Source organism: Schistocerca piceifrons, chromosome 5 (assembly GCF_021461385.2).
Source record: "Schistocerca piceifrons isolate TAMUIC-IGC-003096 chromosome 5, iqSchPice1.1, whole genome shotgun sequence".
Taxonomy (NCBI): domain Eukaryota; kingdom Metazoa; phylum Arthropoda; class Insecta; order Orthoptera; family Acrididae; genus Schistocerca; species Schistocerca piceifrons.
In genome coordinates this window covers 63,028,797-63,091,174 of record NC_060142.1, presented here as the reverse complement: position 1 = coordinate 63,091,174, position 62,378 = coordinate 63,028,797, and the positions used below count along the sequence as shown (strand labels likewise).

Sequence of the window (62,378 nt, the reverse complement as noted above, 5' to 3'; positions counted from 1 at the left end):
ATTGTGTAATCCTTGTGTATGACTTGGCTGATGCTATAATAGTGACACCACAAGGTGCCATTTGAAAAGTAAGTGCTCAGTTCATAGTTATGGCAATTCCCAGCAGAGACATGAGTGAGAGATGGCAGTTTGATTTAACAGATTCACATTGCACCTGTATTTTTGTTTTCGAGTGATCATCTGGAAGTAGCATTAATGGCAGCCACATTGAAGAGTAGCAGAAACATTTTGATTTGTTTGAGACTAATAATAGCAATCAAACATTACACAGAGTTTTTGTTTGTTAATCAAACCTGAGGATCGCCTTAGACATTGTATGAAGTCATTGGCCTGCAACCCTAGACAAAATGATGTCAGTAGATAAGTATATCGAAGGGAGTTGTGGATTTGAGAAATTATGATGGAAAGTCATGTATATGCCATAAAATAAACAGTGTTGGACCTCAAAGTGGAGAAGATTAGGAGAATGCCTTGAGAGAGGATAGGAGGAGCTAGTACCAAAGGAAAAGTAAGACAAGGACAATGCTAACATAAGCAAAAACATACGAACTAAAAACAAAATGCAGGACATAATACAATAAGGTCAAAGGGTGGATGGGAACAGCATTTCATTAAGAGAAATAAGGAGAGAACTGGGAACAACACAGGGAACAAAACATAATTCCATGTTCGACGTGGTAGAGGGAACAATAACTCATTAGCAGTATTGCAAACTCAAACAATTGAAAGTCAAGATTGGAATATCAATAGTAGTATGAAAGGAATAGATTTCTACTCACCATAAAGATGACACATTGAGTTGTAGATGGGCACAGCGAAAAGACTGTTACATGTTGAGCTTTCAGCCAAAGCCTTTTTCAGGAAAGAGAAGCACAAGCAAGCACGATTGCCATCTACAGCTGCTTTGCCCAGAATGCAACTGTCATATTGAATAAAAGGAGCAGAGAAGAGGAAGGGATAACAGGTTACAAGTTGGGAGAGAAAAGAGCACTGCTAGGACTAAATGTTGTCAGGACAAGACTAGGCTGCCAGTTGTAGTGCCAGGAGGTTGCGGTGGAGGGAGTGGACTGGGTGGGGGAGAGTGGTAAAGCAGATAAGCAGAGAAGGAGAAAAGACAGTTGGGTGCATTGGCAGATAGCAGCGCATGATGAGGGTGAGGGACATGAATTGAGAGGAGGTGATAGGACAGAGGGGGCAGAAACTGTTGTGTGGAGCGTGTGGGAACGGTATGTTACTGTAAGTTGAGGGTGGATAATTTCGGGAGCAGAGGATGTGTTGTAAGGATAACTCCTCCCTGCCCAGTCCAGAAAAGCTGGTGTTTGAGGGCAGCAGCCAAATGACCCGGGTCATAAAGCAGCCACTGGAATCAAGCATGTTATGTTCAACTGCATCTTGTGCCATAGGGTGGCCCAATTTGCTCTTGTCCACAGTTTGGCAGTGGTCATTCATCGTGGTGACAGCTTGTATAAAAAGTGTGCAATGATTGCAGCAGACCTGGTATATGACATGGCTACATTCAGAGGTGGCCTTGCCTCTGATGGAGTAGGATAAGCCTGTGGCAGGGCTGGAATAGGAAGTGTTGGATGGGTGGATTGGGCAGGTCTTGCACCTATATTTCCCACAGGGATATCATCCCTGTGTCATAAGTTTTGGATTGAAAGTGGTATAGGGGTAGCCGAGGGTGTTTTGGAGTTTGGGTCAGTGACAAAACAATACTTAAGGAGGGGTGGGGAAGGATCTTGGGTAGAATGTTCCTCATTTCAGTTCATGACAATAGACAATAATAGTTGAACCACATCCTTTGCCAGAGCTTTGATTATCTGTCATTATGTCACAAAATGACAGACATCCCAAGATCCTTCCCTATCCTCCTAAAGTGGCATTCCATTGCCCACTCAACCTCCACAACATCCTGGTCAATCTCTGTCCTACTACCGAACCCAGCTTTATGCCACAGGGATCATATCCTTGTGAAAGACCCTTGTGCAAGATGTACCCAATCTATCCTCCCAGCTCTACCTTCACCAGTTCTGTAGGCTAGGCCATATGTGGAAGCAGCCATTTCATACACCAGTTATGCTACAATCACTGCACAGATTTTTTGTATTGGTATGACTATCAACCATCTGTCACCAGGATGAATGATCACCGTTAAACTGTGACCAAGAGCAAAGTGGACCACACAATGGCACAACATGCAGCTGAAGATAACATACTTGATATCAGTGGTTACTTCACAACCTCCCCATCATCATCTTTTTTTAACTGCATAGATGGGATTTGTACATACAACACATCCTCCACTCCTGAAATTATCCTAGGCTCAACCTTCGGTGTTTCAAAAACCTTTAGACACTGAACTAAATTAACTGAATTTTATTAGTACTACCAGTTTTGGCCATAAACCATCATGTGGTACAAAAATCACTCAAAAATTTTCATTTGTCATGAATATTGAAATGCAGAGCATTGAATATTTTAATCCATTTGATACTTGTAATAAAAACCTCATTCATGGCATTCACAAGTGCAGCAATTGTCCTTTTCATATGAGATGACAACAAGAAATACAAAGTCTTTGTATTTGTTGTTGTCATTCATGACAAATGATCTGTTTTTTGCAATTTTTGTACCAGGTGCTGGCTTATGGCCAAAATTGGTAGTAATAATAAAATCCAGCTAATGCATTTTGAAACATATATTGACTGCTGAAAATTGCCCGAAAAAAAAAACCTGTCAACCTACAGTGACCTACTTTTCCCACATCCTCCTCCCAACAGTTTCCACTCTGTCTGCCTTATCTCCTGCTTCAAGTTCATGTCCCCTCAACTTCATTGTGTGCCGCTCTTTGCCAAGGCACCCACTAGTTTTTTGCCCATCTCTGCTCCTCTCCCTTTCCGCTCCCCATTTCCATCACCCTCCCTTCCCCACAGCTTCCCAGCACTTCACCTGGCAGCCCTGTCCTGCACACTCTGCCAGACAGCATTCTCTCTCCTCCCGTCTATAACCTGTCCCCCTCCCACAGCCCACTCCAGGTCCTGTTCGACACAACTGTTACATTCTGACCAGAGTGGCCAGAGACAACAGTTGTGTGTATATGAGGTGTGCTTGTTTGTGTGAAGATGTGTGTGTTTTCTTTTCTTTTCTGGAAGAGGATTTTGCCAAAAGTTCAATGTGTAACAATCGTTTTGCTGTGCCAGTCTGTAACTCTATATGTTATCTTTATGGTGAGCAGCATTGTATCATTTCCACAATATTGATCATCAGCAGTTTTTACCATTATGCAGGATATGCAAAGGAATGAACAGTATTCTATCTCTGGGAGGGAGCAAAGCAGATTTGATCATATGTGAGAATGGAAAAACACTCACCTTTAGTTACATGTTTAGGAAGATGGAGGGTGGACTGTGAAACACAATCCAGACACTGGGGAATGAACCAGTGGTGTGCTTTCCAGGTGATGTGTTGGGGATTTCGAAATACATATGAAGAAAGTAATGAATATTCTCAGAAGCAGCAGAACTGGGAAGGTGTGTGGCCCAGACAGTGTGTCTATTGATCTGCTGAAGAGGGTTGACTCAGCAGTTGTGCTCCACCGGGCATAAGTGTTCAGGTTGAGCTTAGAGAGAGAGGAACAGGCGGATGACTTGTCGGTAGTCTTTGTGTTCCCTGCCCACAAAGGAGACAATGCTGTAAATTATATGCCAGTAAGCCTAACATCAGTTGTCAGCAAAATTATGGAAAGACTTCTAGCTATCTGTACAATGTACAACGCAATGCAATGGCATAAGAAAATTGAGTGCACATTTAGGGAACAAGAGTCTTGTGAACCACAACTTGCAGGACACAGACGTCAGTGGCAGGGTTATCAGAGGAATATAGCAGAGTCCACTGTGGGTTCTTGTTACACAATTTATGAAATCCTGGAATAGAAGATAGAGCAGTAGCTTCAGTAATGGCATTCCTGCCTCTGCAAGCCAGAACCCAAAGAGAATTGGTAGAAAAAGGTGTCCCAGAGGAAGTGCAGACAATATCAATAAGGGTAGGAAAAGCTGTGTCAGGGGAAGTGCAAGCAATGTCAGATTTGCCACAATGAAGTGCACAGGTACATCTGATGCTTATAATACCAAGACTGCTTCAGAAAAAAATCTTACAATTTCAAAAGGCTAAGCTTCTACATGAATGAATATAAAAATGTTGGGTAATTTTTGCCTTGAAGTCAGTTGCAAGTTCCTGTCTCATGTGGTTGCCAGTAGGGATCTCCTTGGCCCAATTAGCACACTTGCTCATTCATTACCCAGTGCACGTTCATTCAAGATGGTGATAACATGGCAATAAATTCCATTTTAGTGGGTATAATAAAGTTACAACTGGGCAGCATGACTTTGTTAAGAGCACATCACTGCACCTCCTACAGTTCAAAGCTTTCAACAGCAGTACCAAGGGAAAACCACAGGTCACCCTCATGTGCTTGTTCAAGACATAGAGGACATTCAACAGAATTTTGCATTTATTCCATGGAAGTCTACTCATCACACCAGCTGAAGGTTAGCCATTTCACAGATGTCTGTATGGTATGTTTTGTGATGAGATTTGTGTTTCATTTTATTCAGAATTCAGTTGTGATGAACACTGCATGATTGTGACAAAACAACAATGTTTAGAGTTTTGTGAATTCAGTCTGGGTTTGAAGATGGATGATAACAATTTGTGTTAAAACAATGGGGCTATGTTCCATTCAAAGTGGGTTGCCATAATGTAAGATCAAAAGGAACTATCAGTCATGAGAGAGACTCCGTAAACCTTCATGTGTTTTGTGGCATTTCACAAGAAATCATTTACAGACCATTCTTTTTTATGGAAAAGTTTGTTACAAGAACCACACACTTGGATATGTTGGAGATGTGGTTATCTTCCACAATATGTGAGAAATTGCTCAAAACATCATTTTTCGACAGGACTGAGCACCACCACATTGACATGTACATGTAAGAGCATTTCCTAACAAGGAGCTGCCTCAACAATGGATCAGCCTAAGGGGAACTATCTTTTTCTGGTAGGGGAAGTGGTTATGAAACACTCCATCTATGTCCATCCCCTTCCAACAACTTTGGGTGAACTATGACACTGCCAAAAATGAATGCAACAACTCCAGACATACTCAGAATAGTATAGGATGAGATTGATTATTGTCTGGATATGTGTTATGCATCTACTGGAAGGCACTGGAACCTTTGTGAGAAGCAAATAAAAGCTTTGATTCTAAATCTAATCATAAAAAGTACCCCAAAGGTCATATTTATATACAAGTGAAAGATACACTGTTGAGAATTGGATGGTTCTGTTAAAAATAACAACTTTGTAGTCCTATGTGTAAGGACAAATTTGCCTCAAGTGTCTCTGTTCACTCATGTAGAAGGAACTGCCTTATGACAGGAGATTAATGTGTTTGAAACACTCTGCATACAAATGGCACAAAAACCAGAATCCACTCTAATATTAGAGTGTCTCTAGATAATCTGATTGTGTACCCAGAATTAGGCAGTTATGAGATTGTGAAGTTCCCTACTGTGTACTCCTTACTGATGCTATGCACTGTATGCATTTGCAGCCTTAGGACTGATTGAAAATACCAAAGAAGTGACCATTAACAGCTGTCCACTGCAGTGGATGTGTGCACCACAGGAAGACAAGAAAAACACCTTCCGACTGAAGCACTAGTTGCAGGAATGGTGGCAATTAGAAAAAGTAGTTTGAAAGCTTCTAGAAGAATTTGCTCTGTTTCATTCTAATGTCACCCATACTGACAGAGTGAAATCTCCAATTCTGGACACAACTGCGAGTGATTGAAGAATCCATCATACATTTGTAATAATGAATCCCCAGCATCAACAGCAAAATGTTGGGCATAATTAGCAAACTAAGGAGTATTGCCTAATTTAAGGAAGAGTGGTTTATCACAATGTGAAAATTATGTTTCTAGCTATGTTACAATATAAAGGAACTGAAATTGAGGTTAGCAAAGCAAAAGCTGAAATGCTTAACTCCATTTTCAAATGTTTCTTTACAAAGGAAAACCCAGGAGAATTGCCCCAATTTAATGTTCACACCACTGAAAAAATGAGTGAAATAAGTATTAATGTCAGTGGTGTTGAGAAACAGCTGAAATCATTAAAATTGAACAAAGCTCCAGTGCCCAATGGAGTCCATGTCAGATTCTATACTGAATTTGTGGCTGTTAGCACCCCTTCTAACTATAATCTTCTAACAAAAACTATGCCCAGATCTTGGAAAAAGGCATTGGTCACACCCATCTACAAGGAGGATAGTAGAAGTGATGCACAAAATTATTGTCCAATATCCTTGATTCATTGTAGGATCTTAAAACATATTCTGAGCTCAAAGATAATGAGGTATCTTGAACAGAATGACTTCCTCAGTACCAGGCAGCATGGATTTTGGAAACATTGATCATGTGAAACCCAACTCGCACTTTTCTTACATGACAAGCAGGTAGAAGCAGTGTTTCTTGATTTCTGAAAAGCATTTGACTCAGGACTCCACCTACACTTATTGTCAAAAGTACGATATAAGGGTATCAAGTGAAATTTGTGATTGGATTGAGATCTTTTTGGTAGGGAGGACACAACATGTTGTCTTGGATGGAGAGTCATTGTCATTTAGCAGTTACTTTGGCTGTGAGGAAGGGAAGTGTGTTGGGACCCTTGCTGTTCAATGACCTTGCAGATAATGTTAATAGTAAAATCAGACTTTTGCAGATGGTGCAGTTGTCTGTAATGAAGTATGATCCAAAAGAAGCTGCATAAATATTCAGTCAGATCTTGATAAGATTTCAGCATTCTGCAGAGATTGGCAACTTGCTCTAATTGTGCAGGAATGTAAAATGTTGCCCTTCACAAAACAAAAAGAAGTAGTATCCTCTGACTATAAAATCAATGACACACTGCTGGAATTGGCCACCTCATACAAGTACCTGGTTCCAGATGTGAAATGGAATTATCACATAGATTCAGTCATGGGTAAAGCAACTAGTAGATTTCTGTTTATTGGTTGAATACTTGGGAAGTGCAGATTAAAACTGTGTGCCGGACCGAGACTCAAACTCGGGACCTTTGCCTTTCACGGGCAAGTGCTCTACCAACTGAGCTATCTGAGCCTGACTCACGCCCCGTCCTCACAGTTTTACTTCTGCCAGTACCTCATCTCCTACCTTCCAAACTTTACAGAAGCTCTCCTGCGAACCTTGCAGAACTAGCACTCCTGAAAGAAAGGATATTGCGGAGGCATGGCTTAGCCACAGCCTGGGGGATGTTTCCAGAATGAGATTTTCACTCTGCAGCGGAGTGTGTGCTGATATGAAACTTCCTGGCAGATTAAAACTGTGTGCCGGACCGAGTTCTGCAAGGTTCGCAGGAGAGCTTCTGTAAAGTTTGGAAGGTAGGAGACGAGGTACTGGCAGAAGTAAAGCTGTGAGGATGGGGCGTGAGTCGTGCTTGGGTAGCTCAGGTGGTAGAGCACTTGCCCGCGAAAGGCAAAGGTCCCGAGTTCGAGTCTCGGTCCGGCACACAGTTTTAATCTGCCAGGAAGTTTCATATCAGCACACACTTCGCTGCAGAGTGAAAATCTCATTCTGGAAACATTAAAATATTGTACCAAAATATTCAGTACTTAGGCAACAAAAAACTTGAGGTGGAAGTGGTCCTGAATGAAACACATCCAGATATATTATGCATCAGTGAGCATGGGTTAAATGAAGCGAACTTAGCAGCCTAATAATAAGAGTATTATTTGAGTAATTATTTCTGTAGATCATAAAGGTGGAGGTATCGCTACATACAAGAAGAAAATTGGAAGTCTAAAAAATACTGAATAATGTAAATATGTAAACCTGCCAGCTTGCATTGGAAAAGATTTTGAAATCACTGGCATAATGAGTGAAGAGATCAGAATTATCTGTGTATACAGGTCCCGAAGTGGTAATATTATAACATTTCTGAAAAACTTTTAAATCTTAAATGGAAACATGGAAACACCCATTTTTTACTGCAGATTCAGATTCTCCATAATAAAGTAATCAAGTTTTGTCTAAAACATTTTTTTAAACCATTGACAGATGGTGCTGGAATCGAGAAAAAAGTAAAATTGGGGAAGAACTCTGATTTATGTAGAATTAACTGAGAAAGACGCATCAAATCAATAAAAAATGTGCGTCAATTCTTTCATTATGGCAAATTAAGCTATTTTTGTACAAAATGTACTGTATCCTACTTTTAGCATTACCCAGGAACAATGACATGGACATAGCAGAATGATGTTCCGATGGGGTGCTTCATTATTGTGAGTCCCCTTGCCTTTCACATGTTGGGGTGCTTCATAAGTGTGAGTCCCCTAGCCTCTCACATGTTGGGGTGCTTCATTAGTGTGAGTCCCCTTGCCTCTCACAATTTGGGGCGCTTAATTAATGAAATTAGCCATGAAGAAATTGTTCAAAATTATCTCCATTTGCTTCAATGCATAAAGTCAATCGACTGTGAAAGTTGTCCACAGTTTTGAGCAGCACATCCCATGATATGGCTGCACATGCTCTTCAAGTGCATTGCTCCACGTCATTTCGGGTTGTGGGCTGTCTTTCATAAACAATATTTTCTAAACAATCCCACAAGAAAAAATCAGGAGATGTCAGGTCTTGTGAACGTGGAGGCCACTGAAATGGTCCGCCATGTCCTATCCACCAACCAGGGTACTGTAAATTTAAAATGTTCCACGCATTTTTAGCATAATGGGGAGCTGCTCCATCCTGTTGGAACCACATTCATTGCCTAGTTTCTAAATCAACATCTTCCATCAGCTCCAACAAATCATCCCGGAGAAGTTTTAAATAAGATTCCCCAGTAACTTTTCAGTCAAAAAAGTACGGTCTATCAAGTAACCATTTAAAACTCCACACCAGACCATTAACGACCATTTGTGTTGATTGTCAATGGGTCTGCGACAGTGTGGATTGACAGGGGACGAATAATGACAATCATGATGATTTAATTCACCATTGTTTTTGAATGTGGCTTCATCAGTGAACATAACATATCTAACAAAATCATTGTCACCTCTTCTCATTTCCAAGGCCCATTGGCAGAAATGCACGCGTATTTGCATATCATTCGGCGTTAATGCCTGTGTCAGTGTGATTTGATATGCATGATATTTATGTGCCTTCAAAACCCTCAGAACAGTTGATTTCAGCATTCCAGTTTGTCTCTGAATTGCACGACTACTCATTTCGGGATCCAGTTGAACACAGGCGAGCACAGTAAGAGTATGAGCATCATTTTCATTGTATTCGTGATGACGAGGTGGATGGTACATGTATCTATTTCGAGCTCTTTGGGTGCAACTTCAAATAATGTTTTCACTTGGATGTCATCTTTTTGGGAAATGCAATTGCACAACCGCAGCTAATTGTTATGGCATTCACCTAAAATTAACATCATATTAACAATCTCTGTAGAAGGATAATGAGCCATTTTTTGCTAAAGAATAATTTATTTTCATCAGTTGATGTTTATGGTTCACAATCTGAAAGTGAAGTGACATCTGATCACATTACACCGACCTTTATACTGAGCCGTAGTTCGCAGTTTGGTCATGGTAGCACCACAGTTGGGTGAGTAATGCAATTGTGAAGGGTTCCCTAATGAGATTTTGATACTATTCTGCCTCCCTCCATCAAAAACTGTGGTGGGTAGAATACATTTTGTAAAAAAATAGCTTAATTTGGCGTAATGAAAGAATTGGTGCACATTTTGTATCGATATGATGTGTCCTTCTCAGATCATTCTAAATAAATCTGGAGTTCTTTGCCAATTGTAATTTTTCTTGATTTCAGCACCATCTGTCACTGGTTTAAAAACAAGTTTCAGACAAAACTTGATTACGTTTTTTGGAGAATTCGAATCTGCAATAAAAACTGGGTGCTTCCATTTGAGATTTAAAAGTTGCCGCCGCCCCCGCCCGCACCCCACCCAATGGGGCGGGGGCTGGGGATCATGTGTAGTATCATTTGATGTCCCCCTTTGAGCTTACGAACTTGTCTTACCCACTATTTTTACCCAATGCATAGTTTTTGAGATAATCTCATCTGAAACTTCAGATGGACCACCCCGTATGTACAGCGTACCATGCTCTATTTGAGCCATACCTACAATATAGAATTACTGTTTGGGGAAATTCCAGCAGCAAAAATACAAAAAGAATATTTACATTGCAAGAAAAGTTGTTAGGACCATCCTGAACAAGAAACTGAGACACTCAGGCAGAACGGTTTCCCATAGTCTAAAAATAGTGACATTTCTATCTCTATACATTTACAAAACAATAATATCATTAATAAAAGGAAATGCAGTACTAGAAATAAATGCTGATATTCATACATATGAAACAAGAAATAAAGGCTGCTGATAACCATGAGTTGAGAGCCCAACAAACCAAGAACAAAGGCCAGCTGAGAAATATACAACACCGACTGAAAGTTGCTGAAAAAGATCCTCGGGTGTCAAACTCATAAAGTGTTTTCCAAAGAGTTTGCAGGACAATGTAAGCAATAAAACATTCCAAAAACTTTTAAAGGATTATTTAATGGAAAAAGTATTTTATAGTGCAGAAGAGTATATGTATCAATGAATGAAAAATGCTGCTATTACTGTAATAGAGGTACTATAACTAGTTGAACAAATTATGAATATAATAGAATGAAACATTCCACATGGGAAAAATATATCTAAAAACAAAGATTCTGTAACTTACCAAACAAAAGCGTTGGTACGTTGATAGAGGCAATAAAAAACACAAACACACACACAAATTTCAAGCTTTCACAACCCACGGTTGCTTCATCAGGAAAGAGGGAATAGAGGGAAAGACGAAAGGATGTGGGTTTTAAGGGAGAGGGTAAGAAGTCATTCCAATCCCGGGAGCGGAAAGACTTACCTTGGGGGGAAAAAGGGACAGGTATACTCTCATGGGCGCACACACACACAGAAGTCATTCCAATCCCGGGAGCGGAAAGACTTACCTTGGGGGGAAAAAGGGACAGGTATACTCTCATGTGCGCACACACACACACACACACACATATCCATCCGCACATATACAGACACAAGCAGACATATATTATGATATGTAAATAATGTGAGAACATGAATACCGAGAGAAAAATGTAAATATGAGTATAATGCAGTATGTAAATAATTTTCAGGACCTAAAAAATGGGTGAAACATGTATGCAACATTATTATAAGTATTGCCACTTTGATGTATTAAATTGAAATAAATAGGTTTAAGTTAACTTGTCCTATATTACAAGTACACACTTTGTAAAAACATATAATAAAATGAGACCAAATACAGATCAATCAATCAGCTAAATTATGAGCAAAACATTGTGTGAAAAGAGCTTGGGGAATAATTTTACAGACCTCAGCTTGCAGGCCATTTAATTCTCATGCCAGGAAGGAAGTAGCATCATAGTCTGGCTGCCCAGTTTGTTTTTCGTATCATAATTCTGAAACATGCGACCCAGCTCAGTGAATACAGCAGCAGCAGCAGCAACAACAGCAGTTCTAGTTTGTCTAACATCATGAAAACCATGAAAATGTTCTTGAATGTTGTTGTTGCAGTCCACCAGCCACACCAAATTAGTGTGTTGTGACCTGTTTGAAATGTCTGCTGCTTCATCCACAATTCAGGCATAAAATGAAATTCTTGAATATGTATATTCGCAAATCTCCTCATTTACACATTCAGTCAATTCATTCTGAATAGTCTTTTAAAATCCCAGAAATAGCCCAATTTCTTCAGTGTGCTTTCAAATATTCATTTCTGTTTAACACAAGTTTAAAAATGGCTCTGTAATTTTTGGTGCAGGACATCTTCTGTCTCATCATGACCTCCGAAAGTTAGCTCCTGCTTACACAAAAGCCTTATGACATCAGTTGGAAGTCTCATGACCTCTCTGTTAGGCTTCACTTCATTGTTGTCTCTGATTTTATTCAGTGTATGTTGTTCATTAAGTAGCTCTGAAATACTAAACACTTGTTTGGACAGTTCTGTAAATGAAATAAAACTACTTAGATAATTTTTAGGAAATGCATGCTGTGCTAAACCTGTAGACAGATTATTCAGATCATCATAACCCTCAGCAGATCATATGGTTACTGTGTTTAAGAGCAAACACAGCCAGCAGAACAATAACAATTTTCCTTTTGTGTGGCTTTGTATTTACTTGTGCTGCTTATGCCAAGAACTTCGGAATGACCCTGTTTTGAACTTATCTTTCTAAAGAATGTGTCACTTTCAATGTTGGATGTCCTTTCTTCAAAATTTAATGTCATTCAGCTTCAGATGTCCTTGAAATCAAAAGCTCCTGCAAGGAAGTAATGATATCCTCACTTAAAAGTGCTATCTCTGTACTTTCACAAAGTTGGGCATGACCCATATTCACTACACACAGGACAACTAACATAAAAACTTAGAGGGGTGGCACCACAGCAACTGGCCTCCTGCAGCATGTAAGAACACAGCATCACCAAGGCTGGCAACACAGCTAAGAAGCTTGTACTCCCTCCTCTATTTCTAGCAGTGACTAAAGGTTACCATTGCAACCAATCATTTACAGGAGGCCTGGCACATGCCCAGCCTCTTCAACATATAGAGTATGCCTCACCCCATCTGCTTTAGGTTATGGTTGAGCTTTCACATTTTGATGAGGTCTCTAGTGCTGGAAATTTAGAAGAAATGACACAAGCTAACATCTTTTGCTTGTGAACCAAAATGCATAAAAGTTTATTGTAAAAATATAATTATTGGTATTACCACCACCACTACTACCACTTTCTCCTCCACCACCTCCACCTATACTACACAAAAAGGAGACGGCTCAGCCTCCCATGCCTCGCCTGATTAGCTGCTACTGATATAAAAGTCTGTGAAGTGTAATCATTCATTTAACATCTGTATCGGAAATAATTTGATATGTATGTGCAATAATTTCTTATTGTAGGTGTCTTTTTGGTGAAAATTTATTTGGGAAAACTATCATGAAAATAGTCACTGTAAGTAAATATTTGTGTTGACTTTGTCATGTGTGAACTCAGTGAACATTTAATCAATGTAATGTGAAAGTAAGATTCTATTGTCTTATATCAATTAGTAGTGTGCTCACTTGGTGGATTCACTGACAGGTCATGAAGAACTGATAGTTGTATGAGGGGTTGCACAAAGAACTGGTCATTGCTTGACCATATTCTAATCAAAATAAAAATGCCAAGAATTGAACATAAAACACATGTAGTTGTGTCAGTTATTTCTCAATACACTTAAACTGTTCAAACCATTTTCAGCAAGAATCTTTAAGTTGATAGAGCTATTGAGGAAGAATATAATTAACAACCAAGTAAAATAATATTGAAATTTCCTGGATGCAACAGTAGATAAAATAAGGGAAATCTATAGCAGACTGATGTGTGACACATGGCCAGATACAACAGGAAACAATTTTCACTCAAACTTACAAGCTCTCACTCTTTTTTGAACAAAAGTACACACATTTACACACACAACCACTCAGACATACCCTCCCAACGCCATGGCAAGACTGAATATCTGATCTGTCTTGCCATGGGTGTGGAAGTGTGCATTTGGGTGTCTGTGGGTTTTGGGTGTGAATGTGTGTACTTTTGCTCAAAAAAGAGCAAGAGCTGAAAGCTAGTGTGCACACTATTTTCTGTTACATGTATCTATGTGCTACACATCAGTCCTCAATAGGTGAGGGGTTGCCTTTCCTTTATTTTACCTAAAATCAATTAAGTGATCTTACATGATCAGCAATGGCTTAAACACAAATTCAGTTGGTGTTTATAGCTGATAGCTATAGAGGTAAAATTACTATATTTGTTATCTTCAATCTTTTATTCAAATATTGATCAAAAAAATTTTTCTTTCTTTGTGATATGGCAGAATGTAAGATTATTGATGGATGTGTTATATCAAAAGTATCTTTTTTAAAAGCAATGGAGCCAGTTGCTTTATCAGGCTTCAGAGGCAATTATAAAGAAATGTATTTGGTACCAGTGAGATGTGCTATATGTAATTTAACAGGTCATAGTGAACCATGCACTAAGTTTGTACCAGTAACTTTTTATAGCTGTACACATTATGGTCATGCAGCACAGGAGCATACTGAGTATTGCTGGATGATGATCGGGCAAAAGAAGTAACTAAGTCTCGTGTTTGTGAAGCTAATATTGGTATACATATAAGAGAGTGGTAAATTACACAAATATGCTAGGCACAAGGTCAGTTACTACTAGTAATACATTGAAGCACCAGAGAAACTGGTATATGCATGCATATTCAAATACAGAGATATGTAAACAGGCAGAATATGGTGCTGCAGTTCGCAATGTCTATATAAGACATCAAGTGTCTTGTGCAGTTGTTAGATTGGTTACTGCTCCTACAGTGGCAAGTTATCAAGATTTAAGTGAGTTTTAACATGCTGTTATAGTCTGCACATGAGCAATGGGGCACAGCATCTGTGTGGTAGCGACGAAGTGGGGATCTTCTCATACAACCATTTCATGAGTGTACTGTGAATGTCAGGAATCCAGTAAAACATCAAATCTCCTTCATCGCTGTGGATGGAAAAAGATCCTGCAAGAACAGGACCAATGACAACTGAAAGGAATCGTTCAGCGTGACAGGAGTGCAACCTTTCAGTATACTGCTGCAGATTTCAGTGCTGGGCCATCAACAAGTGTCAGTGTGCGAACCATTCAATGAAACATCATCGATATGGGCTTTCGGGGCCAAAGGCCCACTCATGTATCCTTGATGACTGAACAACACAAAGCTTTACACCTCACTTGGGCTTGTCAACACTGACATTGGACTGTTGATGACTGGGAACACGTTGCTGGTTGGACGAGTCTCATTTCAAATTGTATTGAGCAGATGGATGTGTACGGGTATGGAGACAATCTCAAGAATCCATGGACCCTGCATGTCAGCAGGGAACTGTTGAAGCTGGTGGAGGTTCGGTGTGGTGCATGTGCAGTTGGAGTGATATGGGAGCCCTGCTATGTCTAGATACAACTCTGATAAGTGACACATACGTAAGTATCCTGTCTGATCACCTGCATCCATTCATATCCATTGTGCATTCTGACTTACTTGGACAATTACAGCAGGACAGTGTGACGCCTTACATGGCCGAAATTCCTACAGAGTGGCTCCAGGAACACTCTTCTGAGTTTAAACACTTCTGCTGGCCACCAAACTTCCCAAACGTGAACGTTATTGAGCATACTTGGGATGCCTTGCAATGTGCTGTTCAGAAAAGATCTCCACCCTCTCACACTCTTGCGGATTTATGAACAGCCCTGCAGGATTCATGGTGTCAATTCCCTCCAGCACTACTTAAGACATTAGTCGAGTCCATGCCATGTCGTGTTGTGGCACTTCTATATGCTTGCGGGGTCCTGCACAATATTAGGCAGGTGTACCAGTTTCTTTGGCTCTTCAGCAAAGTATAGCCACTTTAACAGATCAAGTGTCACAACTTTTAGAGGAAAGTGCCCAATAGAAGTTATGCCATTAGGAATTGGTGCAACAATAAGAATCTTTGTGGGCCACATGAAATTCACAACTGGGTTCGATTGAATTAAAGTCACCAGTAGTAATGCCCCACTTTTCAGTAGATTCTTCAGTATCTAACATCAATCATCACACCCTTCTCTGGCAAAACAACAGAGGGTGTCAAAGTATTCATTAATGATTTATTGGCTGCAGCCAGAACATGTAATTGACCAGATGAAATTACTCTGCAGATTGCCAGTTTACGCCTTCTGTGTGAAGTCAGTACATATGTGACATGTCATGAGACACTGAGCAGTTAATGGAAAGTTTGTGTCAGAGAGACCATAAGCAAAATAGTGCCAGGTTTTGTAGGGAAAAGTTGAACGTTTGATGCAGGACGCAAATGAGACTGTAGAGATTTTTTTCAGACAGAATCCATGAAGTAAATGCAAATACAGATGAGTTGACGGGAAATACTAATGCAGATCACATCGTACTCGGGGACTCAGATAAACAGATCACTTGATGTGTTTTTGTAAGTAATTCCTGAAGAGTTTTCATGAATAGTCCAAATGGAAAATCCGATGGACTTGGCTGCAGCACTGCATACGGCTGTGAATCTGCAGAAGATACATACTGCTATATGGGTATGCACTGATAAGCGACTTTTTGATTCTGAAAAGAATTGTTATCATTGTGGGAAGAAAGGGCATTTGAAGGTGCAATGCAATCAATCACAACGTTAAAGATGTGAGCACTTTAGTCACAAGGCAAACAAGTGTGGGAATAAGGTGCAAAGTAAAGGAAATAATCAACAGAAAATATTAAACATAAATGGGGGTATTTTGTCTGTCAGAAAACATTCATGGTAAGTCAGAGTACTGCAGACACTAAGAAAGAGATGAATTGTTGTTTGATGGACTTTGTAAATGGTAAAGAATGTAAATTTCTAGTTGATACAGGTGCACATGTACCTATTATTAGTCTAGACCTTGTGGGCAGGAGAAGACTAGGGACTCCAAGGTATAAATTGAATGGATTGCAAAACAGTCAATTGGTATCACTGGAGACAATGCAGCTCATTTTTACGATTGGAACTATAGAGTTTCATGAGCATATGGAAGTGTTGTGAACTGTGAGATGAGGGTATTTTGTGATTCATGGACATGATTTCCTGTATAGGCATAATGCAAAAATTAATCTTTCACAGCACATGGTTGGCTTTGGCGGAAACTTGTTTCAAATGGGTCCAACAGCTGTAAATATTTTAATGTTGCAAGGTATGCCAGTTGCTAAGGTGTCACCAGCTGAACTGAGTATATGTCCATTAAAGATGTTTACACATGACAAAGTACCTGCTGGTATAAAGAAGTTGGTTTGGATATCTGTAGATGCTGATGTGCCACAGCAGAGATTGTGTGTGGTTGAGCCACTGCAGAACAATGAAGCATTAGATGAAATGTAATGTTTTATATGAAGAAGCACTGCATCCATAACCAACATTAATGGGGAGCTTATGATTCAGGACAGATGAAGTGAATGTCTCTCAAAAGATTATTTTTAGCAAGTCTAGAGATATTCAAAGATCAGGATATCGAAGGGTCACACTGTGATAACGGCATCAAACAAATCATCAACGCACCTGTACTATGTGACAAGGTTTGCCACTTGAAAGATAGTGAGTAAGAAGCCATGGAAGCTTTGTTGTTAGAATATTTAGTATTGTTCAATTCAGATGGTCCACTACCAACACCACCTATCACACAACACTGCATACAAACAGGTGATAATCCACCAGTTTATGCGAAACACCTACAGGCAGAGCTTATAGATCAGCAATTGCGTGAGGGTATTATCGAGCATAGTGATAGCCCTTGGTCAGCAAATATTGTCCTGGTACCCAAAAAATCAGTTGGCAGTACCAGAAAATGTCAGTTTTGCTGTGACTATCATTACTTAAATGCACAAACCACAACGGATGCATATCCAATACTAAACATAATGGATACATTAGACAACCTAGGGAAATGTAGATATGCCTCGGCAACTGATCTTAGAAGTGGTTATTACCAACTAGAAATGCTTCATGGAGACAGACACAAAAGTCTTTCACACCAAATTCAGGTCATTACCAATATCGAAGAATGCCATTTGGATTGAAAAATGCTCCAGCTATCTTCCAGTGACTATTAGATGGTGTACTTTGTGGATTAAAACCAAAAATCTGTATGGTATATCTTGACAATATAGTTGTCTATTCAAAAACTGCAGAAGATCCTGTTAAATGTCTGGATGAAGTGTTTAGTAGATTGATTGCAGTGCACCTTACACTAAGTGTGGAGAAAAGCCATTTTGCTCACACACAAGTAACTTATCTTCAGCACATTATCAATCAAGACACAGTGAGGATGTATCCTTGATTTACTTCTGCTGTATGTTATTTAGCAACACCATAAGCTACTAAATGATTACACTCGTTCATTGTGTTATGCAATTATTATTGCCAATCCATGAAGGGGTTTGCTGAAATTGCACGACCATGAACTAAGTTGCTACAGTGGTGATGTTACTTACGACTCCAGAGAGTACCGCACCAAAATCAATAAGTTGCACTCGAAACACTTGTAGTGCTGCAGTTGTATGGATTTGCAGCATGAACTATACCAAGGTCCACCACAGGCTGCAGCTGCCCACCCATGAGCGTCACATGTGTGGATAGCAATTGGTCAATACCTCGTTAAGTACCAGAGCGCTGAGCTACAGCAGACAGTTCTCTTCAGTGCACTGAGTTGTGTACAGTCTCCAGGTACGAGTGAGGCTGCAAGCTGCAGTGTTCATCCGTTGTCTCCGAGACTCAGGCTCCACAGGCATCATAGGCCAGCTCTGAGCTCTACATAGGCATCGCTCAGAATCACAATGGCAGGAATTTAAAATTTTAGAGGACTTGTAATAATTTCAAACATCTAATTGTGCTGGACATTTCACAAGAAGAAACATCGTCTAAGTTGAGTATTTCTTCATATTTAATAAATATCATTTTATTACTAATTGTTGGGAATCTTTCTGATTGAAGATAACCTACGCCATCCTCCTGCATTCCCAACAGCTACAAAACGGTGTTAGTTTTAGTGGCCATCAAATGCCAAGAAGCGCTTGAGAAACTCAAGCAAACATTAATGTCAGATCCTGTGTTAATATTCCCTGACTTTGAACAGGAGTTCACACTTGTGTGTGATGCATCCAAAAATGCTTTAAGCTGTGTCTTAAGTCAGAATGTTGATGGAAAAGAATGTACAGTGGCACATGCCTCCAGACAACTGAATAAGGCTGAAACTAATTACTCAACAACTGAAAAAGAAGTGTTAGCAGTTATATATGGAATCTCTTACTTTCATTGCTACTTGTACAGTCACAAATTCAAAGAAGTTACAGACCATGCATCTTCAGACTGGTTATTAGGGTTAAAAAATCCACCAAGTCGATTAGCAAGGTGAGAATTAAAATTAAGTGAGTTTGATTATACGGTAATTCGTAAGCCCGGAGTCAAACACACAAATGCTGATGTCCCAAGCAGAAAGATAGCAGCTTTGCAAGTAGTAGGTGGAAGTCAGACAGCTTGGATAAAAGCACAAGCAACTGACAATGAATGTAAATTTTTTTGAGCGCAGCCTCAGTTTGAAATGGAAGAAGGCTTGCTACACCGGTCTACAAAGTGCAGACCTCAAATTTTAGTTGCTGCAACACTGAGACTGCTGTTAAGTATTACATCAAATGCATGAACACACATTATCGAGCCTCAGAGGAAAACAGGCAGCTGATAGGCATGTAACTGAAAGATTTTGGTGGTAAATGTGTCGGAGTGATGCAGAAAAATATGTAATAAATTGCATCCCATATGCACAACAAGCAGATTTGAGTCATCTGAAAATTTAGTTACAACGACTATCAAAAGCTGACGGACCATTCTCTTTGTTAGGGTTAGATGTCATGAGACCTTTTAATAGAACCCAAGCAGGTAAAAAATACATCCTTACAATGTTAGAGCATTTTTCATGATATTCAGTTATGGTAGCCCTTCCAGATCAGGAGAAAACTATGGTGGCACAGGTTATTCAAATCTGGTGTGCCAGAAACCATTATCATGGACCAAGGTAGTAATTTAGTATCACACCTAATGAAACAGCTATGTTGCCTGTTAAAAATTAAGAAGTTACATACCAGCCCGTTCCAGCCTCAAATAAATGAACAGAGAGAATGTGTCCTCTGTATGTTATCCAAAATGTTAAGCCATTACGTGAACTCACAGCTTCCTAAGTTTTGTCATCTGTGCATACCAGATCTGGCCTTTCACCATACAAGGTAGTGAATGGGATGAGAATTCCATCACCTTTTGATGTAGTTCAACCTAAACTGTGTCTACAAGATGAAACAGTGAAGAATTTTGCAAGTAAATTGAAAGAAATTTGGCAAAAGGTAAAGCGCGCCAACATAAAAGCTTTAGAGAAGCAGAAAGGTATTGGGCAATGGGTGAGGAAACTACCACAATACAGGATAAGACAGTGGGTATTACTAGCTAATCTGTATACACAAAAGGGCAAAATGAAAAAAATTTTAACGAAATACCATGGGCCTTACCAAGTTATCAAATTGATGTCGCCAATCAATGTCTAATTGTAGTTGCCTACTAGAACTTCTATATTACATTTAAGTAGAGTCAAACTGTTTACAGATCAAATTGATGCAATGCCACAAATTCCTTCAACTGTTATGGAAAAAGCAGAAATACAAAGGAACCAGGTACATCTGAGATATGTACCTTATGCATTTAGATCTAGAAGTAAATAGCATAAGTTTTGGGGTACAATGGTCATATTGTATTTGTTTGTCACTTAGGTTAGTCTCAAATTGCTTCGCTTGTCATATCCTGTGTTTATTTACTCGTGTAAGGGAGGGAGGGGATCGATAGTGCTACCCTTTCTCTCAGCTGGCATGCAAAGATGCTGACCACAAAATTTTTTCTGAGCATAGCGCTACTATACTGTTGCAAAGGTGATGTGATATGGAATCAACAATGGAATTTTATTTGCTGTAATCAGATGTTCTACTAACGAGTCACAGATGGACAGTCACAGTTACATTTAACATTTGGCAAGTAGGAAATGATGTATGAAGACTGAAAGATAGGTTTACAGCTTTACAAAAGAAAGTAGAGAAAGGAGGATTATTGGAAGACATGCAGAACAAGTATCAGGAATTAAAACTCTCATATGAGAAACTGAGGACTCAGTTGCAGCAGATAACAAATTGTACCACAAATTTTAATACATAACAAACATGGTTGGTCAGATGCAGAAGGGAAACTGTTAAAAACTGTGTTTGCAACAGTGGGTGACAAGGATATAAAGAATTTAAACAGCACAATTGGAAATGTACAAGAGCTAGCAGAAGATACAAAAGCAAAAGAAGACTGGCACACAACACATAAATGGAACATGGGGTGAGGAATACTCAATGTTACTAAAACAGTACGAAACTTAACAACAGAATTAGAACATGCACATAACAACAGGAATTTTTAAATAGTGATTTAGAAAAAATAAAAATCTGGATAAGCAGCCTAGATGAAAAACTGTTAATAGCTACATCACTATGAATTTTAGCAGATAGGTTGGATGATGCAAAAATTGAGATAAAAACTTTGCATGAAGCAATACATCACACTCCTCATGGGCAGTTGATTTCAGCGTTATTAAGTACACTTCAGGTACTGCTGGAATTACAGAAAGCACTAAGAGACTTTCCAGAGGGACTACAACACTTTGTGCCATAATAAGTAAGAGTATGGCTTTATTTTATCATATATCTGATGTAGAGTACTGATCAAGCCAGACTGTACATTAAAATTGTGTTTCCAGTTGTAGGAATAATTGCACAGTACCACTGTTACATGGTACATCCATATCCAATTAAATGAAGTACAACTGGGAAATGGATACAGATACAAACTCATAAAGTATTATTAGTTTCTAGATGGAGAGCTGCTCAGGTCTTTAACAGGTTTCAAAAACTGTATTAGAGAAAATGTTATTATTTGCCCAACAAGGGTGATACAGGTGAACAACAAATCATGTGAAATACAGTTGTTTTCAATGAAAATGAAACAGTAGAGTGCAAGAAAGAGGCCTTAGCCCCTCTACCTCCAATCACAGTTTATCCTTTAGAGCCTGTGGAGGGATTTCTCTATCCTAAAAACTCCAACTGTCCACACACTACTTACACTGCTACCATAGTACTCACTTCCTGCATTTAATGAATATCGTACACTTTACAAGTAGTCCTACAATTCTCCACCCGTTAGTGGAGGTCAAGAAATCTGCATCCAAGGTCATCACAGAATCATCTTGCACAGGTTGCTAGTCAACTGTTTGCACAGGTTGCTAGTCAACTGTATAGTAAGGCTTGCTGGCCTCAGTTTGGTGGTGGCCACTAATATGGGCAGACAGCTTGTTGGTAATCACGTCCATGCAGAATGCCACACGGTTGTAACAGCCAAGTTCGTAGATCCCTTGGCTACTTTCACAGGTGATCAAGTCTTCGAATGGGCAGCGTATGCCTGTGACAGGACTGGAATACATGGCAGTGGGAGGACACTGTTATTCCATCCTTGATTTTCCAGTTTGATACTGATGTCATTAGTCATACATGCAATAGTAACTGATCAGGTGAGTAGTTTTTTGAAATGGCAAATCATGCCTGTTGTATTTTGTCTTTCAAAACCAATACACCAGAAACAAATATAACTACTTTATCTTTTTCCACGTCATATTTTCAGTCCAGTGATTTCCTGTCTGTTGGCATCAATGTTCATGATAAGTAATGCATTTAGCTGAGTTCTTTCCTAATCGCCTGAAATGAATGATACAGCCAAAGTTAAATGAGCAAATTTTATTTTTATGTTGTCTGGCTCTGCGTGCCTACCAGACTGCATCTGCTATTCACTATGAGTAGGCTACACCTGCTTATGGCTATTGGCCCATTCTGCTAAAGTCTGGACCCTTTCTGCTCCTCAGACTCCCAAGTGTCAAAACTCTTGACATCAGTAGAACATTTGCATTCCCGAGGCATGCTTTAAAATAAATGTTTTAAGCGAGTCTCAAGTAGGTGGCCTCTCATTTCTTAAGAGCCAATACTGACATTGTAGGGAAACACCTTGTGCCACATAGGAAAGGGGGTGGGGTACAGTGATCAGTCAAACAGAAATTCTATTTTCACCAAGCCACAGTTATTGTTAGCACCTTACACATTTTGAATCTATAAGGCACCGCGCCACATGTTCTTAAGCGAATGAAACTACATGCTTTTCTCTGAAGTTTTCCATACCGAAGCAGGTACTGTAGCCAGTAGCATTGCAAAAGGAACCTGTGTTTGTTTTTCTGATTTCCGTGTACATTTTCTAGGCACCTTAATCCCTAGTATCTGAATGAATACCAAGCAGCTGAAGCAGACCATTTACCATCGAATTTTGCATTAGGCCAAATATAACAGAACAGAGACAGTTTTAATAATACAACCTAATTAGAAGAAAGTATCAAACTCAAATAAATAGCAAAATTTTGTTTAAAGAATGATATAAAATATTATTACTCTTCATACAAGTGAGGTAACAAGAATAATATAAATTTCTTATTTTACTTCACAAGTGTAAATTTTTTATTTTTTTTAACTATAAAATAATGGAACAAGCTTCCTAACCCAGTCTCACTCATAACAATGACAATACAATTGTACATATCAGAACTAGTCCAATCACTTCTTGGCAGCCAGTAGCTCTGTGCTGGGCAAAAAGTATGCAATGACCACTTTACACCATGTTCCTCTATTGATCTTACTATTAACTGGTAACCTACATAAATTTGAATGTTATATTAGTTACTGAAAAATGAGACATCACAGGTGTTTACTAAATGTTTTGAATGTCTTTTTCTTTTACTCATCTGATTTCAAATTACTTTCTACAAACATGTACATTTATTGATGACTGTTGCTATAATGCGCATTCCCATGTAACTTCCATTTGACATTTATAACGTAGCAGCTGATTGGTGCTGATTCTGCTCACATATGACTTGTCAACAATGTAAGAGACACTATTCCCTCCTTTCACTTCTACGAATTCATCAATTGACAGCACATCTTAAAATATTATTGCCTCAAGTATTTTTTTGTTTGTTATCCAGCAAGAAAAATACTCTTAAGAAGCTCTTAGCTGACTTTTTTTGGATTCTGCTGTTAGTGGCTAGAAGCATATTATAAAATACAGATGAGAACCCCACACCATACGAACACTTGACTTGGGCTGCAGTTTGACAGCCACTGCTCTAGTCAACGAGCTTTTGGAGGGGGGGTAGAAGAATAATTGGTCTGCGTTAACTGGACTACTTTTATCCTTGTCAGTGAGGAAGGACCCTCACTTCAACCCATTCTAAACTTACCTGTACTAGAAATTGTATAAACTACATCACTCTATTGTTTCTTAATGTCTCACTTTTGGTGCCACACAGTGAAGTTTTTCAGTTTTCTTTTACATTCCACTGCAAGTTAGTTGGTTAATACTCAGGTCAGCCCATTTACTTTCCTTTGTTGCATTCACCTTCCACTCAGTTTTTATTATAATGAAAACAGCCAAATGCACGACCCTTAAAAATCAAAATTTCATTTAACCTAGGTAATTTGTTTTTTCTTTAACACAGCATTCACTTAAATTCCTGACCAGTTTTATTTTCTTTAGGTATTAGTTTTCATTTTTTGAAATACAGAGGAGTCCAAAAAAATGTATCCACTGTTTACAAGTCCATAACTTGCAAACTAATTGACGGAGTTGTCTCATCTTTGGTAGTGTAATAGTTTGTAGTTCCAGCAATCGCCACAGAAGCATTGTATTGTGTTGTTTTTGTTTTGTAAGATGACAGTGTTTTGTTCTTAGTTGCACCCAGTTACTCGAGCAAACATGGCTGGCCCAAGTCTTACATTCGATGAGCTTCAGACATCCATTTTACCTGCCATCCGAGACTTGTATGGAGATCGAAGAGTTTGCCTTCAGCGAGATGGTGCCCCAGAACACTACCAAATCGTGTTAGAGCGTATCTCGACGAAAATCTACCAGGAAGATGGATAGGCCGTAGAGGTGCTATGGAGTAGTATCCACCACGTTCCCCAGACCTAACTCCTCCGGACTTTTACCTGTGGGGAACACTGAAGGACACCGTTTATCAAAAAAGCCACACACATTGGATGATCTTTAAGAATCCATCGTACATTCATGTGCAAATATCCAACTGAACACGCTGCAGTCAGTAGCAGTTCGTGCTGCAGTTCAGCGGCATCGTTTGTGTGGGTGTTAACGGTGACCATTTCGAACACCTACAGTGACATCTTTAAGTTGGACTTTAAGCTACACTTTCACCAAAAATTTGACAACTCCGTCAATTAGTTTGCAAGTTATGACCTTTTAAACAGTGGATACATTTTTGTTGGGCCCCTCTGTATTTGGAAGTGTTTCCAAAAGGGCTCTTAACTGAAAACATTTGATCCACAACAGCTCAAACATCTCAAAAACTTCCAGACATTTACCATATCACACCATGACAAAATATATCATGCTGTGTGTTACTGCAGGACCATAAAATATTTCATCATTTTATTACTCCAAAGAATGTAAGAACGTTTAGTTGTCCCACAAACTGTATAAGGGTGTGCTGATCAAGTCATTGCCTTTTCCTAGTTAAAATGGATGTCCTTTTATTCTGAAATTTTGGCATTAAACCTTGTTCTGTACATTATATGTGATAGTAACTGTGTAGCAGTAACATTGATTTTTGTTTTTCTGGCAGGTTTGAAGTGAACATGGTGCAAGAAAACCAAACTGACAAGGAAAGTCATGCTGTGATTAAGTAACTTTTTAAAACAGAACATTGTTAAAGAAATTCATGTCTGCCACAATGGGTAATAATTGTCCTTGCTGCTCTACTATCAAGCAATGGGCTTCTGCACTTACAACAGGGCATTTCAGCACTGAAGATAAACAGTGTACTGGAAGACTCAAGTCAAGCCACAGTTCCAGAAACAGTGGATTGTTCATTCCATGATCCTGGATAACTGCCAAAAGATAGCAGAAACCCTGGGAATATGTGAGAATATTTAGGTCATTATTCGTGAAATTTTGGACATCAAAAAGCACTCACCCAAATGGATATGCACACAAAAAGCATAAATTATATTTGCTTCACAGTCCACTTTGGTCCCATTTCACTATGATTCTGTGGAATTTTTAGATTATGTTGTCACGACAGACACACACTTATGATCCAGAGTCCAAAGAGTGTAGACAGTGGTTTTCCACGTCAAAAGCAGTTCAAAAAACAAAGATCAGACAATTTGCTCACACCTGTCTTCAGATGAAGGTGGAACACTACTTTTGCCTACTTACAACATGGTAAAACCACCATGGCAAATAACTACACTGAATTTCTTGACAACTGAAGCAACACCTCTCCAAATGTTGAGGAAAGCAGAGAACAGGAATTTGGTTCATGAAAAACAATGAATGCCCCTTCTCACAAGATGGTCAGCACAGCAAAAATTGGAATATCCATCCCGTTCACATAATGTGACATCCCTCAGACACAACTGTTCCTAAACCTGAAGAACCATCAAGGGAAGATTTCAGACTACTGAGAAATCAAGGAAGTTTGCAGATGAGCAACTTGCAGTATGATCTGTCTTTTTTAAGATGGGTGAAAAAAGCCAGAACAGATGCCAAATACCTGTTGAGTTGAAGGGGGAATATGTTGGGTACTTAATATTTGTCAAACCCAAACAGCATCCTTTTCTTTATATAGCCAAGGACTTATCAGGACACCCTTGTACATATATTTTGTACTCGACACCAGGGAAAATTTAGAGCTACATACACACATGCAGTACGAGCAGAGCTTGTGTGCAGAACCTGTGTCATGTTCCAAGAGTCAACTGATTTGTGGACAACTTTAATTTTTGTAAATGCAAACATTGTAGGTTAAATTTCACCATAATGACGATCAATTTAAGGACTACTTACTGTAACCAGTCACATTCATTATTCTTCACACTGTGTGTTAACAACAGGGGGAGAGAGGAAAGAGAAAGATAAATAATGGTATGACCAGACATTTATACAAAACATTTTACTTTTCAAACAAAGGTTCAGCACAAATTTTTAATTATAATCAGACTTTTGAATTCTCCACTGTAAAGATGCTAGCTTAGAAAGTTTTCCTACACTATCTTGTGTAACTTATTCTAACCTGTTTTACAAAATCAATAGTATAGGTAAGTAAGCATGGAACATTAAAAATTATCTGTGTTCTTAGTATCTCCAGGACTATAAAATGAAAAACTTTTGTATACAATAACTAATACTTCATTCATAGAACACTTGTTGCAGCACACAGGTATAGTACAACATACTTTTTATAATTCAGATCAAGAGCTGACGTTCTCAGCCTTGTTGAAAGGCGCATGGAATGATAAAGTTTTCTAATTTCATGCAATACCAGAACACCCAAATCCACTGATTAAAATTTTCAAACAATACAATAAATATAAAAATAGCACACACCCATCTAAACACAACCAAATCTCAGCATCATGACATCTCACATGACAAAATTCAAAGGATCCTGATGAATTTTAATAGATCTTTAACAGTACAACCATTGGTTTATCAAATGCAGAAAATACAAATCTGTTACAACTACACTTGTACAAGCTATGTACAGTTCAGTTTAGTTTTAGTACAAACTTTGTACAAAGGCTCTTCTGATCTGGGCAGTTTCTCAAGTTCCACCATATTGCTTCAAATACAGTCTTGAAAACAATTTTCTCCCTACAGTTCTTGCTTCTTCGTCTTCCCCTTGCGGTCCCAGCCCTTCAGTTCATTTGTTGCTTGTCTTGCTATATATTTGATGAAGTCGTCTAGCTCTCTGCCACCCTGGATAATTAAGATACCCAATTAGTAACTTCTTACTTAAGTCTGACATTATTTAAATAGTAAAAAGAACTTCACAATTTATGAGAAATTAACTTACATCATAGCGAACAGGATTTGATTTGCCATCTTTGCTGGCCCAGTACAACGTTGGAAATCCACGGACTTCATATGGTTCTGGAACATCATTGTTTGAGGCATCCATTTTCACTATGGCCACATCCTCTCCCTTCATCTGTAAAAAGAAAAAAGTTGTGATTTAAGCCCCCTACTGATAAACATGGTCATATAGGTTTCACACTTTTCATTTTTTTGAGGAAATGAAACTGACAATTTTGAATTTAAACAGCAACTTAATTTTGTGAAATCTCTTCCCTATACTGCCATGATTAACTGAGGCAGTGAGATACAGGTAGACTATTCTAACAAGATCTGGATTTTCTCATACTTCAACATCTGACATCTCCTTTCTTCACATTACTGTACAGCTGTATGAAAATTAAATGTGTGTTTTATAGCTTTCACAGCTTCATTACCTTATTTGGATATTATAAAACAAAACTTTGGTGTGGTGAAGCACCATTAATAAAGGCAGATGTAATCATGACAGTTTTCATCTACAGCATTCAAAAAGTTTATATTTAAATTAATCCACCCTCATTTGCATAATAAAACAATGTTGTCAAGTTCAACTTTTCTATGGAACACCTACCAAAACTTGCAACTCTTCAACATACTCTGTAACAGGTATGATTAACAGTACACCGAGGCTATAGAAATTGCAAAGATTGCACTAGAACCTTAAATACGTGATGAACACTTCAAAAAATATTGTCCAACCACATTCAAAACCCGTAAGATGTGAAGCTACATACTGATCCACAGATTACATAATTGTTGGTTGTTTCCTATCCCTACTGGCAAATGGTAATGTAAAGCAGTGTTTCCACTGTTGTATAAATGAAGGTGTCCTTTTTGCTATCACTGATTAAATTCTCACATTTCAAATATTTTACAGAACTGTTTCTTTTAAAAATAAAGTTTACCCTGAACAATGTAAAATTCTGATCAGCAAATTTAGTTCTGTCTTTATTTCCTGCTCTTAACAGTCATCCTATAGCATTCAGTCTTTTACACGACATGACACTGGATCAGTATTTCCATGAATAAAATCAGCTGTCTGATAAAAGCATCCGATAGACCACTGATTCAGAGTTTCAACAAGTTATCCACTGTTTTCTCTGTTTATAGAAGACCATGAGTTAAAAGCACAATGTATGACTACAAAGAGGTTAATTAAAGCCTTGTTCCAACTTCTTGAAGACTATATGAAGACTTCAAGAAACAACATTGAATGAAACTCTACTTTGCAATTTGTCAATGCTTTCTCATAAAACCACAGTAAACTTTAATAAGTTGCTTGTAATTTGTCCCAGTGGAGTAAGTAAACAACACTTGACTAATGAAATTTATTGTTTATTGTCACTTGCCCTTCCAGAAGAAGAAAAATCTACTGCCTGTGTTATTTGGACAGCCTAGCTGGAAAGTGAGGATTTGCCACAGGAAGGGGGGACAGGGATGATAAGAAAGGTATACATGGCTAATCTATTGACAGCACCATATATAGTAACCTTCATGTCAAATTGAAAGTTATATTGCATGTATAGCAACTGTCATGTACCTCCTGCTCATAGTACACATGTATACTCCCAACACTACAGCAAGAGACAGGAGAACTGTAAAATTATGCTACAGGGATCTAAAATGCATTGTGTATCAACTCAAGTGGCACTTTTAAAATCTTTTTGTCTCTCACAATCTAATGCATCTGCACACATCACACAAATTGATCAAAGACGAACTATGGTTGCACTGCATCAGTAAGCTTTTATCCAAGTTTACACCAATACATATTCCATGTACATTTCCTATGTCTATGTATCACTTGAAATGGCCAGTTGTGATGTACACATAAACTGATATTTGTTAAAAGCTTATTTACACAGAAACACAGTTTTCACCTTTAACAAGATTGTAGCAGCAGTAGAAATACATATGCAAATTCTCATAGCATAAATGCCAGTGCTGTAGTGTAGTAAAGAAATATTCCTGTGAGAGGTTGTGAAAGTAATTTGTGTATAGATAGTTAGGATTTCCTGCCATCTACATAAAGATGGAAATCATTTTTCAGCTGACTGATGCGAGTACATGATAACTTCCATGATCTAGATTAGTTAATCTACTATCGTTGATTAGTGGCAGATTTACAGACACATTCATGCTGAGGTTTTATCTTATGCAAGTTAAAAACATTAGCAGATAGGAAGTTTTAGTATAGCCTTTGTCAAAAGATCAACTAAGACAATAAGGTCACAAGGTCATGGATGTTTAGAGGTGTGGAGAGAGCAAAATTCTTTTCTAGCTTATGCTGTGCTTCACACATTTAATGGCACAAGTGCTGCTAAATTGCTCCACAGAACATGTGAATTGCAGTACTGTGCATATTCTTAAATTTTACTCCCAATATTGCACCAGTTATTGTTATCAGGAGAAAGACAACTGGTGTTCTACGGGTCGGAGCGTGGAACGTCAGATCCCTTAATCAGGCAGGTAGGTTAGAAAATTTAAAAAGGGAAATGGATAGGTTAAAGTTAGATACAGTGGGAATTAGTGAAGTTCGGTGGCAGGAGGAACAAGGCTTCTGGTCAGGTGAATACAGGGTTATAAATACAAAATCAAGTAGGGCTAATACAGGAGCAGGTTTAATAATGAATAAAAAAAATAGGAATGCAGGTAAGCTACTATAAACAGCATAGTGAACATTTTATTGTGGCCAAGATAGATACGAAGCCCACGCCAACCACAGTAGTACAAGTTTATATGCCGACTAGCTCCGCAGATGAAGAGATTGATGAAATGTATGAGGAGATAAAAGAAATTATTCAGATAGTGAAGGGAGACGAAAATTTAATAGTCATGGGTGACTGGAATTCGGTAGTAGGAAAAGGGAGAGAAGGAAACATAGTAGGTGAATATGGATTGGGGCTAAGAAATGAAAGAGAAAGCCGCCTGGTAGAATTTTGCACAGAGCACAACTTAATCATAGCTAACACTTGGTTCAAGAATCATAAAAGAAGGTTGTATACCTGGAAGAATCCTGGAGATACTAGAAGGTATCAGATAGATTATATAATGGTAAGACAGAGATTTAGGAACCAAGTGGATTCTGACTACAATCTATTCTGACTACAATCTATTGGTTATGAACTGCAGATTGAAACTGAAGAAACTGCAAAAAGGTGGGAATTTAAGGAGATGGGACCTGGATAAACTGAAAGAACCAGAGGTTGTAGAGAGTTTCAGGGACAGCATAAGGGAACAATGGACAGGAATGGGTAAAAGAAATACAGTAGAAGAAGAATGGGTAGCTTTGAGAGATGAAGTAGTGAAGGCAGCAGAGGATCAAGTAGGTAAAATGACTAGGGTTAATAGAAATCCTTGAGTAACAGAGGAGATATTGAATTTGATTGATGAAAGGAAAAAATATAAAAATGCAGTAAATGAAGTAGGCAGAAGAGAATACAAGGGTCTCAAAAATGAGATCTACAGGAAGTGCAAAATGGCTAAGCAGGGATGGCTAGAAGACAAATGTAAGGATGTAGAGGATTATCTCACTAGGGGTAAGATAGATACTGCCTATAGGAAAATTAAAGAGACCTTTGGAGAAAGGAGAACCACTTGCACGAATATCAAGAGCTCAGATGGAAACCTAGTTCTAAGCAAAGAAGGGAAAGCAGAAAGGTGGAAGGAGTATATAGAAAGGGCGATGCACTTGAGGACAATATTATGGAAATGGAAGAGGATGTAGATGAAGATGAAATGGGAGATACGATACTGCGTGAAGAGTTTGACAGAGCACTGAAAGACCTGAGTCGAAACAAGGCCCTGCGAGTAGACAACATTCTCTTAGAACTACTGACAGCCTTAGGAGAGCCAGTCCTGACAAAACTCTACCATCTGGTGAGCAAGATGTATGCGACAGGCGAAATACCATCAGACTTCAAGAATTATATAATAATTCCAATCCCAAAGGAAGCAGGTGTTGACAGATGTGAAAATTACCAAACTATCAGTTTAATAAGTCACAGCTGCAAAATACTAACACGAATTCTTTACATACGAATGGAAAAACTGGTAGAAGCCGACCTCGGGGAAGATCAGTTTGGATTCTGTAGATATATTGGAACACATGAGGCAATACTGACCCTACGACTTATCTTAGAAAACAGATAAGGAAAGGCAAACCTACGTTTCTATCATTTGTAGACTTAGAGAAAGCTTTTGACAATGTTGACTGGAATACTCTCTCTCATATTCTGAAGGTGGCAGGGGTAAAATACAATTAAAACTCTGAGGTTTGCTGATGACATTTTAATTCTGTCAGAAACAGCAAAGGACTTGGAAGAGCGATTGAATGGAATGGACAGTGTCTTGAAAGGAGGGTATAAGATGAACATCAACAAAAGCAAAATGAGGATAATGGAATGTAGTCTAAGTCAGGTGATGCTGAGGGAATTAGATTAGGAAATGAGACACTTACAGTAGTAAAGGAGTTTTGCTATTTGGGAAGCAAAATAACTGATGATGGTCGAAGTAGAGAGGATATAAAATGTAGACTGGCAATAGCAAGGAAAGAATTTCTGAAGACGAGAAATTTGTTAACATTTAGTATAGATTGGCATACCCCACAGTCAGCCAAGTATTGCCAATGTGGAGCCAGCAAAAGATGACAGACCTTGCATAAGGTCCACATGGAGGACCTCCACAAATTCATGGCCTCCTTTTATGCCTGTAGTTGGTGCAGCAAGATCAGAGAATGCCACTCCGTACTTGACAGCATAAAACTGACCTCAAGATGTGGCTTCCTGGTAGCCAATTTGGGAAGACTGTCAGCAAGTACATTCCCTGGGATCCCAATGTGACCTGGGGTCCAGACAAAGACTACCAAACCTCCACATTGTTCAAGGGCAAAATGGGAAACATGGATAGTCAGGATCAAGGGATGGCCAGGTTAACATCAGTCAAGAGCTCAAACTTCTCAAAGAGTTATTACAGATGAGGAAAGAATCACCAGTGACGGAAGACAGATGCTCAAGAACATGACAGATGACTACCAATACCACAGTGAAAACACTGCTGTCATCCAGAGAGGAGTGGAGTTCATTACATTCCACATGAACATGAGTAAAGCCAGTGTGTCCCACGGCGGGGTCATGGATTTTCTCTGCCTCGTGATGACTGGGTGTTGTGTGATGTTCTTAGGTTAGTTAGGTTTAAGTAGTTCTAAGTTCTAGGGGACTGATGACCATAGCTGTTAAGTCCCATAGCACTCAGAGCCATTTGAACCATTTTGAGCCAGTGTGTCCCACAAGCATGGAGCTTGCCTAGAGAGAGAGAGAGGAGAATTCACATCAGAGGATCTCAGGATGAGCAGTGTGTTTCAGTTCTTGTGGTAGATCAAGACAGAGCTGTGGACAGGCCTCAGAGAAGAAGTGGTATATGGAAAAGTTGAAGTTCAGAAAAAAGGCTGGATGCAGATGGCAGTGAAACCCCAGGCCTGGGCCATGTTCCACATATTGGATCTTTGTATCTGGAAGGAGGATATGGTAGTTTAGGTGATCCAGGGAACAGCAAATGCTTAATGCATAAGCGATCAATTGTTTTTTGTGCAGAACTCTCAGTAGTGGAATATCGGCCTCTGCTACGAGGTTGATTAAGGATAGTCTGGAAGGCACAAGTTGCTAGTCATACCCCACAATGGTGCATCAGGTCCAGCATCTGTAATGTGGAAGTTGAGGCCAAACCATATGCAACACTCCCATAATCTAGATGAGGCTGGACCAATGCTGTGTTGAGCTGTTATCACAGTGCAGTCTGCACCTTAGTTGGTATTGCTGACTTGTTGAAGAGCACTGAGGCAAGACCAGCATGTCAGATTCAGCTGAAGATTGGGAAGCTATATTAACCGAGCATTAAAGAAAGTCCCAAGAAACAATGAGAGTCCTCCAAATTTAGGGACTGGTCATCAAGGTACAGATCCAGGTAAGGATTGACTGTACAGTAACAATAAATGCATAACAGGTCTTGGCAGCCAACAAATGAAAGCCACGAATGACAGCCCCAGATTGTGTTCGGGGATTTGCTTCCTGCAGTCTGCATTCAACAATGGCCATCGTGGACAAACAGAAATGGTCAGCATACAAAGAGGACACTGTAGCCTCCACAGCTAACACAAGACCATCAATAGCCACTAAAAAGAGAGGGGCCACTCAAAACAGAGTTCTATGGAACTCCGTTCTCCTGCTGATGGGATTTTCCACAGGAGGGACCAATCTGTACCTGGAAAGTGGGACATGAAGGAGGTAAGGATGCAGTTGTGCTATGTGGTATCATAAGCTTTATGCAGATAAAAGAAGACTGCAGCAAATTGATGATGGGCAAAAACAGACTCCAGGTGGACTAAACTATGTGCAGCATAATGGCCACGGCAGCCAAAAGATCCCGGGATTCAAGGATCAATACAGCCTTTGACTCACCACATGTTCAAGTAACTCGCAGGACACTGATTAAACTGACCCAACAATAGCTGTCTATCTGAAGAGGCAGTTTACCTGGTTATGAAACTAAAATGATGCTTTCTTGCCATTGGGAAGGGAGTTCCCTCTCTGCAGAGATGGTTAAGCATTCGGTCGTGCACACTCTCCAGTCAAGGAGCCGTATTGGAGCAGAGAGCAAAGGTGCTGGCAAATTCCCACTCGCTAAACGGGGTGTTATAAGGCTACAGGCAGTGAGGAACAAAAGAAAGTGGAGTCGTTCCAGACAGTGTGAGACAATGGAATGCAGGTGGATAGTACACCAATGCTGAGGCCCGGGCGAAATACTGAGCACAATGCTCAGCAACAGAGTCCGGGCTGGTGACGATAACAGTTCAGGAAATTCCCGAGGCACCTGCAGAACGTCAGCAGATAAAAATGAGCCTTACTTTGCCCATACCTGTGGGGGAGGGCATCCAAGCGAGTGACATTTAAGGTAAGATAAGATGATCGGAAAATGATTACGGTCACACAAATCGTCATGAACTCCCCACTGAACGGAGGGGAGAAATCCACAGCTGCAAACAGAAAGATCAATGCAAAGAAAGTGCAGTGTGCCACACTCAAGTGTGTGGGGGTCTCCAGTGTTGAAGAGGCAGAGATCAAGTCCTGCCAGCAAATCTTCAATGGCAAAGGGGAGGGGGCGAGGCAAAGGGGAACCCATTGCCAGAGACACTAGGGAGGGAGTTCTTCCTCAAATAGAAATATCTAAAACTATGGAAACAGAACTTACAAATGAAGGTCAAACCCGCAAGGAGGACTGGAAAAAAAGGAGTGGTAGCGGAAACACAAGCCAAAACCGAAAAGGAATGGCTCAAGTCTTCAAAAACAAACACTGAGGAACAAAGGATAGGTTGGGGTGAGGTGGGGCAGAAGCTAGGAAAGGAAGGGTTGGATATGACAAAAGAAACTTAGCCTGGAAGAAAAGAAAGGCTGCAATAGCTTAGGGCCCCATGTACACCACACATGTATGCACGAAAGATCCGTGGGGACCTCAGGGGGGTAGGGGGGGGGGGGGGGGGTTGGAAAGTCATAGCTCAGTAACATTTGCCATTTGGATAATATCCAATGTCTAAAAACCTGCCTATTTTGGAAGCTTCCATTCACTGATACAGTGTGGGATCCATCTGTAGCAATTCACTGCTATAAAAAAAGTCTTTACCATTAAGAAAAAGGGTTAATTCTGTGCAGTGTCTACAAAAAAGATAATGTCAATGTTTTTATGCAAGCAAGAATGTATATCACAACCCCACAATCTATCTCTTTGATCATGATTCACAATACTTCTCCAAATGAAACAAATGTGCCTTATCAGAACAAGGGAATGAAATTTACCTTGTAATGTGAAGAATTTGTCTCTGGTGTGAAATACACAAGCACGAAAATCTTCAACTCCCAAGTAAAAAGTCCTAACAAGGTGATGGATTACAGTGGAACCCCAGTTTTACACTTTTCAAAAATGGTGTAAAAGCAGGAAATAAGTTTTTAAGCAGTAAAAGTCACTTAGGGGATTTGCCCCCCACCCTTTCATTTTCACAGTTTATTTATGTACATAGCAGGAATCTAATACTCTCCAGGGACTTTTTCGCTGTCTAATAATGGTTATCTGAATTTTGTACTATGTTTAACAGCTGATGTAACTGGAACTTGTTTTTGTTTTGCTTTAGGGCACAAAAACAACTGCACCCAAACCAAAACTATAGAACACAAAGACAGAAAGGAGTCATCCAAGCCACTGGGAGAGGCTTAATAAGCCGGAGTTCATTCCCGTGAAGTTAGGATCAGTGGCAATGCCAAAGGGACACCACCACCTCACAGACAGCGACACAGATCATCGGAGGGCACATAGGTAGTCACGGGCTGAGGCATGAGGACTGCAGCCTTGGTAGCAGCCTCGTTTCCTGGCAGACAGACATGACCATGAACCCACAGAACATGAGACTGGCTCCAAGAGTGAGCAGCTGAGTTTTCTTGGACCTGCTGCACTAAAGGATGGGCAGTGTACAGTGGACATAGACTTTGAAGGGCACTGAATGAGTCTGAGCAGAGGACACAATTGAAAAAGGCTGTGTCGCCGCATGTACCCCATGGCCTGATACAAGGTGAAGAGCTCAGCTGTAAATACTGAGCAGTGTGCCGGAAGCACATCGAAAGACACAGGTGCCAATGACGAAGGCACACCCAACCCCACTGTCAGTACCAGAGCCATCAGTGTATACAAAGGTACTATCGTGAAGTTCCATCTGCAGGTCAAGAAACTGAAGGCCATAGAACGAGGCTGGAGTAGTGTCCTTAGGAAGTGAATGAAGGCGAAGGTTAACATGGGCCCCTTCACAAAGGCAAGGTGGTGAAGGGTTCACACCCACTGGAAAAGGTGCAGGTAATGTGAAGTTAAGCCACCGTAGCAAGTGCCGAAAGTGGACTCCAGGACATAACAGAAGGATGAGTCCCATACTGATGATCACAGGAATCATCAAAGGAGGAGGCATAGGATGGGTGGTCACGCATGGCAGACAAACAGTATGGTTGGCTGGTTTGGAGGCGGGAGAAAGAACCACAAAATGGAAAGAAAGGAAAAGCCACAAGAATGAAGGGAAGGCAACGAAGACTAAAAGGAACAAAAGAGGATAAGAAAACAGATACGCTAAAAACAGAAGAGAGCAAAACATGAAAGCAGATTACAGTGGCTGGCCAACCAAGAGAATAAAAAAGGAAAGCCAGCCACTCTGCAATACATTAAAACCTCCACTCTAGAAGCACTAGGGTGGAGGACACAGGGGGACAAAGAACAAGCACTAAAACCTACATAGAAGTATAAAACCCACTCTCAAGGATAAAACTTAAAACTAAAGCTGCTGTGGAGGCATTGTCGCCCAACACCAAAGGCAGGGTACAGGGAAAGTTAAAAATCTGCCGCAGAGCGGCTTCATGTGGGCAGTCAAGCAAGAGGTTGACGACTGTCATTTGGGAGCCACAGTCACACTGAGATGGTTCCTCGCAACGGAGTAGGTAACCATGCCTTAAACACGTATGGCCAATGCAAAGCCGGCAAGGACAACTGATTACCTGTGAGAGGGCTGAATGGAAGACTTCCAAACATTCATAGTCTCCTTAATGACACGCAGTTTGTTGTGCGTGCTGTCATGCCATTACATCTCCCAAAGCCGGAAAACCCTGTGGTGTAAGAGAAAGCAGGTCAGCTTCAGGGATGCCTATCTCCAGAAGCAGTTTCCGCGTCGCCTATTTGGCCAGCCTGTTAAGTTCGTTGCCGGGGATTCTGACATGTTCTGGGGTCCACACAAACACCATGGAATGGGGGAACTGTTCCAGGGCATAGACGGACTTCTGAATGGACGCTACCAGAAGGATGGCAAGGGTAGCACTGGTCGATAGCTTGTAGGCTACTCAATGAGTCAGTACACAGGAGAAATTACTCGCCAGGGCATGAGTGGATGTACTCAAGAGCACGAGATATGGCTGCCAGCTCTGCAGTGAAGACACTGCAGCCAACCGGCAAGGAGTGCTGCTCAATATGTCCTCCATGAACAAATGTGAAGGCTACGTGACCATCAGCCATTGAGCCGTCTGTGTAAATCAGTTCAGAGACCCGGAACACGTCAAGAATCTAGAGGAAATGACAGCGGAGAGCGGCAGGGTTAACGGAGTCCTTAGGGCCATGAAAAAGGTCCAGACGAAGCTGCGGCCGAGGCGTACACCATGGAGGCATACGTGAATGGACCGCAAGTAGAGGTGGTAAAGGGAAGGACTCCAGTTCAGAGAGAAGGGACCGCATGCAAAACGCAATCTGTAGCACCAATATGGGCCGCTGATGAGAGATGGACTGCCGCGGGTGGGAAAAGGAGACTGTAATTTGGATGCTCAGGGGAACTATGAATGTCTGCTGCATAACTGGCGAGCAGTTGCGCACATCTGATCTGCAATGGAGGAGCCTCCACCAGTACACTGGTCACCGGACTCTTCCTAAAAGCTCCTGTCACTAATCGAACCCCACAGTGGTGCACAGGGTCGAGTAAATGCAATGCTGAAAGTGCTGCTGAACCATAAACCACACTCCCACAGTCAATTCGGGATTGGACAAGGGATCTGTAGAGCTGCACCAGCATAGAGCAATATGCACCCCAACTGGTGTTGCTCAGGCAACAGAGGGAGTTGAGGTGCTGCCAGCACTTCTGCTTAAGCTGACGAAGATGAGGGAGCCAAGTCAATCGAGTGTCAAAATTAGTCCTAGGAAATGGTATGTCTCCACTACAGTGAGTGAATCATCATTAGGGTAAAGTACAGGTTCCAGATGAAAGGTACAATGCTGACAGAAGTGAATGACACACGACTTTATGGCTGAAAACGAAGCGACTTCTGGCGACCACCAAGCGATTGCCTTACACCTCGGGCACCCTAAAGAGTGAGGGATCACGTTTTCTGCCACAGAAACAATTGTGCTAGTCACCTGCTCAACCATCACATCGATGTTACCGTGTGGGGGAGATTCAGCAGTGACAACAGAGCTGAAGGTTCCCCAGTCCACCTTGCTCGAACCCCATCTGGGCAGGTGTCCATGTGCCTGACACTAGGGCAGTGACAGGAAGATGGGGAAGAGGTCACTACCACACAGGTCGCCATGTCCTCTCCAGTGGATAGATGGGAGAAGTCCTGGGCTGCAAATTGATAAATCAATGGCCAAGTAACTACAATGAGCCACACTGAAATGTGTGGCAGCCCCAGTGTTCAGGAGGCAGAGGTCAAACTACGATAGGTTTTGACATCTCTGCCTCAGCCAGTAAGTATGGTACCACCCCACAAGGGTGTATGGGCATTAAAATCTCCCAGAAGTAGGAATGATTTGGAGAGGTGATCGATCAGAGCAGCTAATACGTTCAGGGGTACTGCTCCATCTGGAGGAAGATATACATTGCAGACATTTATTTCCTGTGTTGTCCTCATTCTGACAGCCACAGCTTCAAGAGAGGTTTGAAGAGGCACATGTTTACTACAGACCGAGTTTAGGACATAAACGCAAACTCCACCTGACACTCAATTATAGTCGCTACGGTTCCTGTAATATCCCTTATAGCCGCGGAGGGCAGGGGTCTGCATTGCTGGGAACCAGCTTTCCTAGAGGGCATGCAGTTAGCAGGTGTAAAGCTTAACAGTTGCTGTATCCAGCCAGGCGGTGGAAAAAACCGCCGCAATTCCACTGGAGGATAACATCATGAGACTGGGACAGCATGAAACATTCAATGAGGCAGTTTACGCCTCAGAGTCACCTGCTGCCACCGATTTATTGCCTGAGCAGTCTATATCCATTGTGTCTGTGGGTCTGGCGAGATCTAGGTCCTCAGCGGACACCAAAATCTCCACCCCATCCTGCAACTTCCTTGGTCTTAGGGGTTTTCTTTTTGGATTTCTCTTGCTGCTCCTTGGGTTTCCCTGGCTGAGAGGACTTCACTGGCTAAGTCTCCAGGGCTGAGGATGAGCGGAAGTGCTATGACCAGCTGCTTTAGGGCTCTTCAGCCATTGGCAGGTGTCATCTTTCCCACTGGAAGAAACCTGGGAAGGGAGTGACAAGGGACCCCTTCCTAGTGAGAGAAGCCGAAGAAGGATTACACTTCTCCAGCTTAGCAGTGGGGACAGACATCCCCGATGATGGTGGTGGTGGTGGGGGGGGGGGGGGGGGTGTTTGCTCCTGAAGTAGGTGGTGCAGGAGCAAGGAACAACAAGCTCCCACCATCAAGGGGGATGGTGCAATCTTCCACCTCTGAGAGGTGACCTGGGTTGGCAGAGCTGATGGTGCCAGAACTGTTATAGCGGTAGTGTGAGACGATGTCATACACACAGGATGCAGCCTCAGTGTACGCCAGTCTCTCCAGGTCTTGTACTTCATGATTTTCCTTTCTTTCTGGAGAATCCTGCAGTCAGGCAAGCAAGGCAAATGGTGCTCTCTGCAGCTGACACAGATGGGAGGCGGGGCACATGGAGAATTGTAATGTGATGGGCGTCTGCCATCTTGGCATGTGACTCTGGAAGTACAGCGGGAAGACATGTGGCTGAACTTCCAGCACTTAAAGCACCGCATCAGGAGGAGGGATATAGGGCTTTACATCACACCGGTAGACCATCATCTTGACCTTCTCGGGCAATGTATCACACTCAAAGGCCAAGATGAAGGCACCGGTGGGAACCTGATTATCCTTCGGATCCCGGTGGACACACCGGACAAAATGTACACTTCGCTGCTCTAAATTGGCACACAGCTCATTGTCGAACTGCAAAAGAAGGTCTCTGAAATATGATACTCTGGACGATATTTAAGCTCTTAAGGGGTGTTATGGTTACAGAAACATCTCCAGCTTGTCACAAGCAAGTAACTCCTATGGCTGGGCAGAGGATGCCATTTTGACCAAGACTGACCCAGATCTCATTTTAGACAAGCCCTCCACCTCCTCGAACTTGTCCTATAAATGCTCAACAAAAAACAGACTTCATCGTGATGAAGGATTCCCCATCAGCTCTTGAACATACAATGTACCGGGGCAAATAAGATCCGCTGCCATCCTTAGCCTGATGTTCCTCCCATGGTGTGGCCAGGGAGGGGAACGATTTGGGGTCTTACTTCTGGGCAGCAAAGGCCACCTGGCAGGATGACCATTGCCATGAGTCCCAATGCCCCATGGGGATGGGCATTTACCCCTTGGCATACGTGGGGAGTTAATGGCGCAGGCATCAGCTGAGCAATCCCTGTGTGGTCAGGAGCTACAACCTACAGGGTACATGGCAGCCCCACCACAACGGACTGGCTACCGTGCTGGATATCAGGTGCAAAGAAGTCCGTGGTCATCATTGACGTAGAAATCGACACTGCATAGAGCATAATGGAAAACGCACCCAGGAAGGTGTCCTCACCCAAGACATGGAGAATGGGCAGGACTGCAATGTGACGACAAGAAAGTGGGCTAAAGATCTCAATGCACAATGGACATGATGCACCTTGTAAGGCGCCCTTTCGCAATTGGCTCGCTCTTCGGGAAAATTTTGAAGAATGGAGGTCAAACCCTACAGGGGACCATCGCATAAGGCCAAAATATGTGAAAGTCCTTTTAAGTCGCTTTGTACGACAGGCAGGAATACCTCGGGCCTATTCTAACCCCCTGACCCACAGGGGGTGACAAACAGCATGCATAGCAACTGAGGAGAAAGGCAAGACGGTAGGACAGGGGTAGTTAAGCAGTTTCAGCATACAGACTCTCAACCAGGCTGGTGTAAAAGGCGCCCCGTGGCCAAATGGATGCCATGATGCTTGATAGTGATGAGACAGTGTAGAGGGATGGGCGTGCAGCTGCACAAACAAAGCACCCATAGTCAAGTTTCAAACAGGCAAAGGACCAGGAGGAGGGTGGTTCGATCGGCATCCCAGGAAATGCAACTGAGGACACCGGACAGAGGAATCACGCACAGCGGGCTGACTGGTAAGATACATGGGAGGACCAAGAGTTTCCTATCGAACTTGAGCCCCAGGAATTTCTTAGTTTTAATGAATGGCAGGCAACAGGCCAAAGATGTAAAGATAGTAGGAGCAACCACTTGCATTGCCAGAAATTCACACAGACAGGTTTGTCAGTGGAAAAGTAAAAGCCACTGTCGATGCTCCAGGAGTAAAGATGATCACGACACTGCTGAAGACACCATTCAGTGAGAAAGGTCCATGGAGAACTGCAAGAGATGGCAAAATCGTCAACAAAAAGGGAGCCCGAGATGCCCGATGGGAGACAGGCCATGATAGGGTTAATGGCGATAGGAAAGAGGGCAACACTCAGGACAGAACCCTGAGACACCATTTTCCTGGATAAAGTTGTCCGACACAGTAGAACCCACATGCACGTTGAAAACTATCTTGTAAAAATGCCTGAAGGAAACAGGGCAAGCAGCCACAGAAGCCCCTCATGTAAAGAGTACGGAGGATACCAGTTGTCCAGCAGGTGTCTTCGGACTTCTCCACATCAAAAAACATGGCCATAGTCAGCGATTCCCGCAGAAAACCATTCACAACATGGGTGGACAAAGTAGAGAGATGGCCAACTGCAGATCACTGTTCTCTAAATCCACACTGTGCAGTCGTCAGTAAATTGTGAGACTCTAGCCACCATACCAGCCAGGCACTAATCATAACATTCCATCACCTTGCCAATGCAGCTGGTAAGAGATGGGGCAGTAGTTAGAAGGAAGGTTTTTGTCCTTACTGGGCTTAGTTATGGGTGGGACTGTGGCTTCACACCAGCATCCGGGAAATGTGCCCTCTGCCCATATGCGGTTGTATGTGTTAAGCAGGAAGTGCTTGCCCGCAAGAGAAAGGTGCTGCAACATCTGAATGTGGATGGCATCTGGTACTGGGGCATAGGATCAGGATGAACTGCGAGAATGATCGAGCTCCCTCATAACAAAGACAACATTGTAGCACTCACGATTCTCAAAAGAAAAGGGTATCAACCAAGCCTCCTTTACTCTTTTCCAATGGAGGAATGTGGGGCGATCGTGGGAAGAGCTCGAAACTTTTGCAAAATGGTGGCCCAAGGTGTTTGAGATAGCAACAGCATCCACGGTAACATTGTCGGCTACTGTGAGGCTGGAAATGGGGGGTAATGGATCTTGGTCCCAGAGAACCGTCAGAGGTTGGACCACACAACAGAGCAAAGTGTGGTACTGTTAAAAGAAGTAGTGAATGAAATCCAGCTACATCATTTGCTATCCCAAAACCGCGATGACACTTTGCATGCATCTTTTTATAACAAATGCAGTTTCCCCATAATAGGATGATGGTTAAAGCCGAGGACACGTCTCCGTGGACAAACTGCAACGCGGTATGCCTCAGTCCACCAAGGGAATGGGTCACGACATGGTAAAGGAAAGTGGGTTGGTTGGAGAAGGGACCAAACTACGCGGTCATCAGTCCCTCCAACCTTAGATTAACTAAAACCGATAAAATCCCACATTAGGAGAGGGAACTACAATGTCCATGAAATGAGAAACTAATGACAGGGAAGAAAGGAAAAAGGCAGAAGAAGATGTGAGGGAAAGAAAGGGTAAAGGGAAGTGCGAGGAATGGAACGTTCTGCAGCTTTAACGGTAACACTGGTGAGAGTCCACCTGGTCATCACAAATGGGGAAATCTTGTCCTCCGAAGGTCGCCAGGGAGGAGTAAAGCTGACAGGCAGCCTTAGTAAGCTGCCATTTGGGCATGCACGCGGGTAGACAGTCAGCAAACAGAGCACACGGGAAATGGTTGCTAAAGTAGGTGTGTCAAAGAATGGACCATTCAAGTCTATGGACAAGCTGGGCAGTGCAAAAGGATAGGCCCAAATGGAAATAGGTGTGCGAGAAGTCAGAAAGTGTGCTCCAGTGTTAAGGCAGAAGAGGTTAAGATGGTTAAGGTCAGCCAAGACAGCACCTCTCTAACAGGTCCTGGTAGAACCCCAAGGGGGATGATGCACATTAAAGTCACCGAGTAGCAAAAAATGGGAAAGATAGCGGCCCAAAAAGCTGAAGGCAGTCTGCCCTGGTGACACAGAATGATGGAGGGACATAAACGGTACAGAGGGAAAAGTCAGGTGGGGAAGGAAAAGGCAGACTGCAAAAGTTTGAAGACAGGTAGTCAGGGAGGTGGGTTGACTACGAACATCATGCCATATGAGTTGCATGATGCCCCACGAGATGGAATGCCGACTTCAGGGGTAAGGTCAAAACGAACCGGGAAGAAATCTGAAAGCTCAAAGCTGTCGTGATGATGCAATTTTGTTTCCTGAAGGCAGAGTACAAGGGGATGCTGCAATGCTAAAAGCAGCCATAAATCCTCTTTGTGGGACTGAAGGCTACGAACACTCCACTGGAGGATAGTCATGATGAAGAGATGAAAGGGTGTCACCTTGGCGGCTACCGAGTGACAGCCTGTGAGGAGTCGCTGCTACAGAGCAGAGAAGCAGCAGCATCCTGCTCCATGGGATCCACAGAAGCATCGGCTTGTGTGTGCTGCCAGTCTGTGCAGTCCAATGCTGAAAAACGGTTGGTGGTACACAGTGGCGATAGAGGATGGCTGGGCAAAGGCATCATGTGGCAACCCTGTGAAAGAGGATCTTCGAGACAGTGAAGGGGAAGGGGGAGTACTACCCTTGTCTTTTCTGGCCTACCAATAGTTGGTGGTTTTGTCCCTTGAGGTGAGCGTTTGATGGCTCGTTGCACAGCTTGATGGGGAGATGGTGATGCTACCATGACACTGGGCAATTTCCCAACTTCAGAGCTGAATTTGAGGTCATATGTCTGAGTGGCCATGTCCTTCACGGAGCGAAGGGTAACACAAACATAACTGTAGGTGCCAGACAGGAGAATGCAGTGTTTGCGAGTAGCCAATAACTTTTGAGCGACTGGGTAAGACACTTTTTCCTGTACCTGAATCTCTGACAGCCCGCTCATCAACATACACAGGACAATCCCAAGAGCAGGTGGTATGGCCGCCATTGCAGTTTATACAGCAGGGTATTGACAAGATGTTCTAGTGTGGTTGAAATTATGACACTGGTAACAACGCATCAGGTTCGGAATGTACGGTCAGACCGATAATTTCATAGTCTGCTTTGACCTTGGACGGAAGCACCATGCTATCAAAGGTGAGGAAAAGAATGTGGGTGGGCACTAAGGAGAAATCTACTTTTTCGTTGCACGATGGACAGCAATGACACCCTGATTAGAGAGATAAGATTGGTTTTCGGCCTCAGACTGTCGAGCAGCCTAGAATAAATAACACCACAGGAAGAATTCAACATTCTGTGGGCCTGGAAAGTAGAAATGTTTGACTTAATTTCATTCCTCATAATTGACTGTGCCATTCGCTGTTTGAATAATGAAAATCTGTCGGTTACATATTTTTTTCATGCTTTGCACGTGTTCTGCCTCTTCCACTGTAGTTGCCTTTTTGAAGTTACAAGGTATACTGTGCCTCTTCCATTGTGCTTCTCACACATACGCAAACCATCACTCACACTGTTTGTCAAACATCACAAAAAACACTTACGTGAGTATTAGCACTTGACAATGAGGATAAATTCTCTGAACACATCATGCTAAACATGAAAAAATACATAACTTGTGCAGTGTACATTATTTAAAGCAGAAACACCCGAGCAACACAAAGAGAGCAACGGTGTCAACTTGTACTACAGGTGGACAAACAATGAAACACGGAAAATATGCACTTGAGTAATGCATAGATGTCACAATGAGCACAAGGTGGAGACTGTTTTAAAACAAACAGTTGTGGTCCATCAAGATATCCGTATTCGAACGGATCTACTTACTTCTATCAGACACAATGCCAAGTAAAGCTTGGCAATGGCAGGAGACATTGCACAAACTGTTCTAACTTTTAATGATTCAAATCTGCTGAACAGAGCCCTGGTATCAAAAAACCTAACCACTTAATGTTTGTAAACACTTCGGTCTTTACTCAAAAGCTAATGCCATGCCAGCATCATTTTATAGCATCATTTTATATCAATCAGGACCGTTTTCCTTCTTGAACACTGTTCCATAAATCAAATCCCAGGAAAATTATAAATACATTTACTAAAAAAAAAATGCGTGTGAATTAGCACTGAACATAGGAAATTTCATGAAGTAAAAAAATGTAAACTGAAGGAAAACATTAATTCTGGGAATGTAGAAGTGGGATTATTCTGTATTTAAAAGTAAGGAGTTTTTGTTTGAAAAAATGTTTTTCTCTAAACAAATTCTTCAACAAAGACATAAGACTATTTCCCAAATATTTCTGTGTTAATGTGTGTTGCTGCTTTAGACCGTTCATGTTCTTGAAGCCACAAGAATCTTCTTTATATTTTATGACTCAATGTCTGTTTACACAATATCTGAAAATTGCATTTCTGATCTCTGTATGGGATTGTCAAATGTTTGACTCATTTTACCTCCATGCACTATCAAGCAATAATGGACCTACAGAATATGTACTGCAATAATATAAAATTATTTTATACTGAGGCAGTGTTTACTATCAGCAGATTATACACTATGTTGAACACCATTCTAAACATACCAAACGTGCACAAATCAGTACTAGTTTATCATTTCAGTCATTTCCGTATCACAACCCATGTTACACCTCATGAAATTATTATCTGGACAATTCAATTGAAGTGTTAAAATTTTCATCAACATATAATCAATGTTTAACAATGTGCCATAATCCAAAAATCAGCCTTCTGGTACTGACCATAATGTTGGTCAAATGGTACCTGTTGATTATCTGCAATATCAGACTTTACCTCCATGGTTGGTGGGTAGCCTAATACACGTAACTTGTCACCTCATCCTTTTGTGCACCAACTGCTAAATACAGAAAATCTGTGTTCTTTTATTGCAGGTCCTCGCAGCAATGTTTTCTTGTACAATTCCATAAATATTTTATTGGTCCCCATTTATATACTGAGAAATAGCAATTGCAATAAAATAAGAGAAATCAGAGTGCACAGACAGACTCAGGTTATTCAGTATGGCTACATGCTAATCTGAAGGTTGAATGATCAAGGAATTCGAAGTGGTTCTATGAATCTGCCGCCAAACACTTAAATTTCTGAATTGGAAAGTAATCGTAAAGATGTAGCATGGGTTCTGCAGACATGCCCTTCCTTGTTGCAAAGCCTCATTTACAACATGAATTGTTGCTTCCAAAAGTTTATATTGAATAAAACAAGCAAAGGCAGCTCCAGAGGCAGTCTGATTCTGGATTAGTACTGTCCTGTAAGTTTCAGCTGCAAATCTGTCACATAACACTGAAGTTCCAGATCCTTTCTTAATGTACTAACCAATTGATCTATCCATTCCAATTACCAATAAAAAAGTCTCTCTCTCCAGTTCAAATTCCAAACTGTTACTTTCACATCGAGTTCTGCCTGAATACCTACGAAATGCACCAAAATTTCACGAGAGAAAATAAAGAGATGAGATTTTCTTTTATCCTTCTGGCTGGCAACCAGATTCTGAACTTCAATAACAATGAAAAATATAACAAAGTCACATGGTTTACATTTACCTTCTCTCCCAGCTCATCATAAACTGGTGCCAGCTTCTTGCAATGTCCACACCATGGAGCATAAAATTCTATAAGTGTGTCTTGTCCATTATTGGTCACAATTTCATCAAAATTTTTGGCCACAGCTATTTTTACAGGTCCATCATTATCTTCAGGAATTGGCTCCGATTTCAGATAAGGTTCTAATTTATCATCTTTCAAGTTATTCAAGAATTTTTCAAATGTCTCCATCCTATGAAAGTGATACAAAATAAATAAGGGCAACATTTGTAATCGATAATAAAAACATAATTACATGAAACATGTTGACTGATTAACTGAATACCATCACACTTTGATATTTGTAGGGATATTAACATGAAAATGCATTCAGTAACAACTTATTGACTGAAGGGAGTGAATATGTCTCTTACAGAAGCTGCAGTACGTACTGTAGTATTACACTGCAACCACCTCTCCAAAACTACGTGTGAAACACTGTCAACTCTATAAACATTGTCAAGTTTCTGGAGTCTGTAAAGACCAAATGAAACTTTTTCATCACACCCCAAAATATTTTGTCACCATTCCACACAGATAGTTAATAAATAATCATGAAGGAACTGATAGCTTCAACAGAATTTGATATGTCAGCCACAATTAGGAAATCATTCTTCAAAGTGTAATATGATTGTTACTTTTGAAGACCTCATGAATAAAACACTGTGTGGCAGTAACAGCCATTGATAAGCCAAATATGCAAGACAAAAATTTATTTTTAGACGATAACTCACTCAGAAAGGAGATTGCACACTAAACTTAGATCCATTATATTTAGGGTCCTTACAAAACAGAACCAACTCCAGAGACAAAAGATTTTAAGAAGAATTGAATAATCAGATCAAAGCAGGATCATTCGTGACAAATCTGACAATCTCAAACCGGTGGAAATTGTTAATGTGAAGACTTTGCACATCAGTTAATTCCTAAATTTAATTACCATCAGGGGTACGTTTAACTTCATGTACCTGTACTGTGCAGTGACTAAATTAAATAATGGTTAACTTTGCTGCCTTCAGTGTGGAAGGACCTGGGTCATTCCTAGTACATCAGATTAGGTTTCTTCTTTTTTTAAAAAAGGTGGGGAGTTCTGGTAGGGGGTCACCCAACCTCTGTGGGGCCAAATGAGGAGCTGTTTGAATAAAGCAGCAATGCATGATCAGGATTCACTTACTGACAATAACAGCTGGAGAGGTTGGCAACATGCTGATCATTTGTGCCACAATCTTTGATTGCTCCTCATGCTTCATTGTAAGCATCAAAGTCTACTGTCTAGGCCTAATGCCTAAACCACAAGTGGTGGTTATGTTCACAAAAACATGTAAATATTTATGGCCATAACACCATTTCCAAACAACACAACCAATAATAATGCTAAAGCTATGCTATCCATTAGCTTCAAAAGAAACTACTGTCAATAGACACACAAAAGAAAAAACTATACCAAGTTTTGAAAATGTTAGTTCCTTCCTAAGGGAGGAAAATGGGGTAGATTGTGGACAGTTAAAACAGAGGGGTAGGTCACTCACAGGGTACCACTTGTGAGATCTTTCCCTGTCTTCTATATGCAGCCCCTACAAACTGGGGTCCGAGGTGATCTACTTCTAACCATCACCAACCTATTCGTTTTCCTTCCCTGAGGGAGGACTCAACTGTTTCCAAAGGTGGAATAGTTCTCACTACCATTGTGTGTACAGGTAACACAGAATTTAGTATCCTGAAGGCAAATTCAACCCAGGGTGTCTGTCTCCTTATAATTTTATGGTTGCGTAATTCAATGCATTTTTGCAGTTATTTTAATGAAGGAACTAAGTAATCCAAGGTTATCAAAACTGAAGATACAAAACTTTTTATGCAGATATTTTCGTGTGCCTTTTCACTACTGGTTCCAGACATTCTGGTGTTTAAACATTATACACTGAATAACATAACATATAACAGAAAGGAACTTAGAAACTACGGAATGTTACCAACTGAAAAATCATCCACAATTGGCTGTGGTAACTGATAAAGCACAAAAACAACAAACATGAACAGAAGTGGAGGAACAACCGAGTGCATTATCCTGCTGGGTATTGCAAAATTAACTCTCTAGTAAATGCCTGGATGATAGCTAGAAATGCAACAATGGTAATATGTAGGAGATAATCATGTTTTATTTACTGCAAAAGAACAAATTATCTGCCAAATCTGAGCAAGTCAAATCACTTTCATTCCCTCAACCACAGTACACAGTGAGTCACTTTCCTGAACAACCTAATTGCACCTGCCCATGCAATTTCATCATAATAAGGAGACCAGGTCAATAAACATAGCCTACCACTGCAGGAACAGTGAACTGTTCAGTACCAGTTTGACCCATGACATCATCAAAATTGTGAATGATGTCATACACACAACCATAATGTGCACACTATTTCTTAACACATTAGTAATATATAGGGTGAGTCAGGAGGAAAAGTACATGCTTTGAGGGGTGATAGTATTCTGAACAAAAAAAAAATTTCATATGGAATTACGCCCTATTCTGAATGGTTTCCGAGGCAGATCACATTAAATATCACTTATTTGTTTTTCTTGAATAACTAAAGCCACATGCTCCCACAAAAAATGTGTCACTGTACAAAATTAAACTATATTAAATTTCCTATTCATTTTTCTCTGTAACTAATAGCTTGTGTGAAGAGAGCACTAGAATGTTGAAAAACTCACTCGACACATGTACTATAGCTTACGTAGTTTTTGTTGGCCATTTTGAGATAGTTTCCCCGACTTGATAGTCCACAAGTGTCCCATATCAAATTGTTCATCTCAACTTGCTCTACAGTACTGTAGTACATCGTAAACAGTGACAATGTTTGGCAGTACAAAAAATAAATAATTTTCTGTACTGTCACTTTTTCACTGTTTACAATGTACCACAGCAGTGCAGAGCAAGCTGAGACAAACAGTTTGATACACGAGACTTGTGGTCTATCAAGTCGGTAAACTACCTCAAACTGGCCCACAAAAACTACGTTAGCTACAGTGCAAGGGCGTCGAGCAAGTTTTTCAACTTTCTAGTGCCCTCTTCATACAAACCATTAGTACTGGAGAAAAAAATGAATAGGATGTTTTTGTAAGAAATTCAATATAGCCTAATTTTGTAATGCAACACATTTTCACTGGAAGGTGAGGATTTTGAGTTATTCAAGAAAAATGTACAAAAGTCTTTAAACCTTTCTGCAATTCCAAATGGCCTCATTAAGTATTCCTGGCTGTTTTGACCTTCCCAATGCTTCAATGATACTGTTTGGCATCGCTTTGCGTAGTTCCAAGTTTGGCCAACAGATCACAGTTGCATTTGCTTTTGCAGCTTGCCGTTTGTTTGAAGTGTAGAACAAAAAAGCATCGCGAGTTTTGCTATTACATTTTTGAGTGAACAAGGATTGTTGTGTATAGTTTTATTCTGTGTATACTGAAATTCTTGGTTATGGAACGAACTTTACTAGTTCCTCAAGGGCAAGGGAAAGAAATACGGTAAGTTTACAATAGTTAGGTATACTTTTTTTTCAGTACTTATTAAGAAATTGCTAATGACGCTATTTGGAGTCACTGACGCATTGGTATGTATGAGGTATGCAAAAATGAATTTGTATCGAAAGAGTGAGTTGTGTTTATTCTAGTATTTCGTAGTTTTCATTCTTGCATCATATTTTATTTATAGGTTAAGCGTGGAAAACATGAAGCTCTACAGGATGATGAAATTCTTTTTCTTCTGTGTGGTGATGACTGAAACACCAGATGACGAAATTGTTTCGGATGATGAAAGTGACTATGATCCATTGGTACAGCAAGTATTGCCTCTACAGACAGAACCTGAACTGGACAGTTTAGAAGAAGCTCTTACTGATGATGAAACAAATCTATCTGTAAGGCTCGAAAATTTAGGAGCAGGAAATGCAAACTGCCTGAGCTATACATGGATGTGCTGTGCAGTGTTCGGATCCACTAAGTGAAGAATATTCTCCCCTCCAATATTTTGAAAGTTTTATTGATGAGACTATAATTGACAATTTACCATATTTACTCGAATCTAAGCCACACTTTTTTCTGGTTTTTGTAATCCAAAAAACCACTTGCAGCTTAGAATCGAGTGCAAAGTAAGCAGAAGTTCTGAAAAATGTTGGTAGGCGCCGCCACAAGTAACTTCTGCCGTCGAATATATGTAGCGCTACACAGGCATGCTTTCAGGCACTAAGGTAAATACTGGCACCAAAACCTCTGCATCAGTAAATAAATTAAAAAAAGGTGGAAGACAAGTTTTTTTTCTCCACCCCGAATTTCGACCACTGCATTTTCATACATTACCCAATGAAGTAAATACAAATTCTGTATTGTTCATCTTCGAATGTAGCAGCATTCCAATGTACTATGAAAATCCAACTGGCAAGACTGTTTGGGATGTTTGTCAATATGGCCAACTCTACGTTCTGAATTTTTTCCTAGCTGTCAGAAGAGATGGTTGCTAGTAGGAAATCTTATGAATTGTGAATCACATTCAGTATTCTCTTCATCATAAGAATAATAATAATACAAATATAAACATTTTGCCATGTATTCTTTCGTGTTTGCTGCTATCTCATTTAAATCCTGTCTGCCTAATAAACTACGAAACTAGAGTGAGACAACAGCAAACAAGGAAGAATATACATTTCATGTCATGTTTATTTTCGTATTATTCTTATGCCTAATAGTGACACAGTCAGAAATGCAGCACGGCAACTGACTAGATGTTTGAATCTAAGATGACTAATTTCTGTGCAGAATGTAATGTACAAAAGAGGCGTCTGCAAAGATTTTCAAATGCAAAAAATTTTTCGCTAAACTCTTGTTCAGAACATCTATCATACGCAGTCTATTATTTGGTTCTTGTTGATCATTATCAAAGAAAGGAGCAGTGTAAGTAACAAGAAATACCAGTCTCTTGCCATTGTTTCGCCAATGAGACGTTTCCTCTCCATTTTCTTTTAATTGTAAGCGGCAGTAGCGTGCACAAAAGCAAGCCATGCCACGAGCAGCGACAGGCCGTAAACACTCGTCATCAGAATGCGACAAACAATGCATGACAGTACAGTAATACATTTTCAGCTTAGAGTGACGTAAACACCTATACCGAAGAGAACGGCACTTATCACATCAAAGAAAAATAAGCAATCAATTCAAACCAGACGAGGCACGTGAAAAAGGAAGGGTACCCATATAAATACGGACAGAGCACCTGACGCATAGCAATGGCTAACTGGTAAAGCTTACCTGCTAAGCTTACGACTCAAACCAAACTACTGTAGCTGTATCATCATTCATTCGACCTAAATTGTGTCTCATATTACAATGAACCAACTTTGTTTCGATTTGCAGGTGCGGCCTAAAACTTTTCCCTCCCCTTGAATTTCGAGTCTCAAATTTCAGATGCGGCTTAGATTCAGGAAGTTTTTTCCTTGTTTTCGAGTCATTTTTCAGGTGCGGCTTAAATTCGAGTGCGACTTAGATTCGAGTAAATATGGTAGTTAAACAGACAAATCTATACTCTGGTTGGTTGGTTGGTTTGTTGGTTTTGGGGAAGGAGACCAGACAGCATGGTCATCGGTCTCATCGGATTAGGGAAGGATGGGGAAGGAAGTCGGCCGTGCCCTTTCAGAGGAACCATCCCGGCATTTGCCTGGAGTGAGTTAGGGAAATCACGGAAAACCTAAATCAGGATGGCCGGACGCAGGATTGAACTGTCGTCCTCCCGAATGCGAGTCCAGTGTCGAACCACTGCGCCACCTCGCTCGGTAAATCTATACTCTACTCAAGTGTTAGGACAAAGTATAAACACTAGTGCCAATGAAATAAGACAGTTCATTGGAATTCATTTACTAAGTGGTATTTTGAGCGTGCCGAGTTACAAGATGTATTGGGAAAATGAGACAATATATAATCAGATAGCTGACGTGATGCCACTCCACCAATTTTACAAGTTGAGGAGGTATTTGCATGTGAACAACAATGTAAATATGTTACCCAGGGACGACCCTCATCATGACAAGTTGTTCAACATCAGGCCTTTTTAGATCAACTACAGAAAAATTTTCTAAAAACTGATGTTTAAGAACACAACAGTATTGAAGGACTCATTCCACTGAAATCACATCTCTGTGCCAGTATATAAAATCAAAGCCACACAAATGGGGCATAAAAGTATTTGCGCGAGCTGGTGGGGTGGCTACATTTATGATTTTGAAGTGTATGTTCGGAAGGGAACGAACAATGCAAGTAATCCTGAGTTAGGAATGATTGGAAATGTAGTGATTCGGCTGATTGGGAAATTGCCTTGGCACACCAATTTCAAACTCCTTATGGATACTGGTTTACTTCCCTCAACCTAGAAGAAAGCTTAGAAATGAAGGAATATATTTTATGAGAACCATCAGAATAAACAGATTGGGTGGATACCGTCTGAAAAGTGATGCAGAGATAAAAAAAGAAGGCAGAGGAACCTGTGATTATCATGTAGATGAAAAAACAAAATTATAATTTTGAAATGGTATGACAATGAAGCTGTCCACCTGATTTCTACTTATAAAGGCAAGGAACCAGTTGAAAATGTGGATCGTTGGAGTAAACAAAAACAGATTGTATATAGACATTCCCTGTCCCAACATTGAGCAGGAGCATAATATGCACATGGGAGGAGTGGACCTACATGGTATGTTGGTCCAAATATACAGAATAAACATAAAAAGCAAGAGGTACTACCTGAGAATTATTTTCCATTTCATAGACATGGGTTGTGTGAACAATTGGTTGCTTTATGGGCGACATTGCACTCAGAAAAATGAGAAACACACACCACTTCTGAAGTTCTGAGCAGAAATATCAAGTGTCTTGCTGAAGAAAGGAATTGGTACACCTGCAATAAAAAGGGGCCATCCAGCCACAGACTCTCGAACTCTACCTGCTCCCAAAAGAAAGCCTACGGCAATTGGCCCAGTTGCTGACATGCACTTTGACCAAACAGGACACTGGCCAGAGCATTTAGAGTCAAAATATAAATCAATAAAAAATCAATTTTGTAGCATGGTTTTGAGTTAAAATAAATGAAAGGTTCAAAGAAACAAGCTGTTTTATATCTTAACAAAACAAAGAGTTTTAACACTTGCTAATAAACTTAATAAACTAAGAAATTAGTTCATGTATTTATACTGACTATTTTATACCTAAGTAATACTTACAGTGGATTTCTGTGACAATGATGCTATTTGGAATCATTTTATTTATTATCAATAGCTTCAAGAGAACTTTTGCAATGGATATGGCATATGTGCAACAAATACAGTAAATATTCATCACAAAAAATGCACAAAGGGTTAAATGTGTTCTATCTCTGAAACCATTCACAATAGGGCATATGTCCATATTAAGTTTTTTATTAAGACTCACTAATACTATCACCACTCAAAGCATGTACCTTTCCTCCCAACTCACCCGGTATAAACCAATATGTGACTGGGGAAGCTCAGCTGCTTTGGGTATAAATAAACTAGTCAAATGCCCTTACCCAGTATGAAAACATTCAATAACCTCACATAAACACTGCAAAACATCAATAAATGCAAATTAAGTGAATTTCTCTATGTAAAATTGGCTTTATTTGCTTCACACAATATGTACAGCTATAGTGAACTACACAATACCCACCAACAACGAAGCAATGATAAAACAAATAGTAGGTCATTCTGAGAGCACAGCTGGAATAGTTAACTGTCATTTACTCATATACCTAAAAAACCAAGCAACAAGCCACAGTACACCACAAAATCTCTGGACTGATAAATTCATAGGAACACACTTACCAGTCAGAAACACCATTGTCATTTTAAAAAAAATCACAAAGGAAACATAGAACAGAATATGCAAACCAACGAAAAATGATAAATACATGCACCATCCAGTCTCAACAGCTACCAACCAATATCTGTTTTTCTTGAACAAACAGCATGCCATCTAAAATACCAAAAACAAAAGAACACTATTTGAAATATTCCATAAACAAAAATGCTTCCCACTGCCCCGTACTATTCCTCCCCGACCACTCCAAAAATCTACAACCCAAATCCCAATAAAAAATTAAACACATACCAACACCAATCATCGCCCAAAACTTTCCAATTACATATTTTTCCTGTAACTTTTTAAAAGGATTGAAACGGGTAGCGATCATCTGTCATGTAGTCTTGCCCTGACAGTACTGACCAAAACGACTCTACAGTAAAACTGATTTCATGGCCCCCAGTACCCCTTGATATCATTTAGGTTAGAAACACTGTACAATTGCTTAAAAACCCTAAAAAGCAGGTCATAAAAACCATACTGCAGATGGCAAGCCCTAATTTTTGAAGGCACATGCTGCTGTTTATCTCCACAAGTTGTCTTCCTGATATGGCACAAAGGAAATATGGAAGCGTCCGATCCCGCCCGTCTGCTTTAACCCATGATGTCACAAATATGGCGGAAACGACCATAAACCACAATTCCATTATGGCGCATATAAAGTCGTTACGTACACATTATGAGGACGAAAATACATCGAAAAAAAAAAAAACACACACACACACACACACACACACACACACACACACACACACACACACACACACACGTTCCACAAAAAGCCTAATGACACTAACGGGGCAAGAACGGGGCAAGTGCGGGAAATAAGGGGTTTTTGGGTGGGGACAAATTTAGACACCCACCACCATACAAAACCACGCAAAACGACAAAAAAACCGACATCACAAAACTCCCCAAATACCACTAAACACAATATCATTTGGAATCTGACACTTCCCTTGACCTATATAGCTCAACAGCAGCTCCCGATCCCATAAATTAGGACCTAACACTTCCCTTGACCTATATAGATCAAAAACATCTCCCGATACCAATACCAACATTCACAGCCACACATTGGGATCGAACACTTCCCTTGACCTGTTATCCTTACAACATCTCCACATACAGCCGTCCCTGGTCCGAGACGCCGGAACTTTAAGTAATCCTCATTTCTTCACAACGTACTGAACACGTCACGATTTCATCCAAAAATCCGAATAGTTGAAGAAATTTTACTAGAGACAATGCACTGTCCCCCATCACAACCAACAACCGAAAACTGTTGATCCATACCTACCAAAGACATAAAAAAAGCAATTTACCAAAATTCACACACGACGCCACACTCGCAAACTAAACCAAAAACATCACCTAACACACCACCAGAGAGCACCACCGATTGCATCAAAACGACACCTACAAACACGTCACTCTCACAAACTAAATTCCACGCCGTCGTGACGTCACACACCACAACAGCTTTACGTCACATGACTAAGCCGACGGGTGGGATTGGACAATTCGGTCGACCCAGCACAAATTATTGTGTGGTGCAGGCTGCATAAACCTAACATACTCAGATTTCCAGCATTTCTGACATTTAATGTACACAGCCAATACACCAGATTTTTGCAGGAACAGCACAGTACAAAACATTTCATGCATTTCCTCATTCAACATGCAGATGATATGCATGTACCAGTAGGACACATGACAAATTTACAAAACATCTGTTGGACAATTTAGAAGAATCAACATAGCCAACAACATTCTAGACATATAAATGTCTTACAAGATAGTGTTACATCAAACACCTACTTCAAAAAGACCTGACAAATCCAATGAGGCATAATAATAGTTTGTCACAAGGTTACTTATAAACCAGCAATAAACACATTCAGTTAACAACCCACCACTGCTGACAATGCATTTTTAAGAACTAGACAAACTGATCTTTCAATGACATTTAGACTTCCATTCCAAGACAAAAGCAAACATGCAATTTACTTACGAAAAATCATCCGTAAGGACAAACTTCTGATTCTTCGCATTACGAGCAAATATGACTGGCTTGTCACCTTTCACATAATCAAAACCAAATTCATTCAGTTCATGCTGGAAATCATCTTTAGCACTTATTGCAAAATTGAAAACTGAAGCAAAGCTCTTTGCAACCTTCAAGATTCTATTACGCCAATAGTTGGTGCCTGAAATGTAAGAAAAGCAGTACATTCAAATATAGCATACAAAAACATTAACAAAGAATGTTAAAGTGAGGTTACAAACTTCTTCCAATCTCATGACAACCTACACGAAATTACAGTTCTTGTATGTATGACCACCAATTTACTATGGTACATTCTACGTACCTTTAGGATTCTTGACGTAGTCAACTCCATAGTAAGCAACCACGAGAGGATTCTTGAAATCCTGGGTATTATCCCTCTGACGATGCCCCACAAGACCATGGCTGTAATACAGTTTTTTTTTTTAATTGTTCACTCTCACAACCAACTACAGCAGCACTGAATTTATAACTACAATACTGAAGCCAAACTCATTGTTGAAATGCAAAGATATGTCATTGTCACACTGATTTAGTTACACATTCCACTAACTGAAGAATTCTCAATGCTGAACACAACAGCGATTATACATGGCTAAGCAGGTAAGTTAGGTTCAGTTACTTCAGCAGCTATATCTTACTGTATAATGAAGCTGTGGACTGGGATAATGTAAATCTGTAGCTGAAAGGCAATATTTCAGAGCTTTTTTTATTTATGTTCCTAGTCACCACTTAACACCTTCACTGTACTGGGTTACCTTAAATGAAATAGACTTGGCCACATGAATTGTGTGTGAAGAAACATACTGATTGAAGAAAAATGAGCTATTTACCTACAACAGTAGCAGCTTCCAAGTCAGTTCATTTATTTGCCACATTGTAGCAAATAAAAAAAGGATTTGAGAAAATGAACTTCAACAAAACAGTGAAACATAAATGTAAGAAACCACGCAAAAAGTTGACAAAGGGATAAACGTATCTTGTAAACAGATAAGGGCAATGTATCTTATAGCTAGGAGGAGTAATGGTTCAGCAACAGCCCAACATTGTAAAAACTATGGCACTGTATTAAGACAAGTTATTAACAAATCCTGAAGTATGGCATTATGTCCAAGATTAGTGCCTATGGTACTAAAATTGGAACAATTTGGAATATAGTTTAAAGGGAAACAGGGCAACCGAGAGCACAGGAAAAATATTTCTATGAAACTCAATGAAAAGTTTTAACAAAAAGACAGAACTAGAAAATATTTTTAATAAACATTTTTAAGTGTTGTAAAGAAAAGAGCTGTTCATCAGAAAATGCAAAGCAGTACACGGGAGAGGCACTACTTATGAAATTCGATAAAATTGAAGTTCAACCCATCTCTCCTACTGAAATAAGGAAAATAACTTCACTGAAATGTAGAAGCTCACATGGAGCTGACATTTCCAACAGAGTACTAAAAGCTTGTTCCCAACATACGTAGGATTCTCAGCCACATATGTAGAGGCACACTGAAAACAGGCATTTTTCTGAGTATACAAATATGCTACAAGGCTTTTGCCTGTGTGAATCATGAAATTCTTCTAGATGAGTTCATGTATTGTGGTATGAGTAACAGTGCACAAATGGTTTAATTCATATTTAACTGGAAGACTGCAGAAGATTGATAAATTAACAGCACAGAATATCTGCAAGAATCAGCAGTCCTCCAAATGGGCAGACACCAAGAATGGTGTTCTTAACATATAATAATGATTAGCCACTCAATATTCATGAAGATGCACAGTTCTTTTAGCTGACAATACAAGCATTGTAATCACCCCCAACAAACAACTCGCTGAGGAAATTGTAAATGTCCTTCACAAAATTATGAAGTAGTTCTCTGAAAATGAACTCATAGCAAGTTTTGAGAAAAAACAGTATATACAGTTCTGAACAGTAAATGGTATAGCACCATTTGTAAATATAGACTTAAGTTCTTGCTAAAGCAGAAATTCAAAATCCTTGGGTGTATCAATTTATGAGAAATTTAATTTGAAGAAATACATTGATGATCTGCTCAGCTACTTATGCTATCAGGGTTATCGCAAATTTTGGTGATAAGCATACATCAGCAAATTAGCCTACTATGCCTATTTTCATTCATTGCTGCCATATGGCATCATATTTTAGGGTAATTCATTATTAAGAAAAAAAAATACCCATTGCAGAAACGCATGTAATCAGAATAATAGCTGAAGCCCACCAAAGATCACCTTGCAGGCATTGATTTAAGGAACTAGGAATATTCACAGTACCTTCACAATACATATATTCACTTTCGAAATTTGTTATTAATAACATATCCAAGTTGAGAAATAACAGCAAAGTGCATAGCTACAACACTAGAAAAAAAAGGATGGTCTTCAATTCGAATGGCACAGAAAGGGGTGAATTCGCTGCCACACAAGTCTTTCATCATTTACCAAGTAGCATTAAACGCCTCTCAGATAGCCAACCAGCATTTAAAAACAAATTGAACCCCTACTCAAATTAATTTTTAAGATACCAAACAGTAATGGTGATATGTGAAACCTTATGTTAAACTGATGTTCACCATAATTTCGAAATGCCACGTTCATGAACTACGGAACAATTATTAATGTGATGTAATGAGAACGGCACAATTTTTTTGCCATGCCTACATGACCCACTAATAACAGAATTGAAATAAAGTAAATTCATGAGAAGATGTTCTCTAAAGCTGGGGATGCTCTGGACACACATTCTAGGATCGAGTGTTATGATAGGCGCCCCCTTAAATCCTTGTTGTGACAACTTGTGTACCATGAGGTGTAGGTGTAGGTTAAGCCAACGAACGTCAATGTTCAATGAAGATTGATCTGTAACAGACTAATATTTACATTCACGTCATTTAACCACACTCCATTTCCAATGCACTTCTAAAAACTAAAACCGCATGGTACATTCAGAAAACTTATATTTAGGTACTGGACAAGTCTACGGTGACTTGTTTCATGCATATTATGCAAATATACATAAAAAAAATTACAATGAGGTGCACAAAGTAGGTAAGATACCACGTCTTATGCTCAAATTTGAGGACAGCAATGAAACTCATATGCGGTTTTCCTTTGTGTACTTAATACCCCTTGGTAAAGACAGAAAAATACATGGATGTACAAGTTTTTGAGGCCCCGAGTCCTCTGTACAGAAAAGTAAGATAGTAACTAACACTACTTATGTTGCTATCAGCAAATACAGTGAATTCTGAATATGGGGATCCAGTTATTTACTTACTACTCTCTGTTGATCCAGGATTCGATATTTTCTTTCTTTGCTTCTCCATCATATGTAACAGTGTCTGGTTCAAATTTATTGTGCAAGTGCTTTGGTCTGTACAGTACAATGCCATCACTGGAAAAAATAAATTCATTTACATTACTGCACTATATAATTGTCCGTTGTGTTCATGTGTTCAGTTACGACACTGTTATACAAACATATGACACGCCTGACAAGTTTAAGATTTACCTTACACCTTTCTTCAACAAGTCTCTGTTTGATGTATGACCAAAACGCACTTTTTCGCGTAATTTATCTGCTACCTTGAGGAATGCTAGCTTTAAATCGGATTCCTTTTCAAAGAAACCCACAACTGCCACATCATCTTTCGAAATAAAATCTTCGAAGGCTTCTTCTGATAACAAATCCTTAGAACTTGGCCCGACTTGTGCTTTCAGGTACTTCACAATACCAGCTGTAAAAAAATATGCTCGTAAATTAACTCACTGAAGAAACTACAGAATCGTTAACGCAATGGAAACTACAGGGTGTATTACAAACCTGCTTCCCTGGGACCACTATAATCTTGAGACAACTCTCCATTGCGGAAAATTTTCAACGTGGGATATCCAGTGACACTGAATTTGTTACAAGTTTCTTTTCCTGCTTCCGTACAGTCTACCTGTAATTTGGAATTGGTCCACATGAGCCAATCACTTCAAAATAATTGTAAATATTATATGCGGTGTTGCTTATACACAACGATTAAAACTTACTTCGTAGTAAACAACGGATTAAATACTTTACCTTGGCTAACGTAACGGGTGGATCGTTGTCTTTTATTATCCCAGCTGCTTTGGCATATTCTGGTTTAAGTTTTTTACAATGACCACACCTGCGGCATAAAAATAACGATTGCTACACAACATTTTCATATGTACATGACAATCATCCACACAATTATGTGCGTCCCTATGATCTGCTTAGTATCCTAGAAACAGCATAGTAAACAACTTACCATGGTGCATAAAACATCACAAGCATCGTTTCATGTTCTTGTACACGAGTTGAGAAATCTTCGTCAGTCAATTCCAAGACATCCTCTTCGGTAGCTAGCACGGCACATGCAAGCGCAAGTAACAACAAGTACCTCAACATTTTTACAACTATTCTGCAACCACCTACTCTTACACCCTTCCACAGTTTTAATCTCCAACGTACGTGGCTTCTCTCAATCTGACAACCGGCAATACGGGGGCTTTCGGGAATTCTGTGTTGTCGGATTCCCATTGGTCCACACTGTCCACAGTTGCTATACTACGCAGCAATCAAAGTTTTCTCATAGTTTTAATCGCAGAGAAGAGTTTGTGCATGTGTGTTTTTTTTATGGGCCTTCAACGGCTAGGTTATCAGCGCCCTTTCGAAAAGTAGTAAAAACGAATGTGGTTACAATTGTGTAAAACAAGCAAGAGTAAGTTTTACATAATTACACTCACTCTCTCCCAACCACACTCACACAATCACATTACCTATCCCTATCCTTTAAGAGAGCGCAGATATGCGCAGGAGTTATAAAACTGTCAATTAATCTCAAGTAATACAAGAATAAACCCAAAATAATTACACATGAATATGTGGCTGGCTGATCACTT

At 40.2% G+C, this 62,378-nt stretch overlaps 1 protein-coding gene across 1 annotated transcript; it reads right to left on the bottom strand.

Moving 5' to 3' along the window:
- Positions 1-26,858: 26,858 nt before the first annotated feature.
- LOC124798113 (protein disulfide-isomerase A3) lies at positions 26,859-62,032 on the bottom strand. The gene is made up of 10 exons (XM_047261370.1): positions 61,745-62,032; positions 61,534-61,621; positions 61,288-61,408; positions 60,976-61,201; positions 60,742-60,858; positions 57,760-57,860; positions 57,402-57,597; positions 47,435-47,666; positions 27,777-27,911; positions 26,859-27,679 (listed from the first exon to the last, which is right to left on the bottom strand). The coding sequence occupies exons 1-10, from the start codon at positions 62,014-62,016 to the stop codon at positions 27,575-27,577; spliced, it is 1,593 nt and encodes a 530-aa protein (XP_047117326.1). The 5' UTR covers positions 62,017-62,032; the 3' UTR covers positions 26,859-27,574.
- Positions 62,033-62,378: the final 346 nt, after the last annotated feature.

Coding starts and splice junctions, on each gene's coding strand:
- LOC124798113 (XM_047261370.1), bottom strand. CDS start 62,016: ATGGGAATCCGACAACACAGAATTCCCGAAAGCCCCCGTATTGCCGGT. Junction 61,622..61,744: donor GTGATGTTTTATGCACCATG/GTAAGTTGTTTA, acceptor TTTATGCCGCAG/GTGTGGTCATTGTAAAAAAC. Junction 47,667..57,401: donor GTCCTTACGGATGATTTTTC/GTAAGTAAATTG, acceptor TCACTTTCATAG/GATGGAGACATTTGAAAAAT.